Source organism: Pieris napi, chromosome 6 (genome assembly GCF_905475465.1).
Source record: "Pieris napi chromosome 6, ilPieNapi1.2, whole genome shotgun sequence".
Lineage (NCBI taxonomy): Eukaryota > Metazoa > Arthropoda > Insecta > Lepidoptera > Pieridae > Pieris > Pieris napi.
Genome location: NC_062239.1, coordinates 6,076,777 through 6,148,865, shown reverse-complemented (window position 1 = coordinate 6,148,865; position 72,089 = coordinate 6,076,777). Strand labels below are relative to the sequence as shown.

The following is a 72,089-nucleotide window of genomic DNA, read 5'->3' as shown; positions in this document are numbered from 1 at the left end:
TAAGTTACATGTATTGACAACAAAATACATAAATTCATGCAATTTGTGGTGCCTGTACCTAAATGAATTCATGTGTTTACCAATATTTTAAAACTACCACAGTTGTTTTTTATGTATTAAAGTTTACCAAATCATACATAATACTATATCTACGGTATACCTATATATATGTAACAAGCATTTATCTAAAATATTCGTAAACATGAAAGTTACAATCAATAAATTAAATAAAAATAGGTACTAGCAATTTTTTTTTAAACAAAAATTTAAGAATTACCAAGCTTTGTATGTAACGTAGATATACTAAAACAAGAAATCATTATTTAAGAAATCATCTGAAAGATATATGTATAAAAAATAAAAATTATAATTTTCATTCCAATCCAAAATTCTAGTAAAACAATAATTCTACAAAAACCCCATTGATTACATTATTTTTCCTATTTTCCCACATAGTTTTAACTTCCGGAAAACCCCTCATAATTCCCAATTGTAACTCGAAAACTCCAATTAAGCAAACAGGGAAACGTGGAAAAAACATTGGGCCATTAGCGGAAAAGTTGGAAAATCGAATGAACGAAGTTTTCCGAGTGGTACCGGTACGAATCACTAGTGCTTTTCAACCACTCGATAAACTTTTTGATAGAGTGGCTACAGTGGTCCGATTCTAGTGGTTAGGGGCCTCGACAGAGATTTGGTGTATATATTTAAAAACAACTTACAATTCTCTTTTTTTATTTTTTTGAACTAAAAAATGTTTCCTAGAAATAATATAAATGGCAAAACGACACTTGCCGGGTCAGCTAGTACTTTATATTATTAAAGTCTATCATATTTGTCTAACCACCGTTCATACTTTTTATAGAACAGGTGGCAAGGCAGAAGGATCATCTGAACACTCAGTGCCATTCGCAAGTGCGTTGCCGGCCTTATAAAACTAAAATGTGACATAAATTTTCCGCTTTCCCACTCCCTTAAATCTCAAGTACACTAACCCTTAACCTTTCCATATCACTCACATTTGCATTCCATTTCATTTGCTCACCGGTACTTCAGCGGCCTTTATTGTCCCTTTATTTTTATTGTGAGGGTTAACTTTAGGGTTGTTTTTTTGGGTTTATTGGAGTACTTGAGCCAGGGAAATGTTGAGGTTGAATAAACTGAAGTGCTATAGTTGTAGAATGGGCTTTCTTTATGTATTTTACATTAATAAGGTTTATAGGTAGAAGTCCCCTTGATGCTTTATTTATCTTAAGTCTTTGCAAATTAAGTTAGGTATATAAGGCTATTGATTACGTAATTATTTAATATGTTTGAGATTGTGACCAATAGATTATAGAAGCTAGAGGAAAAAATTGGTGGAAGTAGTTAAAATATTTATAACAATTCTTTATTCACAGAGTAGGTACTAGGTATGTATTTATTATTAAACATGACATCACAGATAGGTACAGGATATGTAAAAAATACAGGTTATAATTATAGAAGTGCTCTTAAATTGCTACGATTTTTTTATGAAAGTCAAAAAAAAATTATAGACAATTTAAAGTACAAAAGACAAAACAAAACAATTAGTAAATATAATTTGACAGAGACGAATATGTAGGTACTACGTTAATACAGTGTTAATGTTTATATATTACCGATGTATATTTATTTATTAATATTTTTTGCACACAATTTAATAATAATAAACATTAAACTTAAAAATGATAGTACAATGAGCAAACTTATCGCTATTAAGTGATCTTTTCGATAATTATTTAGACTGAAATTTCCCTTTAAAAAAGTTTCTCAATTTGAACTGTATGTACGCGTATTTGTTATTATTGATTATTTAAGTATACTATGAATTTAGACTTTAATTTTGTAATTATTATTTACCACAAAATTTAAATCAGGTACAACTAGAAACAGAGAATAGTCCAAGTCTCATCAAAATCGGTTCGTTCGTTTTTTATATAAGTATGCATTTCTATGATGTAAGTAATATAATGAATTGTTAAAATTATTATTATTAAACTTGGTTATTTTTTTTTAATGATAAACAAATGTACAAGTACGTGTGAAAAACTAAAATTTTCTTAAGACAAATCGTTCTGGTGTAACTGTAGTCTAGTGCTTGTAAAATTGTATAGACGTCTAGATGTCTGCGAATAAATTGAACTGTCTTGCTAAATTCCAATTTCATTACAGTGACTAACTTTAAAGTTAGGCTAGTAAACATGCGATTTTCAACTTAATTACCCTGCATTTGACTCCTATGCGACCCTTTCGAAAGCGTATCTTAGAACCAAAAATCGACATAGGCACAAATTACTTCATTTCTTATAATCAACAAAACAAATTAAAAATAAAAACTTGTCTGTTAAATATCTTTTAGGTTTACGAGACATTAAATATAATTTCGTAATTTTAAGCTGCATTTAATACGAAACATTGATTTCAATCCATGCGTGCAAATCTTAAGTCACTGGCAGCTACAGAACGCTTCCATAAACAATGCCATTAGCTTAGCGTTACGCGGCAAATTTTAAATTTGGAACGCTCGAACACGACCGCCATTCGTCATGTCGCCGCGACACTCCGCCGCCAAAACTGCTTATACTGCGCCCTTGCGACTTTGCTACTTTATTCAATTCGTTGATTAAGGTTGAGATTTAAAGCAAAATACGTGTAATAACGTTATTTCAACAGGAAACAATGAGAGTGTAACGCACGTTATCGTGATCCTTTCTAGACAACAACGCGCATTCAAACCATTGTGCAACTCAGACGGAGCTGTGCTGCGTAAAATTTGTCTTGAAACGGCAGCTATTTAGTATATACGAAACTAATGTACAAAAAGATATTTATTTAATATTGTTATTTGTTATATTGGAAAAGTGTATTAAAAATATTTTTATTTAAACCTTATAGTATAGTATCAAAATCACACAAGCACGCATTAACACTTGACTAATGACGTCATGTGTCCCGAGCAGAGCGATCGCGAACCACGACAGCAAATGACTCGAATGAATTTAAAATTTGAACTTGGAACACTAACGAGGGAGGTGGCACTGGCAATGAGTTATTATCTGTCAAAGTTGAATATTGCTGACTTATTGACGCGTTCGAAATTCGAAAAGAGAATTAATCATCTATGTTTCTTGTTAGATTTTAAGTAGAAGCGCAGAGCGTCCTATAGGGATTACACTTTGGTGACTGATGAATACCTATTAATATTTTACTTACGTTATAAATGGCTTTAAGAATAACTTAATCGTATATAATTCTAAAAATATATGTTTGTTTACTTATTGACTCTTGGTACATACTTTTAAAGTCGACATCCCTGACTCTATGTACAGTTTATGAACAAACTAACGGACGTGGTCATCGTTGTTAAATATACATACGACGCGGGTGGCCGCTCGCTTGAGATCAATTATTGACGATTAGCACTTACCATACACCATACAGTGAACCATACAGTATAAGAGTTATTTTATAGGCTTTCGTCAAGGTGTTTAGCCGAAGAGCGACGATCGTCAAAAGAGTTAGGAATGTCCATTTTGAGCCATAATTCTGCAAGCTCCAAAGGTTATGGTACGGTATATTTCATTGTTTAAATTAATTATTTGAGTTTTAAAACAGTAGTACTACAGTTGTTAGTCAGGATTATACGCCATTTTAACTACTTGGTCTTGAGGCGGTGCAATGTTTTATTATTTATATAAAGAATGTATGGATTTTTTTTTAATTTAAAAAATGCAAAGTATCATAGATTAATAGTCTACACCACAGAAAATAAAAACCAAAACTAGGTTTAAATTTAGAACACGGCCACGCGCGCAAGATGGCGGCCGTGTTAGCACATCAACACTTTACTAAACTGATTGGCGCGCAATGGCACTCGCCATTAGCGGGAAAACGCCGTATTCGGGCCACAGTGACTCAACGTGACATACCAGCACCAAAATACGAAACCTCCATATTCAAACATTACATAAAACTCTATGGTTCTTTGTATTTTGGATGAATGTTGCCACTCCAATTAAAATTAATTAGCAATGGTATGACGACGTATTGGTTTTGTTTCGATTTGATGACCTTTGGTGGACTGAGGTAATAAGTTGTTTTTTCATTGTTCATTGTTTTGTCTTTGATTTTAACGTTAGCAGTGTCGTAAAGTTAAGTAATAAATGAACGGGAAGATGAAATTCTTTTGAACCAGGTACTACTGAATGATGCATTTTTATTACAGAGCTGTATGAATGCGCAGGAGATGTTAAAATATGTTTCCCCAAATCATGAGGAAGGCCAAAACATTTGAACTGTTTATTTTATCTCACCAACAAATAAATTCTTAAATTACAAGAATGCAATGCATATTTTAAGTTCAATATTCCCAATTAAATATTTTGTATTGTTTTAACAGCAGTGTTGGCCTAGTGGCTTCAGCGTGCGCCATCCCTCAGGTCGTACGTTCGAACCCCTGTGCGACACTGGACTTTGTCTATGTGCGCATTTAACATTCGCTCGAACGGTGAAGGAAAGCATCGTGAGTAAACAGGGTTGCCTTAGACCCAAAAAGTCGACGTCGAACGTCAGGCACAGAAGCCTGATCACCTACTTGCATATTAAGCGGGCCATAGACGGACCGCATGTTGCAGTCGGTCTTGACTGCAACATGCGGTCCGTCTATGGCCGCATATATTAATAAATGATCATGTAACAGATACAGAAATCTGAGGCCTAGACCTAACAAGGTTGTAGCGCCACTGATTTTTTTTATTTTATAATTATGTATTTCTTGCTAAAATATAATGGAACTGTGAAATGAAAGCATTAAATAAAGAGGTAGCTTAATAATTTAACGTTCGATTCTCAGCCCTATAAAGATCGTAAATACTAATCACAACTGTGCAAATAAATTTTCCTATCTGCTTGCAACACTTTCTTACGAAGAAGGGTAACATTGCAAAGAGAACGTCATAGAAGAACGCCTTAGATTCAGACGCAAATGATGACACTTATAAATATTCAAAACATTGACGTAGGTACCTACTGAAGACTTTTTCGTTCTTTATAAAGTAACAGGAGGAAAAAGGGGCAGGAGGCTCACCTGATGTTGAGAACACTCACATTACCAGAAGGCTCGCAAGTACGTTGTCGGCCTTTTAAGAATTGGTACGCACTTTTCTTGAAGGAACCGATCTTATACATTTTATTTGAAAATCATTGAAAAAAAAAGCAGAAATATTGTATTAGCCCAATCAAAGCCATTCAAAAATAGAACGTGTATGTAGCTATTATAGAAATTCGTATGCCCTTGTTCAGACAAAGAGTTGCCTAATACATATTCCCAAGAAGCAAATAGCCAATAATTAAAGCAATTATACAAAACTAAGCGTCGTTTAAGTGCCGGATGCGATGAATAATGATTTTTGTGCGTGACACGATCTATGTACGTATTTAATTTGGATTTAAGGTGTTCAATCATTTATGTACTTTATCAATGATATCTTTGAATTTATTTCGTGAGTGTCTTACACACTGCACTTCAAGGTAGTGTTTCTAAATATATGATACTCGTAATTTATTTAATTTATAAGTAACTAGCAGACCGGTCAAGCGTTGCTGTGGCTAAGGTTTTAGTTATATTACATAGTTAGGTTACTACTTCAAGGGAAACAAGGGGAAATAGGAGAACACCAGTCATGGGGACCACCATACTTTTTTGGTGGCTATGCCATTAAATTGTAGCTTATGTGAAACGTTGGTACTTTCAACACAGCGCCATCTGTTAGAATTGTGACTATCCTATAAACAAATATTTTGCAATAAAATAATATTGCGGGTATAAATTGAGATGTATAGATTTTTTAAGTTAGATCAAACTGCACACGGTGTGCAAATTTGATTGAAATCGGTTCGGTAGTTTAGGTCCATAGCGGACAAACAACGTAACACGTAATTTATATATTTTAAGATAGAGCTCGCTTTACCTACTTATAACTTTATATTCATTTGAAAAATAAAAAATCTAGCTCCATAACTGTCTCTAAGATCAAAGAGAGATCAAAATAACTAGTTGACAAAGGTACATGACTACATTAAAAAAATGCAAACATTTTCTAATCTGTTCTGTGATTTAGTAAAAGCTTCAAACATATACTTTGACAACAAACATACAATTATATGTTGACATAATGATTGATATTCCTCGCGGCTATAGTATTTTTTCTTTGGAATTATCAGAAATGAATGCCGTTGCCATACAATTTAATTATTATTATGAATTAATGTGCCACACGGGTACCTACTATGTTATATTAGGCCGGTATTTTTCTAACGTTAATACATAAAAACCTTTTTTATAAATAGGCTGAAATAAAATATATAAAGACAGAGTCCAGACTTTGCGCTAAGTATTCCAGGTCAAAATGCAATTGAAAGTAACATATGTTCTTAACATAATATATTGTAACAAGTCTTCTCTTCTTAATTCTTAATCGTAAAATGGAGCTTCTGCTTTGCCAACAAAGAAAAGAGGTTTAAATACTAAAACTAATATACACTTTTAACATTATTTAAATAACTAGAATTACTTAATTATTACATACTAAAAGTATAAGTAAAATCAATTCTCTGATAATGTTATAATATATTTAAGAACGTATTTAAAGTATTATCACAAATCTTGAGCCTTAATAAATGATCGTAATAAACATTCTCACAAGCGAGCGACAAGGGACGTCCGCTCCATACAATTGCCGCGGGGCAAGTGACTTATTTTATGTTTTATTTTCGCGGGTAGTGCGAGACTGTGACCGAGTATGCGACATGAACCGCCCGGAGGGTACACTTTACGAAACAAAGCGTGTAAAAAAGGAATGCTTGGTATGTTTGATATTGTATGTAAGTAGTTCTTTTATATGTGAGAAAGAATACCAACATATGCTGCGTATTTCATGGACGGCAAGCCCATAGGACCAATGTCTCAATTCTAAACGAAATGCATGTCGCCAAGAGGCTTATGCATTTGTCTCCAAAAAGTGTATATTTAGGCCACATTGCCCGGTAACCTAATGAGAACCTTGAAAAAATTTTAACTGGGTAAATAGAAGAGAAGAGACCGAGGGAACGCACACCAAATTGTACCGACCAGATATCACAAAATCTGGGTACTACGGTCTCTGACGCTTTTCTGGTAGCTGGAGATTGTCAGAGGTGAAAGCAGCACTGCAGCAATCTGCCACAACGGGGCTCGAACCAATTCGACTTAGGGTCCTTCAAGAAAAGAGCGTACCAATTCTTGAAAGGCCTGCAACGCGCTTGCGAGCCTTCTGGCATTGTGAGTGTTCATGGGCGGCGGTATCAGTTAACATCAGATGAGCCTCCTGCCCGTTTGCCTAATATTACATTTTAAAGAATCACCACGTTCAGCAGTGAGCGGTCGTACGAGGAGGAAGAATACCAACAACTACTTTTTTTAAAAGATTAAGGTCGCAATGGTCTAGGAATTTTATAATTTTTTTTCAGTCACTCTTATAGTTTTTAGATACCTACAATGTACGGCTCGTCATACCCTAAAACCTTAAATATAAGTTATACATCCTTAATATATAACTTCTCGATTTTAGCCACTTCAGGACGGCCCTTGGTTAGACGAGGAGCATCCCGTTAGGTCGGAGGACCTGTTCACCAGTCACTCCACATTTGAAGTCTTTCAGCTTGTTCAGGGTATTAATAATTAATCTACTTTGGACAAATCACCCGTTTCGAACCAGAAAACCTGGGCATGCTGTCGTCAGCAAGGTCGCGGGGCAGACTGCTAACCTTCGGTGTGACCAAGTCACGATTCTCATGGGTTATTTCTCCCTATAACTGCGCTAAGGGAAGATACAGACCGAACAAAGTAGAGAGATATCACAAGCAGGCACCTTACGATCTTCAGCAATGAAGAATACGACTGAAAATATAATATAAAATGCAGTAATAATATTTAAAAGTATTTTTGATTTATTTTAGCAGTAGCCAGTCAACAATGTCAGTCAGGGTCATGAATTTCAAAGCTTACAACTTACAAGAAATATATGAATCATATTTTACTGCGTCAAAGTAGTTTCTGCGTGACTTTAAGAGACAAAAACGTACAAAAGTGCATTGTAATCGCAATACTGTGACATGCGTGTGCACTTAATCTCGGCGGACCGTGGGAACATGAAAGTGGTCATTATCCGAGTACAAGTTTAGTAAACCTCTTTTGTAATTGGCCTCCTTGATAGCAATCTAAATTCGAATTGAAGTATGTCAATTGTCAATTTTTCGGTTTATGATACAGATTCGATTCGTAGGTAGGCCCTAGTGTATAATATGCTATTGATAAAAAAAAAATTATTTTCAATATATTGTACGTGCTTTTCACTACGCTAACTTCTAGTAGTCAACGGTAGAGTCTAAATTATATTAAAAGGAGTGGTCGACATTTTCCTGATGTTCTTCAGTAAATATACATTTAATAATAATAATAGCCTTTTAAATCAGATACTTTTACATTTAAACATGTTTCTATTTCTGTGCTGTGCCACTCTATGCCATGTACCACCTGTTGTTTTTTTAATTTAGTCTATCCATCTTCTAAATTGTCTTCCTCTTTTTCGTTTGCTTTTATGCACCACTTTTCTGATCCTTAAAATGCATGTAGGTACATTTTGTTATTTTATATTGAAAACAACAAAAGTTACCAAGGTAGAATAAATAAAAAAAAATCATATATTGCTACATATAATTTTTATTGTTACATATATAGTTATTGTAAATTTCGAACCGTACAACCCCACCTGTTCCAATTAGGTATCTCCCAGACAAGACAATGCTCACCCGAAATAGCCACCGCTTAACTCTTTACACTAAATTACGGACCGTATTTTATATCTTTATAGCCACTGACTATCGATACACACTGTGTGTAAATTAAGTTGGCGATTGGAACTTAAACATTATGAATTAAGTTCTGTTTTATAGCAGATAATATTAAATGATCAATTTTACTAGACGCTTGGGCCGTGGAGATCTAATTAAAAATTTAAGTTGGCGCCTGGTAGATAGTACTGGTGACCCCACAGCTGGTGCTTTCCTAGCTTAACGAATAAGTATCTCAATACAGCGAGAAAATGCTGCCAAATGTACACCAAGGGACCAAAGTTTTTAAATATGTTTTAATTTTTTATGTAGGGTCAGGTGGGGTAAATGCGAGTACCATTACTAGATTGACACATTCATATGTTATTTTGTGGTCTTTTACAATTTACAAATAATTTTTACTGTGAATATTTTTAGGCTTTTGTTTGATGTAATTACTTATATTTAATTATGGATGATTACAGATTAACTCTCTATTGCATTTTCCCGGTGTAAAGGGGTAAATGTAAAAAATATGTTAAAATTCTAATAGTGTAGATAGTTACTAATCTGGGGTAATGGCAAAAAAGTACGCAAATTGAAATATACTTTGGTTTTTATTGCAACGAGATTGGTGAAAATCTGTCAATCCATCAGATTCAATAACTTGTCAGAGTGTAGTGCAAGAAGTACTTTACGTGTACCTATAAGAGATGCCAGCACTAGTTTATTTTGTGTGTAAACAGTTAAAGTTATGGTATTACATTTGCCCCGTTCATGCATTTACCCCACCTGACTATATTAATAATTATTTATTATTATTATTACTATGTAGGTTAAGAATTATTGTAAATACTGTTTATTTTCTGTTAGAAATGAATGTCATAGTCATGAGTTGGTAAATGTTGGTCTTCTCAAAGTATGTCAAATATTACCTATTAATAATTATTTAGGAGGCTGAATAATGGATGTAAGGAAATTGGTTGCATTTGACTATTATTTTAATATAAACAAATAATTACTACTGTATCATACATCTATATATTATCACATTGCATATCATAAAACGTATTATCTATTTTAATAACCTCTTATACATATACGCTAAATAAACCAGTATTTATTTATTTACATTTCAACATATATATACAAAACATACAAAGTTATCAGGCAACGGGCGGCCTTATCGCTCAAGGGTTTTCTTCCAGTCAACCCTAGTATGGAAAAATAAAAAAGTATATATCATTCTGTATAAGCATTAAGTACATGTAATATGTAATAGGTCCCGACAGTTGCGTGACCTGACGGAGACTGAAAGCGATTACTTTGAAATCACAATCCAGACAGTGTTTCAATAATAAAAGCTCTCAAGGAAAAATCTTTCAAAGACAATGTAACCAACGTATTTTATTACGATGAAATTGTCTTGACTATGGTAACTTTAAGTATATAAGTTGTTTATTAATTGTCCATTTTCATGGTCACTTCCAATCGAAACGATATAATATATACTAATCATGATATTTTACAATAAACACTATGTTTTTTATCAAATAGGAACGGGTTTTCTAGTATAGAAATGATTATTTTGGATTTAATAAACACGACTCTGAAAAACACTACGCCATGACACACAACAATAACAGACAACTTGTCGATAAAACAGAGCAAGTGCCAACTAGCGACCCAGACTTTTTTACCGGCATTTGAACAGATATTCAGGGTGTCGGTTTTTTGTGACGGTGTGCGTGCTCATCGTATCAATTTACTATCATAATTTTGCCAAAAGCAGTAAACTTCAAAAATAATTAACAAAGGAGGGCAACTAGCGGCCTTATTGCTTTCGAGCGACGTCTTCTAGGCAACCAGTGGGAGAAAATAGATAACAAGAGCGCAAGAAGTGAAAAATGCACTAAACATAAAATTACTTGAACGAAGATCAAAACTAATGGAACAAAACAAAGCTAATAAAATGTAATCAGTGAAAGGGACAATCATAAAATACACATGAATCACGATAAGTAACGAAAGTTAGACAGATAATCTTTGTTAAGTAGAGATTTAAAGGAAGATAGAGAAGGAGCTAAGCGGATAGGGTCGGGAAGTGAATTCTATAGCCTCAATGCAGAAACCTTAAAGGATTCGCTCCTGAGTTATGAGATGGGATTTCAAGGATATTCCGAAAAGCATTGACTGATTTGTATTGTAAATCATTTATTGAATTTAAAACTTAATAGTAATTATGTATGCAACGGGGCGTTGGGCAATTTGCAAAAAATACCATTGCTCCAGCTATGGTTTAAACTATAGACAATGTCACTAGAGCCTGGGAAAGTGTACCTATAACTAAGTGTGGGGAGGTTTATGGTAAACAGCCGGTAGGCAATTTGCGTACCTGCATTGCGATGCGATACTTACCATCTAATTGCGTAGAGACAGATTATAACTACACACATTTTTTTTTTATTATTACAACACCTGATGTAAACTGAAACACTACGTTCTGTGATTAACGAAATAAACTCATGTTTAAAAATAAAACTTACCTACTTGAAACTTGCGTAAATCAAAGACACTTTTAATAAAAGTTGGGTTGCTTGTTGTATGATCTATTTTATTGTATTTATAATCAAAATGTTTTTGTTTTTCATATTATCGAGCTAGTCCAAACTTATTTAAAAATATTTAAAAATCTAGTTACGCTATTTATTTATGTCGTAATTCATACTAGCTAGATTTTGTAACATATAAATTTTATATAATAAAATACAATTATACTAAAGATGGAATACATAATATTTACAAAAAGGTTCAAAAATTTACAAAAGGAAAAAACAATAATTTAACTATTACATTTAACTAAGCAATACCTATTTCAGCTGTGTATGATGTTGTAAAAGTGAGGGTGTTTTTATTCTCAATAAAATATTGCATTGCTAACCATACTCATACTAATTAGAGTCAAAATTCGTTCACTCAAACACATTTTCAGTAATGAATGACCGTGGAATGACCTAAATAATACCTTATTAAACTGCCAAAAAGAATGAACTGAAGTCAACAACCTATGTTTTTAAATTGCGCATGATTTGCCACTGCTGATACGTTACAAAGTAGCCCTTATAATATCGTCTTGGACATTTTCATGTTTCGTTTAAAATCCAATTAAATTTTCATATAGAAATTTGATTTGATCTGCTTAAAGAGCTAAGTAATAGTAATTATTCTATGGGCTTATGGTTATTTATTTATACAGACCCATACGACTTCAATACAAAGAATCCCCTCATGGGTGTGCTGCGATATTGCGGGCAACCCGATTGTCATGAAGTTGCATGATTCTGCGCCTTCTTAGGGTCTCATGTTATATTCACTATGTATGTATATCCTTTCTATGACATATATTCATAAGATATATAGTCATAAGATGTCGTCCTTGTAACATTATTTTACGTAAAAAAAAACATGTGTGTGTACCTACTTACTTATGTACACGCATTAGAAGTTATTTGGCCTAACAAGATAAAAATCTTTTTATTTTTCGCCTTATTCTCCGTTTGTAGAAAAAACTACATTAACAATAGAAAAAAGGTATTTAATACTTTGAAAGTTTTATTATAACGCATTATCTAGTTAAATAAAGTTTATTTAAATATTACAAAAAAAATATTTCTACATAATTAAAGAAATTTTAAAATGTTGACTATGCTAACTTCAGGGTGTCGGTTTTATGTGACGGTGTGCGCGCGCATCGTAAAAATTTACTCTCATCATTTTTCCCTAACGCGCCAAAAGAAGTATAACTTCAAAAATATTTCAGAACGCAGGCTCAGTGGATAATTATTGCCGTAAAAATGTGATCAAGACACCAGATCTTCGTATAGGCACTACTCCTAGCTTCCCAAAAAGGTTGAAATGAAAATTGATTTTCTTTTCTGTAATTATTTATATGTTTTGTTCAAAGTACTTTCAGAACATAACGTACGTTAGACTGCACGATAACGTTAAAATTAATTTGGTCGTGTTTATGGTCGTGAGCGATTAAAGATATCAAAAAAAAAACAACATTTGCCAACACGATCTTTACGACGTGCACTTGACTATCTATAAAGTTTAAGTAACTGAGACTTCACGGAACTAACTGATCCGGCAAACGTCGTTTTGCCATGTTTATCATTTATAATAAAAAATAGGGGTTGATCGTAGAGGGGTGAAAATTAGGGATTGTATGTATTTTTTAATGCTGGGGGTAATAGGGGTGGACTACCCTTAACATTTAGGGGGATGAAAAATAGATGTTGTCCGATTCTTAGACATACCCAATATGCACACAAAATTTCATGAGAATCGGTCAAGCCGTTTCGGAGGAGTGTAACCACAAACACCGCGACACCAGAATTTTATATATTAGATTGGGTTTTTTGTGTTGGTTAACTAACTGATAGAATTTGCTTTCGAGTGCGATACAATGATGTTAGCGGTAATACCATTTTTATAGAAGGTCAAAATTCAGGCTTCAGTTTCGGCGTTTTGAGGTCTGAGAGCAGGAAAAAATTGCTGGGACCTAGATGATTCTGTGTAATCTTGTAACAAAAGGAAAGAGTCTATACCAAACCATTTTTTAATGTATTAGGTGGCAAACGGGCAGGAGGCACTAGATGTTAAGTGGGCACTCACATTGCCAGAAGGCTCGCAAGTACGTTGCCTGCCTTTTACGAATTGGTACGCTCTTTTCTTAGGGTCCTAAGTCGAATTACTTCAGTGAGCTCCACATAACGGTGGTCGCGGCAAAATCTGCCTTAAAAAAGCTCAGTTGTGTACAACAGCGTTTTTACTATTTTAAAATTTCTGTATACAATGATTTTTAGGTGATTTAGATTTTTAGAAGGTATCAAAAAGTTTATTTAATTATAAGAGTATTGTAATAATGTGTTGTAATGAATATCTCAATAAAGATTGTCTTACTATTTATAAATAACGATATACGGTCCTCTAAGATGCTAAGGGGCTAAAGCTTTGCGCGAATTCAGACACAAATGTGAAAACCTATAAGGTCTCGACATAGAGTTCCTACTGGTGTAGTCATAAAGGTGAGTGAGAGTCAGAAACGAAACGAAATGAGACTTCCAAATGCCAAATGTAGGTACCCACTAGATTTGTTTCTCAAACTTAGTCTTAATTTTACCTTAAGTGTAAATAATCTGCTTAGCTTGCTGAATTAAAATCATATTAAAGAACGATATTATAAAAGAATTTAGTATGTTGAAACCTATTATTATTATTATTATTACAGCGTTATAAATGAATGCATACAACAATTGGTTAGTTTACATATCTTAATATAAGTTGTGTTTTTCTTTTTTTTTATGGTTCTGGCACGGTTTGTGCATTAGCCAGCGTAAGTAGGTATAAGATTTTTTTTTGTAATAATTCGTGCTTTTTGCCTTAGAAATTCGACCATGTCCTCCATGTACGGTTTAGGCACTCGCCCGGTACCGCACAACCCTCCCAAAGGCCGAGAACAAATTTAAATTAAATTAAAACTTGCCCTCGAACCGGGAATCAAACCCGGTACCCCTCACCTAGCTGATTTCTGTCATTTCACAAATATGTATTCTGTGTTTTAATTTCAAGTCAACGCAACGCACTAAATTAATAGTCTAGCATTGTATAATGAAACGTTTAAACAATTTATTATTTATTTATTTGTTTTTAGATTTTTTATTTTCTATAATATTAGAATGAAATTCAACTAGGCTCAACAGAAGTTCCTTTTTAGACGAAAGCCTCAAACAAACAAGAAATAAAAACTTTTTGTTGTCGTTTGACACCTGTTAAAAGCTACTTTTTCACACTATAATACGGCAAAATCGAGTTGACATGATGTATGCTCTTACACTGTCCCGTTGTAGAACAACATTTATTTGCCGAGTTTTATTTTCGTTCACCATTCTCTTGCTATTCGCGTATTGTTATTCCTAGCACAATTATACTATCGATTACGTGGACAAACGACTATGGATTTACTCGAGATTAAAATCATGGAATAGATTATTCTTGGTATAGTTACTCGTGTATAAATTGAAGTTTGGTCGAATCGACCCTTAGTGACCTAGTTTTTGTATGGCCCCTTTTAGGATAAAAGCCTCCTGTATACCTGAAACCTATTAAAACTGTGAAATAGTTTTCCATATTCATATTGGTTTTCGTTTATTCGTTGACTAAAAATACCGAACAATCACAGTATATCTAGATTACCCAAAAGATAATTGCCAAATGCTCAATTACAATAATGGCCAAACATAATACCGCAAATCGCGATATTTTTTACAAAACACATATAACAATACAAAATGATCATTTCGCATCACTTATCCAATTATTGACAATTGTAATGCAATTATTCTTTTCTATTCAATGAACAATATGGTTATTGTTATTACAATAGAAATATGACAAGTAGTGACGATTGGACCTCCCGGGACCAAAAGGCTGTTAGGCAAAAATGGTCTTTTCATATATGACAGTAGGTCGATATTGGTGTGAGCTAGAAAATCTGGCGCTAAGGTTTTTTAAACAACAATTTTACGCCTCAGTTTATTCACGCTCCTGTAATTTTGTATAGTTAAATGGGCACAGAATTGGTATGGATTGGGAATTATTATTTATACTATAAAGTACCTTCAAATACTAGGTAACGATCTAAATGTATAGTTACATCATTGTTACAGGTACCGTCAAGCTCATTACATATCTGTCAGAGCCACGGCGTTACTGTCAGCTGTCACTGTCATTATGTCACAGAGCTCATATTTTAACATTGTCAAAGTCAAACCTTTGACTTAGTGACATAATGACTGACAGTAACGGCATTGCTCCGACATTTACATTGTTTTTTGATAGGTTTAAATTATTCTGTATCGCGCCTTTCCAAGGTTGCGAATTTTTCGCTACGGATATTGAGATAACCACAACAAAATTGCATATAACAACGTCGGGTTCTTTTTTTTACAGAACAGGGGGCAAACGGGCAAGAGGCTCATCTGATGTTAAGAGATACCGCTGCCCATGGACAATCAATGCCAGAGGGCTCGCGATTGAGTTGCCGGCCTTTAAATTGGTACGCTCCTTTCTTGAAAGACCCTGTCGAAATGGTTCGGAAATACTTCAGTGGGCAGCTGGTTCCACATAGTGGTGGTACGCGGCAAAAACTGTCTTAAAACACTCAGTTGTGGAACGACTGACGTCGAGGTGATATGGGTGGGTTCGATATTTCTGTCGCTATTGGAAGTTGTAAAGTAAAGCCACTGACCCTCATTTCAATTAGGTACCTACCTTATTGACTGTAGTCTATATATAAATATTTTATTAGAGATTTAGAAAGTACTTACAAAACAAATAGCTATTTTGAGTATATAAATAAAAGCTAAATAAAAGCGAGCTAGGGAAAAGTGCAATGGTATCTACCTGCAAGCGGATAACATCGTAGCATCCAGATAACACTGGCAACACTGTTTATAGAACGTTAACACGCAACGCATCTACGTATAGATATATCCACGAAATATATTTACATGAATGCACGCAGTCTACCTTCCTGAATGATATTATATTTTGATTGTGATAAAAATTAATCATAATAAAATAACAACTAATAATAACTAACAAATAAACAAAGTAATAACTAATTCGACTTAGGGTGCTTGCACACCAATAATTAAAAGGCCAGCAACGCAATTGCGAGCCTTTTGGTAGGTTGTGTATCACTTAATATCAGGTGAGTAAAAATGTCGTGTGAAGTGCAATAAATATATGAATTCCTTAATTTTTTCTTTAAAATATTGAAGTTACTAGTTATTTTTTTGTAGTTAGCGCGGTCTTCCAGGCAAACTTCTTATAGTAAGGAAAAATAAATGCTAAAGTGAAAAAGTACATAACTAAATAAAAAATAAAAATAGGTACAGATACTAACGTAGACTACACAATTACAAAACCAAAAACCAAATAATGAAGTACATTGCTAGATTCAAAAATATATCAAAATATAATTTATCTCATTGCGAAATCATTATTTGACAACACACGAAAGAGTGCAATCAGACATCTTCTCTATGTCTTCTCTATGAATAAGTACCTATAGTATTGCGCAAGGGTTACCTGTTTGTAATGGCTTCTAACAGTAAAGAAATGAAAATGTGCCGATAGCATTGCCCGCGTTTGTGATGACAGATGGGTCAAAAAGACTCTTACTTGAAATGGCCCAGTAGGAAGAAGAAAGGAGAGGACGCCCACCAGAAACCTGGGAAGATGGAATAATAGGGGAAGGATTGGATAATGGTAGCGAGGATGAGAGACACATAGAAGAATTTGGAGGAGGCCTTCTCACTGTAGGTGTTTATAGACTAATGTTAAACATAATGACATAGGCTAATGTAATCCTGATTATGAAGTACTCGAAAAAAAGGATATTTTTATGTTTATAACAATAATTTAATGATAAATTTAAACTCTAATTAGATTAAAAATAAGCGTCTTGCAATGTGACCTGTTGATATTAATTATCTGGTTCGGCCAATAGATCGCAACTGCCGTGCGACCTAGCGCGACTCCAATCGAACAAAGAAAGCACTTGAGTCAAACAACTATGATATTTGAAACTAAAGCTGTTCTCTGCGCCCTTTAATCCATGCCAGCCTCCCGATATGATCTGCAACCATTCGAGCTTGAACGAGATCTTAAATACATCAGACAGAAGACACACCTTTGACTGAAAAACCAGGCAAATATTTGACAAACTCAAAATTCTAAATTTATAAGTAGATACAATATATTAAGTGGTTAGATGTGATTACTTGCTGCTTCTGTGTTTATTTTGCTACTAAAGTAATCGATAAAACAGCTCAGTGTTTGGGCTCATATAAATAAACAGTTTAACCATGGAAGAAGTAGCACACTAGAGTTTCACTCCTTCCTTGTTGACATCCTCAGGTGCCGAACTGCACGATTTGGTTCATCGTTTCTTATAAAAACAGCAAAGGTGTGTAATTCCATGCCCCCTTTCATCTTCCCTAGACAGTTTAATATGGGTTCATTTAAGCGGCGGCTAAATAGGCATCTCCTGGACAGGCGTGCCCTCGAGTAGACGACATCTAGTGAGATGTGTACATTTTAAGTGTAAAATGAGGTGGGATTGTGGCCAAACGTTCTGTATAAAAAAAAGTGCGTGCGTACGTAATGTACACATGTCAGAAGTGAGTTCTTTGGCTTTCTCAAACAAATTTTTAACTTTTGTACATATTTATATCTACAAATCTAAAACTTTGGATTTCCAAGACTTAGAGGGAGAAAATTAAGAAGAAAAATTGTCATTAAAATATTAAAAGTATCGAAAATTAATACAAATTACAAATTTAATTTATTTCTTCGATAATAAAAACACGTGGCATTTTAATTTACAATTCGTCATTTAAGATTTTAATAAAATATTTTGCATAAAATATAAAATACTAATAAATTCTCTTCACGAAATTTGCACCATTCTCATTTTCTCTCAAGCGGTCTCAATCGCTCTCTCCCTTTTCTTTGACAAAAACGCTGCACATCTTCGTGACGTTCCTTAAAAAATTTACCCTGATGCGCCTAAAGAAATTTAACTTCAAAAATACCCCAATTGTAACTTTTAAAAACATTCGAAGGGACCTTACACTTTTGGTGCAAGACACGTCAGTTTCTCGTTTAGAAAAACAGTTTAAAGTTATCAAAATCACATCTCCATACCTTTGTTCGAATATCCGAGATCGTCTTTCACAGTAACGCAGTCCGCGCGAACGTAAATTGAAAAACCTCGTGACCGGCCGTGTCGGGATCCAATGCGAGATAATGGACACTGTTTACTAAGAACTTATAGATACAACGATTTATATGCCCGAGACACGTATTTGAACACGATTCTGTTTGTATGCAATAAAAAGTTTTATTCATAAATGTTCAAACGAAAACTGGAGTGGTAACGGAATTAATTATTTTAATGGTTCCATAGTTAGTTTTTATTTAGTTTTAGTGTTCTTACGTTTATTTTTTTCCTTGCTAGTTTTACATAATTATGTTCTAATATTTCTTTCTTTCTATGTGCGGATTTAACATTTGCTCTAACGGTGAAGGAAAACATCGTGAGGAAACCGACATGTCTTAGACCCAAAAAGTCGACGGCGTTTGTCAGGCACTGGAGGCTGATCTCCTACTTGCTTATTACTTATTAGATTTAAATGATCATGAAACAGATTCAGAAATCTGAGGCCAAAACCTAAAGAGGTTGTAGCGCCGCTGATTTATTTATGTTCTAATATTGATGTGTATGTGTGTAAAGTTCGTGAAGTCATATTTTTCTGTATAGGTAATTAACAGAAATTAACATGCTTATAAATAAATAGCAAATCTAATAAATATTTTTGGAGTTATGTAAATTTATAATACATAAAGTAAATACCAACATATCCAACGCCTCTGTGTTGTAGTGATTGAGCAGTGAGGCGTCCTGGGTGCAATTCTTGCTGAATTATTTCGACTTGGTAGACGCAGCACCCAATAACAGAAGTTAAACTAAGTTCATATCTAACTTCTATTAATTGAATAACATCGGTGCGGACTTTTTCTTCCTATCGACGAAGTATGTAGGTCCTAGACTAATAGAGATAGGTATATGGAGATAGATATAATGTTGGATTAGGTTAGGTTAGACTCGATCCCCCCTAGCTTTTACTACAAAAGCGAACGCCCGGTCTGTGAAGGATTCTTGCTGTGTTAAAAATCTTCATTAACTAACAATGAGCGTGGACAGGCGGACGCAACCATCGTATGTCGGGAAGCAGATAGACTCTGCTGTTTCCGCATCGCGCCTAGGGCGATTGTTGGTGGAGCCTTGGGGTTTTAGAGGGCATGCACAACAGCGAGTCTCACATAGCTCTCCCGCACTAAGCAATCGCGCCGCGGCTGGGTATGCGCAATGCATTTGCTGTACTAAAAAGAAAAATAAGTAGTTCATCAACAGAAAATTGTCCTGCCCTATTTTGTCCTGCTCCCTCAAGCTACATCAGTGCCTTACACACTCACTAACTCCGCTGCTGCGAACCGAGAAACTTCCAGCGCTCCCTGTCTGTCATCTCCCACCAACCGATGGCTTTCAGCTCCAGAAGGTCCTCCTCTACACTGTCGATCCAGCGGTATCTAGAACGACCACTATAGTATGTGCGCTTTTATTTGTAGACTAGAACATTCTGGCTGGGTTTAACTTAAGTTACTACAGTTATTAATGATTTAATATATTACGAATGTGGTACAGCTGAAAATATAGTCATCATTTGTAAATCGCGGCAACTTTCAAGAGTGAAACGAAACGTTACTCTCACTGTCACCCGCACCATGCTACGGCGCACATACTAGAGGCCGGCTCAACAAAACTTTCTTCACAATGTAGTGAAGAACAGTCATAGCCTAACATATAGGTTTGGGTATCTTAAAATATTTCAAATATGACCATATATAACGTCGCCTGGACATTGTTTTCTGTAGCTTTGATTCTAACAAATATAAAAGTAAAATATACGTAACACACGTTATTCGCTTTCTCAGTAATAAACGAAATTATCACATTTAAATTACTCGTCAGGCGTTGCTTCCTAGTGATTGCTTGACAGGTGACAGTGCTGAAGTCGTGTTGCGGAAGTCTTTGGAGTTCTTAGTTATAAGGATAGGAAAGAATAGATAGCTTCCAATATATAGCACACTATGAATTAATTTGTAAAGTGCTATTCGTGTTTATGAAATAAAAGCCTCGCTATCGTTCCAATTGTAAAATTCAAAATAATAATTTGGCAATTCAACATTATACTTTTAGCCCTTGAGGCGTATCCGTATAATTGATACTTTTTGTTAATTCTCATACATAATATAGAAATCATTAAAGTTTTTAAGTTTGTGTGATTATTTTCCAAAGATGATTAACCATAGTACAAATTAAAAGTACAAAGAGTTCTATTGAATAACAGATTGTGGCTTTAATTTACATTATCCCTTAACATATGCGTCTTGGCCGGGCTTCCCCTAGGTGATCGCAACTTAAAGTTTATAATTAGTTTAAGTTCATTCTTAACCTAAACTTTAGAATAAATTTTCGTTCGTGGTATGAAGCGCTTGTATCAATAAATTCGATCAAAATTGTCTTAAACAAAAGAAAGTTACCTTAGCAACGTATTATGCTGTGACCTCTACCTCCTACCACTTCCTTCAGCTCCAAGCTTCAAGGAAAAGGCGTGTTCGTAGAACAAATCTCGTTAACGTTAGGACAAAACATGCTTCGCAAGAATAACAGCCAAACTACGTTACTAACATTCAATCAAAAATAATTCCTCTGGGATAAATTTTATGGGAACGCTTAAATAATTATTTAGGAATAATAAAGCTCTTCATTCGATATATAAAACTCGTTTTTCTTATATTAATACGTTTCAGAATAGCTCCGAAACCTGTGGACCAAGTTAGCCAACCAGTAGAAGTAGCTTTCCAATTGGAACAGTTTATTAAACCTATTGGATTTATTTCTCAGCATACCAATTAGGTTATGTTCAGTTAAGTATGCACCAAGCTGATCACCAACGTCTTTCCAACACGCGTTTCCAAGAATTAAGAATCCCTAATAATTACACAACTTCATCCAAGAATGCAAGGTATTTATGGATATTTTGCATAGTAAAGCTGTGATGAGATCAATAGTAAGACTAGTACTCGGTAATGTCAGGCTGAAAGGGGCGTGGTCCGCTCACGAGGACTGCTGGCCGGTGTAAACACACGAGGTCATTCTTTAAATAATTTTTCAAAATTAATGTTATTTTCATAATAAAATGACACTTTAAATACGGTGTTTCTGCTGAAGGCTGTTGACAATTTAAAAATATAACTGTTTTCAGTTTAATAATTTAGTACTATTCTAATGTGTCAAGATACTATATAAATAAAACAAACAATACACTTTCTTTGGCAGAAAAAACATGAATTTAAAATGATGTATAACAGAACAGAACAGAACTAATTATGTGAAAAAATACTCGCCAGTGTGATAGGAATCCTTCGGACGCACTGTGCGTTATTGTGCGAATTAAAAAGGGCATCGCGGTAAGGCATCGGGCACTGCGCAGCGACGGGTCACGACGCGTTCGTTGTGTGCGTGCGAATGTTTATTCGTGTGCGAGTATGATTACGTATGTGTGTTATTAGCGTATGTACGTAATAACAGTATATTATTACCTGGGTTCTAGGACTAAAAAGTCCATCTGTTTATTTAATTGCATTTTTAATTAAAAATTAACTATAATAAACTCGTTTTAAATGTTTCTTTTAGCTTCTTCGCAATTTGGTTTTGCAAGGATCTTCCGTTTAATAAATTTGTTAGATAACTAGCAGTGACTTTAAGTGTACAATTCAAGTGAGTTTAAAATCGAGTCTGTAAATGACCGTTTGTATGTCTATTCGTATGTATTCTAGAACGTCAATCAAACTTAAATCTTATTTCAAGAACTATCAAACCATGTTTTCTATATCAATTTTAACACATTTATCAGCGCTCAAGACGAGATTGTGACTTGAATTACAAATTAGAATATGGACCTATGTCTGAACTCGGAAACTTACCCTAACCTTTTAAACCTATACAAAAGCTATCGTGAGCAAAACTGGCTTGTACTTTGAAATTTAATTTATATTCAATTACATTTAGAATCAATTACTTAAAGATGTCATGTGGAACATGGTGTAATGGTTGCAGCTCCGATGGGCGATTAAAAAGAGTGTCGGAGAGTTTATTGCCAGTTCTTCTCGTTCTACGCCCTTGATTTCAGAACTGGCAGTAAATTTATAATTAGAAGCATTCAATCTGTATTTCTTTATTGACGTTCATAAGTGTACATTGTGTTACCTAAATGAATAAATGATTTTTAATTTAAATTTCAATGTTATTTATAACTATCCAAAAAAATTTTTTGCTGTCAACGAGCTCTATTGCCCTAGTGATTGGCTTCAGTGAATCTTGAGGTCGTAGGTTCAATCCTAGCTGTCCGGCACGCGGAGTATCAGGCTCAGAAGGCTGATCACCTTGGCAATCAGAAAAAATATCACGAAACAGAAATCTGAGGCCTATCGCCACTGTTTTTTTCCCATACCTCTCACTTGGGTTGTAAAAATACCAGTTTTGACGATTAACTGTCAAACAAACGCGATTAAATCCGGTAATACTAATAAAACACAAGACTATTTGCAACTCTTTTTATGTCTCAATATTTCAACGGGTGTCATATACAATATCTCTTTACAATTCTCGCATTTATATTCTCTTCCATTGGGTTTATTTTCCTTTACAATTGGTTTTATCTCTTTCTCTTCTTTCACGGAACATGTGAATTCGGTATGCTGCAGTCGTTCTAAAGGAGACAGACATACAGTTATGCCGCAATTCGGACAATTCCACGGTATTGAATATGTTTCTTGGTAAGAGTTGTAGCTCCAGTCTGAATCTACGATACTGAAAAAAACATTCATTTAATTATTATTTTTAATATCTTGGTCTCTCATTAATAGCATTTTAATAGTGAAATTTGTTTATATTGGTCGAGTAGTTTTGAATTTATCCGATACATACATAAAAAATAAGTATAAAAACGCGATTTGTCATAATTTATTTCTTAAAATTAAATAATAGGTTCGTATGGTCATGGGTTAAATAAGTAACGCATGACTATGCTTACTGTTGACGCATGACCATGCTTACTGTACACGCATGACCATGCTTACTATAAACAACGAACAATAACAATAAAATAAAGTAAATAATTGCGTTAATAAATTGTTTTTACCTTTTATCAAATAAATAAATAAAAACGAATACTCTTAGTAACTTACCAATTAAAAACTACATTATCCGTGATATAAACTCCACCCTTTTTGTCATGAGGTCGACATTTGAACTCTAAATCAAACGGATTAGGGTCCACATTCGGTTGTTCCTCACAATTGTATAGAGCCTTCAGATCCGCCGGCAAAAGCCTTTTTATCGTATAACAAACATCGCTATTGAGATATGAACTAAAGTCTTTAGATAATTCGTACTGAATTTCGTCATACGAGAGCTTAGGTTTATTTTTTTCTAATTCACTCTCCACTGATTTATTTGGATTTGCATCTGAAATTAGATTATTAGGTTACCGAGGTTTCGGGTTCAAACTTCGGCCATTAAAAATATTATTGCATTCGAAGATTCACATAATTTTAAGCCACCCATGAACTCAATTGCAGAGGGCTCGCAAGTACGTTGCGGGCCTTTTAAGAATTGTACAGGCTTTTCTAGAAAAACCTTCAGTCGAATTGGTTCGGAAATACTTCAGCGAAAATTATAGTATATTTTGATATTAAGCCACTGAATTGAGTTTAAAAAAGTCAACGGCACTACAACTTTTTTCAGATTTATGTATGTGATTCATTATCATTTGTCAATACAATAGGCAAGTAGGTGATTAGCCTCTTGTGCCTGACACACGCCGTCGACTTTTAAAACAAGTCGGTTTCCTCACGATGTTATTCCTTCACCGATCGAGATGTTAAATGCGCATAAAGAAAGAAAGTCCCTTTGTGCACAGCCGGGAAGCGAACCTACGACCTCAGGGATGAGAGTCTGAGTTGGGTTTAACGGTGAATATTTAAATACTTTTTAAACACGGATTAGCAATATGAATGTTAATAGTACGTTAGTGTATAAGTTATTTTACCCTCTCACCTAATAACCGTCTATTTATTAATGCATCCCATCTTTGTCTCAATTTTGTTGCTTTGTATAATAATTTCAATCCAGTCTCAGGGTACGGAAACTCCAATAACAGCCACGAATCGCATATTATTCTGAAAATGCAATTAATTCATTAATTCTTACGAGACATTTTATTACGAGAAAAATACTTTGGAAAAAATACTTTGAGAAAAATACTTTTGAGAAAAATACTTTGAGAAAAAATACTTTGTAAAAAATACTTTGAGAAAAATTCTTTCAGAAAAAATACTTTGACAAAAATACTTTGAGAAAAATACTTTGGAAAAAATACTTTCAGAAAAAATAATTTCGGAAAAAAATACAGGAGATAAATCTCGTAACTCATTTTGCTTAACTTTGATGACGATTTTATTTCAAGTTCAGTTTCTTCTACTTAATATTTTATATGTAAGTTCATATAAAATATTAAGAAAGTAGTATACCTAGCGCCACCTAGTGTTTAAGTATGTAAGTCATGTAGTAGTTAATGTCTTTCAATAAATCAGTTCGTTCGAAGTCAAATAAGAACGCACATTGTTTCAGTCAACTTTGTATTCAATAGCGGCCATTTTAGTATTATATTGCAAACTTCACATTTACTATAATAACTATATTTATAAAATTCACTCTATCTTTCATTAAATGTCTATTGTATTTATTTTTAATATTTCTTTTATAAGTAAGTCTGATTATACTTATAAAAGAAATATAATATATCTTATGGGAACATACTACAACTTAATATATAATGCTATATTTTTATACGACAATTTAACAATCATACCTTGAAAATCCAAAATTAGTGTCAATAGTATGGGCGAGTAATAAAAGCGTCTGCGCAGCCGGCATACGCATTGAATTCACTATATATGGCTTAGTCGTTTCTAGTAAAGATCTGAAAAACAATAATATTGATTACCATAGCTTTTTTATTATCAATATATTATTTGATAGTATCAAACTACTTTCAATAGATGGCGTTGATTATTTTACATACTTATGAATATAGATGAAGTAACTCGTTAAAAACAATTTATATCTAATATATAAAATTCTTATGTCGCGGTGTTTGTAATTAAACTCCTCCGAAACCGCTTGACCGATTCTCATGAAATTTTGTGTGCATATTGCGTATGTCTGAGAATCGGACAACATCTATTTTTCATCCCCCTAAATGTTAAGGGTAGTCCACCCCTAAATTATTTTTTTAATTTTTAGATTACTTTTTATTTTTTTATGATACAGCATTAAAAAATACATACAACCCCTAATTTTCACCCCTCTACGATCAACCCCTATTTTTTTATTATAATTGATATACATGGCAAAACGACGTTTGCCGGATTAGCTAGTATAATATAAAAATCTCTTATATACATTTCGTTATAAAACACTGAAAATAATCATAGTATTCATAATCTATCGCTAGATGGCGCTGTATTAAAGTAAAGTAACAAACACGGTATTACATTGAATTTTCTATAAATAAAGTACAATAGCGTGTCTTGTCCTGTGCCAGATTGAGCAACTCTTGCAATGCCCGTCTATTCCCCAACGTTACGAAGCCATGCTTTTTTCCTCCTTCTAACACGCCGTTTACCCTGGTCTTTACCCATTATCATTATTTGAAGGAGGTGATAGCGGTAGACATTTCACAACGGCTTAGGTACGGAACTTTACGTTGTTTAATATTTTGCATAAGTTACTGGAGGTTCCTACTCGATTAAGAACATGCGACGATAACATATATATCCTTAACGACCGGAATATCTACGATAGCGCTTTTTGAGGGTATGACGTCATCGAAGTGGTAAGCATCTGTGCTTACAGGTGCTTGTAGGTGTCGCAACAAGTCTTTCGTAAAATCTATCTAGAGGCCGGTGATAATAAGACTTTTTCGAATAGTGATAGTGATCCTGGCTATGTGTATTCAGTTATAACCCATCATGGAATCAGGATTTTTATTAAAGAACACTGTAACAAAATTGCACACAATACAATTTGTATTAAAAAATATATACTCACAAATAGCATAATATCTGATGTCTAGATGAAACGGGGAGCTTGCTTTTAAACCCAAGTATATCTGTTTGTATGTCGTCCTCGACTAGTTGAAGCACTCGGCCTTGCTTGCCAAAGAATGACGTCGGGTGAAGAAATACGAACGGTTTGCTCCAAGTATGGTATAGTTGTTCGGAAACTGACTGAAAAATATATATAAATGAGAATTCTCAACGGAGGTCGTGCGTTCGAATTCCAGCTAAACATTTATTGATTTTTGTTGCTCCATTTGAGCACTGTCAAGTATGTCAAATTCAAAGAAAAAAAATTCTTTGAATAAAACATCAATTATGATTTATAAAAGGTGTCAAAATCAGCTCAGTAGTTTCTTAGAGAGCGTCAATAAAATCTACATATAATATATATGTATCATATATTATTTTCAATCGGTCAATGCTGGGGAAAAGTTAATTATTAATACCTTGCAATGATTGAACTCATCGGCGACGGCTATTTGTGGGTACAGAGCACGACATAGCACAATCTGAAAAATATATGTTTATTGTCTTTTATTGACATAAATTTCACACATTTGATAATAAATAAATTTTTTAAACGGATTGAAGTTATGTAATTACAACGTTTCGCGTGCACAGCGTGCGAGGTCACGGTGACTGAAGACAAAAGGTGTTGAATGTCAAAAAGTGACAAAGGGAACTGATACAGATAATACAACTTTTTCTACAGCTGTGATACTTTTTTATCACGCTCTTAATGAGGTTTATGGTTCTATTTAGTTATTTTTTTGTGTTTGCTTGTTTAATTTTTTTCCTTGTTATTTTTTTATGTTTTAAAATACTTGATGTGTATGTGTGTAAAATTTGTGATGTCATATTTTCTTGTATATTTTAAGGACTTACAAATAAATAATTGAATATAAAAATGAGCCATATATATTTACCTTCAACATAGCCAGGTCCCTCCCACTGGACGTACTTGAACCGTTAATCAAAGATTGTATTCTATTTGCATCATTACTTAATCGAAACTCAATATCCCTTATATCCATACTGTTGTCATCTTTATCGTCAACTATTTCCCAAGAGTCAACTTTCAAGCGCTTTCGTTTCTTTGAGTCTTCAGCCGCTTTTTGCTTGTACTGTCTGGAAATAAAAGTAAAAAAATATTGTTTCATAAAAAAAACAATCGTTCTGTGTGATTGTACTTAAAATTGCCTTTGGTTAAATTACTACACATCAAAATACTTCATCAATATTTCCTAAATTAATGTGTCAAATCTCGTTTCGTTCTTTTACAATTAGATATTAGAAATAGCAAAACCAGACTGAAAACAGTCATCTTTTGGCGAGTATTTGCATTATTCCGTTATATGTTTACAATTTTTATGAATCTCTAATAATATCAAATAGTTATCTGTCAACTAAATGTAGCTATCAATACATTCACTGTGATGTACAATTGTAATAAATCACGTTTTTATCCGTTTAATAACTTTTACAAAAATGTCTAAATCTATTGTCACGTATAAAAAGCGGCAAACGCGCAACGCGGACGGGGCCACAGATCAGTATAATTGATAGACTATAGAAATTGTAGAAGAAAATAATAATGGAAACTCCTTGGCATAGTTTTGTTCCTAATTCAAATATTAGAAATAATTCCAGTTTTTTTATTGAAATCGAAGTTATTTAAAAGCAAACATCAAATTTTGCTCTCGTCAAAAGTCATTTATTCATTTAGGTAACACAATGTACACTTATGAACGTCAAAAAAAGAAATGTATATGAATTGCTTCTAACTTTACATTTAGTCCCAGATCTCAAATCAAGGGCGTAGAACGGAAGAGAAGAACTGGCAATAAACTCTCCGCCACTCTTTTTAATCGCCATGTTTTTTTTACACAACGTTTGTAAGGAGCTGCAACCATTACACCATGTTCCACATGACATCTAAGTAATAAATTATAATAAAATAAATTAAAAACAAAGATTTGTCCTCTATCAGCAGGAGGCATGATGAAATAGGAGCACGCACTTACATTCTTGTGGGAACAACACGCAAACACATAGTCAAAATAACCAACACATGGAATACACGAATTCAAGTACGACCAGTCACCACAAGCAGCACCCGTTCACGAGTATGACGCATGGTCAGCCATCGTTTTTAGTCATACATTACTGTTAAGTTAACGGTTTCGAATGTGACTAAAAATTTACCTGCTTTTTCAAAGACTAAATATCTGATCGTCTTTTCATCCTAAGAGAACATAATTTAATAAAACTAATTATTACTTTATACATCATTTTAGAGTTTTCATTAATAAGAGAATTATGTACTCGCGTTTACCAGGTGACAGTTATTTTATGTAAATATTGGTAAAATTTACCTCCTCATATCTTTTAATTGTTTCATCTGTCCGTGTCGCATCGCTCTTTGAGTAGATGTCATTGATTCTGTTTCGGGGGCCTCCATTAGGTTATTATCCTGAAAATTAAATTGTTATAAATATTACTGGATATGTATACATAATTAATATTACTATTAGTTGGAACATTGGATCGCAATGTTCATCGGAAATAATACATTTTATACATTTCGTAACTAGAAATCCTATGTGTAAAAATAAACTATCCAAATATCGCCCCTTTTCGGCATAATTTTCGTCAGTGTTCTAACAACACTACAGTTATAGGAAGGTGTATGGATCCCATATTGGATTCGCCATTACTTGATTGGACTCCAACTGTGAACACCTATTTTTTTTCTACTGCAGTATTGAAATTAAATTACATGTAGCCAGTTAATACCTATGGTCCTTTTAGTTCCCTTCTATCTATATTTAAAAATAGTAGTATTTAATTATATTATATTTAATTTATATTATATTTAATTTTTCGTAGCTACCGTAATGAGTAAACTATGTACATATTTATATATATTACTTCAAATTACATTAATAAAACAAGTTATTAGCCTTTCTAAATTCTTATTTACGAATTAAAACAAGCGAATTCACAGATTTGAACAAAGTAATTAGTTCGTCATCACGATTTAATGCAGCGCCATCTAGCTATTAGAGTGGAAATTACAAAACTAAGCTAATTTATGATACATTTCTTAACAATCGGAATAGTATATTTGTCTGAAATGGAACTTAAAAAGAATCTAAACGCGTCACGTGTTTATACAAACTTTATAGTCTATGGACAATTAGTGTGAAATTTCGACCAAAGATGGCACCACACGCTTTTTTCCCCTTATTTATGTGAATTCGTTTTGAGGAAGTTTAAACCCTTGCTTAGAGGTGCCCCAAATACTCCCGATATCACCATAATTGCTTATCCAATAAATGTTTCAAATTAAACCAATATTTCCACAGAGCAAACACACACCTGCAACAACGCCTTAAGCTGAGCAGCTAGTTTAGTCAGCTCATACAATCTTTGCTCCTCTATGCCCCGACGTCTGCACCAGGCTCTCCCTCCACCCTTACATTTCTCCTTCAACCACGCACAGTATAACGATACTAGAGTTATTGGATCACCGTGATCTGATTCGTCAGGTTTTCTGGAATTCTGAAATTTTAAAGAAATAGTTTTGATAGTAGGGTGAGATTTCGAAAGTTTGTTTACTATCAAATCCATCGTAGCATTTCGACTAGGTCCTTAATAGGCCGGCAACGTACTTGCGAGCCGTCTGGTAATGTAAATGTCTACGGGCGCCGGTATCACTTAAGATCACGTGAGGCTCCTGCCCGTTTACGCCCAGTTATATATTTTTTATATTTCTATATGATGTTTTTTATGAATAATTAATAATAAAGAAAAATAACACAGATTCTACTTTTGGACGTAATGGCCAATTGGACTATATTATAAATAATATCAAGTATATATTTTTATTTTCGAAGATGTGATTTATAACATTTATCAAATAATTTATACTCCTTACTATTCTCTACTATAATACTACCTTCAATCAACTCTAGATTGTGTTCGGGGAAATAAAAATATTTTTGCTAAAAAAATATTTTTTTAATTGGGTTTGTTGATAGACTATATCAATCTAATTTCTATAGTAATTTGAAATAATTAAATCCTTCATACACTCATACATACGGACCACTAACCTCACACTCAAAGTCACGATGCGCACGCGTCGTAAAAATGGATCGTATTCCCAAAGCCGCAGTCAACGCAAGCGCCGAGTCCAACTTATTGGGTGGTAAGGTGGCACTTCCAATCACTAAAGCTTTAGCCAAAGACACCTCCACTGGTAAGTTCGCTAAAGCTTTGCCTAGTGGTGTTAGTTTTTCATTTGACGTTAGGGCCCCCTAAAAAAAAATTAGCCAATAGATTAAGCCAAGGGTTTGGTAAGCGCATAGGAATTTAATTCTGTCTTTGGTTTGATTTTCAGCAAAGAAATTTTTCGGGAGGTTGGCACAGAATGTCGGAGTAAATAGGAGAACATATGCACATCTTCTACTGCCTATGTAGTGCCTACTGCAGCTGAGGTTTTGAGTGTAACAAGTATGGCGATGAGACCCCGGTAGAATGCGAGAGTGACCCCGGAATCTTTCCAACGCGGCCTTGTAGGAACTACCCGAGGTGGTTTTAGTGGGTATACTGATTCTGGTAATTCTGGTATGGGTCAAGTCCCATATACCTACGGAGCCAGGAGATGCGTAATAGATTTCCAACTTGGATATAAACAAATAGGCTCCAAAGGATTACTTACGAGCCTTTCGCTCATTATTTCAGGTTTTAAGAAACTAATCTATTGAAAATTCCAAGAAAAACATTTATGAAATTTATTTATTTTTAGCCAAACAAATTAAAATGGCTTAGTTATTAGTTAAGTTAAAAATAATGAAAAATTTCAGCGAACATGGACAGCGACAGCTTTTTCGTTAAATTTCATTAAATTCCTTTCAGAATAAAATTACCTGTTTCTAGATCTAAGTAAAATTTGCACGTTTAACTTAAATCTCACTTACATGCTGCTTCAACTCCAATAAAGCATTTTCGATTGCGTCTTCTGGAGGTGCGTCTATAAATGGAAACCGCCTAACATCGTTCACCCCCAAGGAGCTCATGAGAAGCAGTAAAGACGCCAGAGGAACCCGGGACACTTCAGGAGTACTGAAGGCATCCATATCGTTGTACTGCTGCTCGGCGTATATACGGTAGCAGACACCGGGACCTAAATTTTCACACGATATTTGAAAGTAGGTACTAAGGGGCTGTCCATTAATCACGTGATGTTTTTTTTTAAATTTAACCCCTGCCTCCCCCATGGTGATACGTGGTGAGATTTGAGACTACCCCGGTATAAAGTATAATCTAATCCTATTCTAGAAAATTAAGGACCATGATAAAAATGTCTAGACAGAAAGATTGCAGGTTGTTTTTGACTGGCATAAAAATAATATTATAGGAATGGTGTAATAATGCGAAAAACATATATTGTATTAGTACATGAACATATTTAATGTACATTGCCACAGATTAGCAAGACTACTCAATACTAACAACTAGATAAGCATCTTGCAAATAAGTTGTTGGCACTGTAGAGAATCGATCTACTGATCGTTTTTCTAAGCCGCTTTTCGATTTAGAAATCACGCGTTTGACGAAAAAATAAGTACACGTGATATCTTACTATACCCCCCTCCACCTTGTGATATTTCGTGATTAATGGACAGCCCCTAAAACGATTGACGCAAACCAAAACGAACGTAGACAATCATTGAACGCCAAAAAAGTTTTGTCCTATCTTCTACGCAAAAGAATTCCAAATTTCTGTGACTATATCAGACGCTCCCAGAATAGATTTGTAGGATATTTATAAATTACATTCTAAATTTTTATTTGTAATTGATATTGGTACTAAAGTTAGTCTTTAAGTTGTACTTACTAACTAAAATGGATCTGTGTTATCAAAATAGAATAAATTATTATAATTATGTTTGTACAGTAATATAATTCAAAATTAATTTTTATAATGTTTTAATCGAATTTGTATGTCTGTCATATTAAGTTCTTTTATAGTACGCAACAAAAAAATTGTACAATTCAATTCTTTATCAAGGGGTCTCCCTAGGTTGACAAAGCGAAATATTAATTTAATTACGAATATTTTTGTTTACCATTCGGCAATTGAGTATAAAAAAATAGTTAATATTAAAAGAAATCTTTGCAATTTGCAGATAATATTTTATAGTTCAGGATATAAAAAAATCATCCAATATATCTCACCTGTTCTTCCAGCCCTTCCTTTTCTCTGATCAGCACTTGCTTGCGAAATCCAAAACTCTTTTAATCTCTGCATTTTAGTTGACGAATCATAACTCATTTCTTTTACCTGAAAAATGTTACAGATAAATGCAAAAGCACGACTTGAGATTGAGTGTCTATGGCCGGTAACATTCGGCCCCCCTGTGTTATTTACGGATTTCATTAATCAAGATTAATAACGTACTATAAACCTTAAATAGCTATTGAATGTTTTGTCTCTATCACTCTCGTGCTGAATAATCGTATACCTAAATTGCATAATAAGAAACACGAACTAATATTATTTTGTTTATTTTTTTATAGAACGGGGGGCAAACGGACAGAAGGCACTGATGTAAAGTGATACCGCCGCCCATGGACACTCTCAATGCCAGAGGGCTCGCGAGTGCGTTGCCGGTCTTTTAAGAATTGGTACGCTCTTTTCTTGAAGGACCCTAAGTCGAATTGGTTCCTAAATTCCTCAGTGGGCAGCACTTTTTTAGGTTAAGTAGAATATTATGATCAACATGAAAATTATAAGATCGCTTTTAGAACAAAAAAACATCAAAAAGTTTTTACTTACCTTTCCAGAATCAACAACAAATCGTATACCATCTATGGTGACTGATGTTTCAGCTATGTTCGTAGAAATTATGCACTTCCTCACTCCTTCCGGAGGGTAGTCAAATACCTTCAAAGACATACAAAGCTTAAGCTAAACCTTTATTGATTACCACTTGATAAACGAAAACTATAACCTCCTTAAAAGATCAATCAGTATAAAATATTCATAGCATTTTATTTATTATCTATATTCAAGATTGATTAATTTAAGTTAATATAATTTGCCAGAAAAACTATATAGAAACCTAACGTAACAATCCAATAGCTTGATATTAAATGTACAGATATGAAAATTATAGCATTGAACGTGGGCTAATTATTTTACGCAGTAAAAAAAATTTAATAGATGTTTTTTTGGAATCGAATCTCGACTTGACAGTTATGCTCGGGCTACTATGGCGAGCACAGTCGGTACTCGATATGGGCGTCTCCCACTAGACTAAGTGTACGTCCACACTGCGAGTCTAGCGCGGTCGCGACGACGGGCGCGAAGTATCAAACATATGAAACGCGCCTTTACGTCCACATTGTAGTGACTGAGGCGGAGGCCTAGCGCGGCGGGACCGAGCGAGACAGCGGGCGTAGTTTTCAATTGCTCCTATCCGCGCGTTCTGGCCACACTACGGGCCTAATCTGCGAGCGACCCAAGGCGCGGGTGCGGGGGTAACAAACTAGTTCGGTCTTGTCGCTCGAAAATAAAAAATACTGAAATGTTTATAAGTGCCATTCAATCTAAACCACTTATATGACAGAGCTAACATCCACACCACATTAATTGTACAATAATAAAAAACGTATGGAGTGAAATAAAAGAACAATTTCCTGGAAGCAAAGGTAAGTTTAATATAATACATATATTATATTAAATTCACCAGATATTCCTCTGTTTTTATTTATTTCGTGCACACCATCTCTAGTGTTCAACACCTCCCATCCCAGTATCGAATTGTCTAGTAAAAATAGCAAATCCTCGTCCATAGTTTGCAACACCTGAAATACGTTGAAGCGCTTCAAGAACTCGTGCATCACTGTGGCCATCGCACGCGGCACGACCCGCTCGCCGCGCCCGCCTTAGGCCTAAGTCACCGCGCATTCAGTATGGACGCACTGTTAGGCTATGTTCACATGTAACGCGCGTTAACGCGCGTCAACGCGCGATCAAATTTGAAGAGCGTTCAGATGATGAGCCCTAACGCGCGTTGCGAGAGTACTCGTCAGTCTAGTTCGGTAGAACGTAGAAAATGGACGTGGAAGAGGCTATTATTTTGTGGTTATATTATAAAGAAAAATATAGAAAAAGAAAACGTACACATTGGGTTCATCCAATTTTGAAAAAAAAATACAAATTATATTATATTTTTTATACAAATTTGCTATATTCCAACTTGCTGACCTTTTTTCTACTTCATCGATTAGTAAGTCGATGTCAATATCTTCAATTTCACTCATTTTAAATGCGAGAACAAAATATAATTACGAAAATTAACAAAATTACATGCGATCGCGATGAAAGCGCGCGCTCATGTGAACAGCAAACGGACATTACATTAATATCAAAGCGCGCGTCAACGCGCGATCACCTGCGTCTAGAGACTTTTTCTCTGAGCGCCGCGTTGACGCGCGTTAACGCGCGTTAACGCGCGTACATGTGAACAGTTGTATGAAAATACTATAATCTCTAGTCGCGCGATTTGAAAACGCGCGTCAAGTTTTTGCCATCTGAACATAGCCTTAGACATCGGCTTATGGTCTAAGATCCCGATATACAACGACCATCACCGAGATGCTTATTTAATGAAACGTATTTTATATTTAATTTAATATGTCAATAAATATAATCCATATGGGTTGCCTAGCAAATTTCAGTCCAGAGTATGTTTAATTAATATTTAAAAAAAACATTTTTTTTATAATTTGCATGTAGTAAATTTTTTTAATCAATATTTTTTTGACATATTAAATCTATATATATATAAAAGAAAGTCGTGTTTGTTACAACACTTATAACTCGAGAACGGCTGGACCGATTGCCATGGCTTTTGATTTGTTGGATTTGTTTCCGTCCCGAATAGCAGAATAAGCAATAAAATATCGGATAATTAATTTTAAATTAATTTTACGAATGCAAAAACCATATGGTGCCATCTGTTGACAAAATTACGCATCATTTTACGTCGAATTCGTGTCAGTTCAAGAAATTCCGATCTTGAGGTGAATGAGGAGATGCATAACCATGCTTTGATCCTGATCAAAAGATGTTGGATATCAGAAAGTGCTTAACATGCAGTATCGCCATATTGACGCTAGAGAGAAGATGCCTAATGTGTAAAATTGCCATTCTTCTTTCGCAATGGCAAGCAATAAAACATTTCTGTATTTGCAAAAAAGATGTATTAATGTAATACTTAACATTAATGAAATCCTAAAATAAGTTAAATTAAAGTAACAACGATATTATAAGTTTGTAGGGCGGAACGAAGTTAGCCAGGTCAGCTAGTTAAATATAAAATACGTTTCATTAAATAAGCATCTCGGTGAAGGTCGTTGTATATCGGGATCTTATACTATTAGGCCGTCACGGGGTGGAGTACCGCCTAGAGAATTAGAGATGTTAGTATGTATTTGTCAAAATTGCTTTCTAAATTTTCGTTCTAACGACATCGCGTTTTATAAGATATGAAGCGCCATCTAGTTTGTATAATCTTAAATACATTTGATGTTGGTATTAGATACTATGGTTAGTATTTACACCATTAAGGAAGTACCTCAACAAAATGATAAAAAATAACTGATTAGAGCGCAATCAATATTTTTATCTTGCCCGTATATTAATAATTTCTTTCGCCACGCTTTCTTATTTAGTATAGTAACACTGTATTGTCTAATGAGTGGCCAATGGGCTTGTATCCATGTCATATTAAGACATTAAAAATAATCCTTATTACCTTATCTTGTTCAATCAACGACAGTCCACTATGTAAAGGCAGAACTATCCAGTTTTTATTCTTTTCCGCATACTGTTGTGCCGCGTCACAAATAGATGTAATTTCTTGCACTCCGGACATAAATATTAAAAGGTCGCCTCTTTCATTACCTAGGAAATGAAGAAAATATCGCGATGACAAAAATATTAGTATTATGGCAATACTTAATCAGTAATTAATCATCTTCGTCAAATATAAATTTGTGAATATTATTATTACATAGAAAATGTATAAGGGAATTTGAGAAAAATATCAGTATAGTAAGTATATAGTATATGGTATAGTCATAGATCCTCCTGTGCCTGACACACACCGTCGACTTTTTCGGTGTAAGGCAAGCCGGTTTTCCCACTATATTTTATTCCATTGCGCACAGCCGGGGATCGAACCTACGACCTCAATGATGAAGCAGCTGAATGCCACTAGGCCAACACTAGATAAGTTTAACGCGACCAATAACATTCCTTTAACATCACGCCTAGATTATTTGTCAACAGTATACGTTCACAAGATATTAAAAAAATAACGTACTTGGAAATTTGTTGTCTATCATATGCATAATCTGGACATACGGCTGTGGATCCAGACGGTCATCTCTTGTGGGTTTATCATCGATTAATATCGGCTTATAGTGCAGTTCAATCGGGAATAATCTGCCTGGCACCTATAATAGACAATACATATTAATTTGTATAACACGACTTATTTGCAACTACATTAATATGTACGTTATTTTTGTTGGGATGCCATAAAAAAAATCAGAAGACATCGTAGTCTGTGGCTAGGTTTACTCAAATTGCCAGAGAGCGGCTTTTTAAGAATTGGTAAGCACTTTTTTGAAGAAAGGAATAAGTCATCGGAAATACTACAGGGCACTGGGCAGCTGCTCTAAAAAACTGCTCAGCCTTGCGATTCTGTAACTCACTTTTCGAACTCACACAGCGGCCGCGCTCAAATCAGTCCTAAAGCTTTTTTGCTAGTTTTTTTGATTTGGCATTCTGATAAACAATAAACTACAAACTCCCTCCTTATCGAAAAGTGAGTTACAGAATCGCAAGGCTGTTGTGGAACGACGGACATCGAGGTGATACGGGTGGAATTTCGTATTTTGCCTCGACGTCCAATGATGAAACTCAGCTGCAGGTATTGATCTGAACAACTCCTCTGAACACTCTCCATGGTACGGCGGTAGCAGATGCAGAGACCTCACAACTCTACGCAACGCCAAGGGATCAAGCCGCTTGGAAAGAGACTGGTCTTCGACGAATGTATTTCGTATTTGACTTAAGCGTGAAGCAAAATTTAATAACGTCGATACACTATTGTAGTAGATTAAAAGTGTGTATGTGTGAGTGAGAGACAATAGACAAAAGTCTATAGTATTCATTTATTTATACTTTATTACCTCATTCAAAAACATACACATAACAAAAATAAAAAAGCAGGTTACAAAAGTTATAAGGCAACGGGCGGCCTTGTCGCTAACAAGCGATTTCTTCCAGGCAACCCTAATGTGGAACAATAAAAAAGAAACACCTACAGAGGGTAGAGTACAAGAAATGCAAAAATTATTAACAAAAAAAACTCAAAATAACACGTTACTGTAACTAAAATAAAATAAAGTAAAATCTAAAAAAAAAATTAAATTTAAATTTAAAAGCCAATCAAAAGGTTAACAAAATCACGATAATTAATATAAAATGATCAAAAAGAAGCTTTTATTTAAGCTATAGTATTTATTTATCCGGAGAACACACCCAGATCTAATTAAGGAGCTTTTCACTATAACATAGCATATATTTTAAAATATTACTTACTTGAATAACAACAGCAGATTCAGCACTGAAATAGTCTTCAAATAGTTTTATATTGATGGTAGCTGACATAAGAACAAGTTTAATATCAGTCCGAGTGTGAATAAGGCATTTGAGCACGCCCAATAGAAAGTCGCCCATTAAGTGTCGTTCGTGTATTTCATCTAGGATTATGACATCATAGTTCGGCAAGTTCTCCGACGACATCTGTAATCAATTATAAATAAATAAATAAATCAGTGGCGGTATCTTGTGCCTGACACACGCCGTCAGGCAAAAGTGAGAAATAAAAATTACTGTTCGTATCTTTTTTAATTGAAAAATATTAATACAAATTGAGTTTCTACATACACTACTGTTAAGGCATCTTTGAGTAAGCCCCTTGTACCTACAAGTAATACTCAAGAATAAAGATTCTATAAATAGTAGGGTGACACAAAAAAAAAAAGCGATTTTAAAACAAATGGTGACTTTCACCAGTATAATACTCGAAAGAGAACTAATCTAAGCGTACGACCAACCAGACTCAAGAAGAGAAACCACTTTTTATATGGAATTATCACAGAAAAATTCAAAACTCTCGTGAAATAACTTCAAGCATAGTACGTAATTTTAAAATAACATTTATCTAATGTGATGTCTAGATTCCAATACCCAAAAAATCCGCATATACTTGAATTTAAGTTGTTGGGAGTTTTTTTTAAATGAATATTCCTATTCAAATTTTTTAACACATGCATAGAAAGAATTTTTAATAAACAAAATTAATAGCAAGCAATAACCGAAAAAGACTAAATACTGACATCATTTTTGCTTTGATGGCTGTTAAAGCAAATATAAAAGACGCCGAAAATTTAGAGACATGTCTTCAATGACATGGCTTTTTAACTTCAAGATCACAATTGGTACATTACTTACACATTACTATATTTACCAATTACCTATCATTTTCATTTTATAGGAGTCAAAATTCAAATGCACCATTTAATCTTTCAAATAATTTGATTATTGAACATTATTAAGAACTATCAACTAAGAAGTGATATTATTTAGAAAAATTTTCTTGTTTATAAATTAAAATTAAAGTCTAAAATGTGCCATGTATTGATGAAATGACTAATCATTCAATATAATTTAATGGGGGGACGGCGCGTACGCAGTCCCCACTACCAAAAATTACGCGTCCGAGTTATCCACATTAGGGATAATCGCAGAGGTCAACCCATCCGCAGTGCAATGGATGAGTCTCGCTCTGGGGGAACCGCCTTATTGATCACGGTGTCCCCTACGCCAGGTAAGTATGATTTCGTTACGTTTCCTAGAGGTTATATACGAACACAGAAACACAACGATAGCGCGTTTTAGAATTAGAGAAACTTAACAAATTCCACCTATTGAGGAAAATGTGAAAGTTAACATTGAAAACAACGCCATCTATTAGAAAATTCAAGAACTTCATCAGCTTATCAGTCTTTATCTTAATCTAATTTGGTTACATTGACATCTATTGGATTATCGTAATACTATAATAATTGAGCTGGTAAGTTTAACATACATATGTATAAAGTTTTTAAATTTTCTAATAAAATTAGGTAGTATTTCTCATAATAATTGTTTCCTATAAACGCTGTTTTTAAATATACCTGTCGCAATAAAAGTCCCTCTGTTATAAAACAAATGCTTGTATCAGCAGTCCTGCTCTTTTCAAATCTAATTTGATATCCAACTTTTGTTTCATATTGAGCAAGCATTTCAAAGGCCACCCTCTTTGATAAGGAGATACATGCAATTCTTCTGGGTTGTGTGCATGCTGAAATAAGAAGGCATTTTATGAATTAAAAAAAATATTTTTATTATGGAACATAAGATACATGTATCACTTATTCCACGTCATTAAATTTGAATTTGTAGACATCCCTACTCATCGGCAAAGAAGACAGGGTGTAGGGCGTGAGAAAAAGCCGGCGTAAAAAACTTTCAGTACTCTTTTATATTTTTAATATTGTCAATTTTATCATGTTTTACTCATTTATATTTATACATGTATTCAGTGAAACTCCCAGTTTGAATGTTCATAAATGTATGCTTACTAAATTTATATAAAATTTAATATGTAAATTGTAACGAATTAATAAAATTTTACATACCAATATTTTGAAAACCAGCTTCATGTAAATATTGTGGTACTTGGGTTGATTTACCACAACCAGTGTCACCAGCAACAACAACAACTTTTTCATTCTGCACCGCTTTTACTATATCACTTCTGTAATAACACTACTTGTTCTTAAAGCATGTGTTGTGTAATGTAATGAAATCTGCAGGTGCAGGTGTAATGAAAGGCAAAACTTCATACACAAAATAAAATTAGCTTTAATTCTTTAGCTTTATTACAGATTTTATTTTATTAAAAAATAATAAAATTTTAAGGCAAGGAAGAGTCTTATATATCCATATATAAGACTATACATGTTGTATATTTAAAATAATATTTAGCCATTATATCATACCTAAACTTAGCAACTGGTAAGTCCCTCTGAGCTTTCCTCAGCTTTTTTAGCTTTTCAAACTTCTCCTTATTTTTAAAATCAATGTAAATTGAAATTATGTTGAGAAAAACTTTAAACATTTTCTCATTAAGTCTGTTCTTACTTCCTTCATCATAAACAGAATCAATAAATTTTATTTTTGATGTAAAGTTAATACAATCCCCTTTTGAAAAAGTTTCTGAAATTCCCAAATTATTTACTCTTTTTTCTTCAGATTCATAAGATAGAATTGGTTTGTGACCTTTTCTTAGAGTGGCTTCATATTTTTTGACAAACACCCAAAAATCATCAATACTATTTGCAACTGTGTTTGTATCATTATTGTATAGAATTATTTTATTCAAGTTTCGCTTATAGTTTAAAAAGCTAAAATATTCTGGGTCACTTAGAGAAACTCTTGTTGGACTATTTCGAGGCGACCTTCTTCTTTTACTATATTCAAGGCCTTTTCTTTCACACGATTCTGATCTTCTACGTTTAGATCTTGAGTCACCCAATTTGCAGTTCATCGTCTGTTGTTTACATAGATTTAGTGAATATTTCAAAATACTATTAATATAGTATAAAAATATAGTTAGATAAAAAAACTTATAACATAATCAAACAAATTTATATTTAAGTCAACAACAATCTTAAAATAAATATGCATTTAATTATCTAAATATCAAGTATTTGTCGTAATTTCTTAAATAATTTATATTTACATATTGTAAATTTCATATGTTAAACATAACACAGATCACCGCATAGTGCATAGTTTTTTTTTTTTTTGGAGTTTATGGCCTGGTATCTAGACCTTTAGGCCAAAATAGTAGTATAATAGTAGGCCATAGTGCATAGTGCATACTATAAATCACAGATATTTAATATACTAGTATACACTATACTAATGCATTATGCATTACGCATAGGTCATAGTTTTCCTAATCTGTAATCACAGAATACAGATAAATAAAAACTACTACTCTATTTTTATTATTAATGTTTTCCTTAGTTGAGATAATTTGGCAAAAAGATTACTAATATTTTTTCTTAATAATTAATCTTTATTTTAATTATTAATAACATCAACAATTGTTGCTAATAAGTCACAATGGTAAAAAACATATTTTTTTAATGTTTCAATTTTGAACTGGATTGGATTTCTATTATTCAATAGACGATATCAATTTACACAAAAGTATACCAAACAATAATTTAATTAACGTGCAAAGGTTTAAGCAACATTTTCTTGAGTGTTAGTCTTTTATGCAAACCATAACAAAGTACATATCATGAATCATTACAGTTACTCTTTATAAATCACTTGTCCGTAGTATTTTAGAGTATGCTACTGTAATCTGGTCACAAAATTACCAAATGCACATAAATACTATTGAAATATGTAGTTCAAAAACGTTTCCTTTTTAATTATTATTTTATTTTGTGGTTGTTACCGAATGCCCTGAACTAAAAAACGATTTTACTTTTAGGAAATCGTTAATTGCGGTTTGTTTATATTTTTTTCATTACATGGATTTACATTTACCCTATAAATGCAAACTTAGAAATCGATCCTTTAGACCACGATTATTTATAAATAGATTCATCAGCTTACAATTCGATATTTTTCAATAATATTAGCATATCTACCGAATAATAACACGTTAAATTGTAAGCAGTACGTTGAGGTTCACAATCTTTCGACAGTTTACAATCTCGCGAGATAGATTACAATCTAACAGTGTTTACAATTTTACGGTGATATATCCATAGTAATGAATAAATTAATAAAAAAATATAATCAACACAGATAATACAGTGCTTGGTTACCTGCAACTCCCTGCTGACACCGACGAAATTAGCATGCGCCAAAAAAAAACAACTCCACAGAGTTTAGGTTGAAAAATAGCTATAACACAGAATAAGTTTGTTCTTTGAACAGATCATAGCATTACTGCCCTCTAACGTCGATATTTTGATTTTGAGTTTTACTCCGACATTGCAGCCGCCATTTTGCTCGATGGAGTGAACGTAAAACAGCTCCCATGTATTCAAAAGTGGTGACTAGTTATTTATATTAAAAACTTAGTGTTTCTATACACTAATGGCTTGCTTAAATACACTTAAGTTAGAAATTAAAACGTTAGAGCAAGTGTTTCCCAAAAATCATGAGCGATTTCAGATAATGTCAGCTAGTGTCGACGAACTGACCTGCAGATTCGTTGGCAAAAATGGAAAAAAATATGAAATACATGCAAATATCACAGTGAGTATACAATACATATACATTTGAAATTAACTTAGATACACGGCAGTAATATTTTGTTATTAATGAATGCGTTTATTGATTATCTTTATGACAAAGGGTCGTTGTTTATGAGGGCAGGGCTGTCAACAAAAGATTTACGGAAGTGATTAAATTTCTAGACATAGGCACCATTCCATCTGTTCATATGGTGGTATTTAATTAAATCTTGTGGGTTTTATGTGTACTGTAGACTTGTGATGCAAAACTGGTGCAATGCGCGCAAGTTTCGATCGCCACACTTATACTTAACCCAATACTGTGTCTCGGGTCCATGACGAATCATTGTATTGATCACTTAAATTTCAGTGCGCATTTCATAGTGTTTTTAACTAGTTACGGCTACGTTTATAGAGGAAGTACTGTTTTGTTTGAGTAACGGTAAAAATGCGAATTTTAGGACAAAGCCTCTTAGTCATGTTTTCTACCTGTTTTTTTATGTAAGTTTATGATAAGCCTATTGAATCTTGGTTGGTTATATGCTTTATTGTTAGATTTAAACTATTTGTCTGTTGTATTACACAAATATTGCTACAACTATCAATGTTTAAAATAAAATGATTATCATGAAAATAAGATGAAATATCTGATAATGTCTTCATTCATCTTATTTTCATGTAAACATATAATTTATTTTATTTATAAAAAATATTTTATTAGTCTTCTAATAACTTATGATTTTTTAAACACAAAAAGAAAAAAAAAACCAAAAAAGAAGTATTCAATGCAATGTTAATACAGTTAAAAGTGATACTGTAAGTTTGAAATCCTTTTCATTTATCGAATTAATCATTAATACAATGAAAAGTAAAGTAATGCTACCAGTATTATTTACTATGGAAATTAAATCTTTACCTTAACCTGCTATATTTAACTTATATTACTTTGGTATTTTAAAGGAAACATACCCCACCACACCACCAGTTTGGTTTGCAGAAAGTGAGGATCCCATAGTGACCAATGCGGTTCAAATTTTAACGAACACACAGGGAAGAGACAATCATGTTATAAATCAGGTACTATCAAATATCATATTTAGTTTAATTTCTCACAAAACAAAAACCAATGTTCCACGATTTAAGTAATTGTGACTTTTCAATATAATGTTATTTTTGTACTAACATTTTTAACTAGTACAAGATTTCTTGTTGGTTGTACATGGTCAGTAAAGGCTTTGGCAGTATTAAGTTGGTCAATTGATAATATTAGCCATAAAATTGTTATCATATCATATAATTCAAATAAAACTCCATTGTATATAGAAATAAACAAACAAACTGTGATTAATTATTTTATATATATTTGATATAAAAATCTAAAAATATTTTGCCATTTCTTCTATTATTTTTCAGTTTAAAATATTTAAATGAATACATAACTCTGTATCCATGGCTGTTTGTATAAAATACATAATATGTTTCTAGGTTGGTATATTGTTGAGAGAACTTTGCAAGTTACATGGTATCCCTGAGCCTCCAGACTTGGATTCACTCTCGCTGCCCATCTATCCCGCACCACAACATAGGTTTGATATTAATTTATTACCTTTTTGAGTTAATGAATATTTCCAAACAAATATTAATAGAATTATGATTTTTCTATTAAGTGTAACATATTTTTTTGTTTGGTAAAAATGAAAGCTAGGGCAACAGAAAATGTTAGATTTAATTAGTTCTTCATACTTGATTGTATGTTTTGAATGACGCTAAACTACAGCCATTTTGTAAATAAAGATTACGTTTCGTCAACATTTGATAACACTAGATGGTTCTTAATTGTTTTCATATGACGTAGTTTGTATACATTAAGAGTTAAACATAAGTAATTATATCAGATTTTTCTGTATCTAATCATTTTAATGTGGTTAGTACATCGAGGATAATTTTATGATTTGTCTAATTCCTTATTTTGTCAGAACAAAATTGTTCGGCTTATAATTATAATTTACTCATATTGGTAACATAAGGTACATTTTAAACTGCTTACATTCTTAAATGAAAGACATACTTGAGAAATAACGTTTAGGGAGAACAAGTTTTAGGGCTTATTAAATGTTTGTTAGGAGGTGCAAATGTTAGACTATGCTCTTCATCGCTCCAAGCTATTCAATATAATAATAATAAAAATAGTAAAGAAATGTTACGATTACAAAAAAAACTAAAGTTTTTTGTTCTAAATGGTTATTTAAAAAATTTCAGAGTACCAAGTGTAACGTCCAACGGCGCTGAATCCGGAACAGAGGAAGATGAAGATATGGCTGCTGAAGAAGATGATTCAGAAGGAGAGGATGACTTGCCACTAGAGATGGTTGAGGATGCTGCTAGAAGCAACAAGGTAAATTTATACTTAACACAAACCAAACCTGGCAATTAATTATATTGAAATAATTCACATATTAAAATATATTTGCCAGTAAAATCATATTGAATAGTAATTAAAAAAATCACTTGCTTGAGTTATATGTCCATGAAAAGTATGAAATTACCCACAACACAGATATCTTGTGTGATGAGTAGTGTCTGTACAAATAACAATTTTTTTTATATAATTAAATTTTTTATTTCTAATATTGTTTTAGGTCAAAGTTTTACTTGATAAATCTAACCATAAAAGGCTTAATTGGAAGAAAAATATTGTTTGTTCATTAATACATAAACTTTTTAGGATGATATGGAAACAGAACACCTAGCAACACTAGAACGGCTGAGACAAAATCAACGACAAGATTACCTGTCAGGCAGTGTATCAGGCAGCCTGCAGGCCACAGATAGACTTATGAAGGAGCTACGAGATATATACCGCTCACACTCATTCAAGAGCAATATGTATTCTATAGGTGTGTTAGACTAACAGTACAGATTAGCTAATACCAAAGATAATTAAAGTAATAGACCAATCTTAATATATATAAATTACGTGTCACGTTGTTTGTCCGCTATGGACTCCTAAACCTTAACCGATTTCAGTCAAATTTGCACCAGCTTACACCCGCAATATTATTTTATTGCAAATTTGACAGTTACAATTATTTATATATACATATATATAATTCTACTGAATGTGTGTATTTCACTGAACTCCTCTTAAACAGCTGGACCAATTTTAATGAATTTTTTGTATGCGTTTGGGTGGCGACGTAGATGGTTTAGATTCACAAATCAGCCCAGCAGATGGCGCTGCAGTCGGTACTATCATACTTTGTTTAATATCCTAATCGCTTGAAATATCACCGTAGAAAAATATATTGCGATAGCGCCACTGATAAGAATTTCTTGTTTTTTTTTTTTTAAAGACAATTCACACCAATTGACCGAGTCCCATGCTAAGCTGGTGAAGCTTGTGTTATGGGTACTAGGCAACGGATATACATACATATAGATAGATAGACATATAAATACATATTTAAACACCCAAGACCTAAGCACAACACCAAATGCTCATCACATTGATGTTCTTCTCAGCCGGGGATCGAACCCGGGACCCATGGATTCGCAGTAAGGGGTACTAACCACTAGACCAATGAGTCGTTGATTAATTAATATGATTTTATTTATGGACAAGTTCAATATTCAATCATTGTGGAGTTTAGCTAAAACTCATTTTACATCTTAATAACATGAACAATTGAGTGTTTATAAGAATTTGTATATATCACATTTCGGATACAAATCATGAAATCTTTAATACATATCGCTTGATAGCATTAAAACAAATCAGAGTTAGTCGTGTTTAGTCATAAGCAATATCTCATGCTACTTATTACTATATGGTGCTGTTTATGAATTTATATACAATTGTTTTTGATCAGAGGAAAGCCGGGTGTAACCATATTCGGGGCTTGCTTACAGTGATTTGTTTAAAATATTATTTTGTACAAACAATATTTATTTATTTTAAGTAAATGTAATTTTTATAAACTACAAAATACAAGTATTTATTGTTAATTAATCTAATGTAGCAAACCAATCAAATTATCGTTTAAACATATAAAACCATTTAATAATGTTAATTGAAAATGTATCTTAATGCGATCTAGTGCTGTTTCTTATAATAGAACTTCTTTACTTCCAGAACTGATAAATGATTCCCTATATGAATGGAATATCAGACTGCGGTCAGTTGATCCTGACAGTCCGCTACACAATGATCTGCTAGTATTAAAAGAAAAAGAGGGCAAGGACTCCATACTCCTCAATATCATGTTTAAGGAAACATATCCATTTGAGCCGCCATTTGTTAGGGTGGTTTACCCTATAATTTCTGGTAAGTTTTTAAATTAAACTCATTCAGTATTAGAACGCGATTTTATTAATTACTTACTTAACTCGACTATACGAATAGGATCTCCAAAAGGACAGGTATAAGTGGAGAAGTTTTCGGTAGAAAATTTTTATTTAATTTAAAATCACATTTACCAGGACAACCCAACAGACTAAGTTTTAATAAGAATAGGCAGGCTGCGCTGGGAGTAGCGCCTAACACGTCAAGAAGCACTCAACGTATCTACGTATAGTCGCAAAGACTGATTGTACGATTAATATTTAAAAAAAAAAATTAAAATCACAAATCCTAAACTTTTTAACTTTAATGAGCTTTTAATTTTTTCAAGGTATATCTTATATTTATAAAAGTGGCCAAACTCTCATTATTATGATTCCTGCCTCTTAGCATATAATATTATATTACGATAGCATATATTGGAATTTAGTTATGGAAAATAAGATTTATTTACCCCTTAAAATAATTTTCTACTTCCAGGAGGCTACGTTCTAGTGGGTGGTGCAATATGTATGGAACTACTCACGAAACAAGGCTGGTCATCCGCTTACACGGTAGAAGCGGTCATAATGCAAATCGCGGCAACCCTAGTAAAGGGTAAAGCGCGGATACAATTTGGCGCGACAAAAGTCGTGTCGCAGTCGCAATATAGCCTTGCGCGTGCGCAACAGAGCTTCAAGTGCCTCGTGCAGATACATGAGAAGAATGGTTTGTAATTTTATGAAGTTTTCATGGCTCATATGAATATATTAATTAAAGTGTTAAATGGAAACTGAACCCAGGATCATTTAGGGGAAGTAATTGCTAACTTGGATATTATTTGTTTATATTTTATGTGTCCAAAAGTGTCCTATACTTACTTATTTTTACCGTTTCTGATTATAATCTTGATAATAATCAAAATACAAAGTTTTTACTACTGGTTTCTTAATAACATACCAGCGAATTACTTTAATAATAGTTTGTCTTGCTTCTTTATTGCAAAATTACATATAAGTGATATGGACCAAACATTTAATATGTTATTTATAAAATTGGGACTTTAAGGACCGCATTTACAAGAATCACACTCAATTCTAGTCTAAAAGCATTTGCACATACTAATTGTATGTTCTCTACTAATGGCATAATTCTGTATTATGAAGAAAAATTCGACAATATTAGGGCTCATTTATTTATGTACACTGTTTATTACTGTCTGCATGGAAGAGTAAGCATATACCAAGCGTTTTGGCACATATACCATTTAGATAATTTAGATATTTATTCTATCTACATATGCAATATGTTTATTAGTTGAATTAACTATAAGACTTACTGTAGATCTTGCATTAATTTACCCCAATTAGTTAATTAAATTGTGTATCGATTTGATGCCAAGTTTCGAAATATAATGCTTAGAGTTTAGGGCAGTCTAAGAACTATATGTTCGGATGCTATCTATAGTGAATTTTTAATCTTAATAATATCAATTTATTTAGCAGTTCCTCTTTAAAACTCGAGTTGTGTGGGAATCCTATCAAATGATAATTGCATGTTGATATTTGAGATCATACTTGTCTCCATAGATATCATATTCTTTGGTATTAAAAAGCTTTATTTGCAGGATGGTTCACACCGCCCAAGGAGGACGGCTAATCGTGTCGGGTTAAACTAAGACTAATGTGTAAACTAGCACTGAATGAGAGAAGTGAAATAATCGATTCCATTACGTTTTGAGCGCAGTTTGTATTGTGTTGTGCATGACTGACTGAATGAAACCCGTATCTATGTGTAAGTGCTATCGAGTGCAAAAGACTTATAAGACTTATAGAAAATGTAATGTGTAACGTTTTTTGTAATCATTAATTTTCTCTCGTAAAGTTATCCATACGTGTAGATTCTAGATGTTAATGGAGTGTAAAGTTGAAAAGTTCTTTGCATTTCTTTTTAGTTATGGAATAAAAAAACTGTGATTCGTACTTTTGTTTTATTTTAATTAATCTGCCTCGAGATTAATTATTATTGACTTTGCACTAGTACACAGTAAGGAGCATTTATTTGCCTTTTATACCTTTTGAAGAAAAAAGCTATTTATATGGTTTCTTTATTTTTATCGACGAGACCGATCAGAAAAAGATGTTTCTTAAATTATTGATTTGGATAAAACTTCAAAGGGCAAATTAAACGAAACAAACACGAAACGCAACACAAGTTAGTTAAATTAATGTATTATAATGTTATATAGTAACTGAGTCTCCAACATAGTGTTACGGAGCATTGTTATCAATTTGTACTAGTAAGCAATGGACTTATAAAATATACTATACTAATAAAATTTGTGGTAACATAGATTTGAGCGCTAGCAAAGTGAAGTACTAGTTTTGGAGCCTTTTATGAAATTGGTAGTAAATTTCTTTTGAAGTGCACAGGTAAAAAAAATATTTACTAATTTATAAACCTTGAGTTTATTATAGTTTAGTTCATGCATTTTACTGACTGCCATAGGAAATCATTCATAAATAAATAATCAGTTAAATTATCCCGTATTAACTAAAGTACCCATCTCTCTTTTTATCTACAAACAATTTGACAGAGATGAAAGAGAACTTTAGTCAAAAGAGTGCATAAAGATTGCATTCTTTTGACTATAGCTGTTAAATTACATTTTGGGTTGTTCCCAAAAATAAAACTTCAGTATATTTCTGTATCTATATATATTTCACCAAATTATTAAGCACCATTCACATATACATGTTAAATAACCACAATATGTGGGTAACACAGTAATTCTTAGCTAAAACTTACCAATACTAAAGTTTTGATTTATTCAAATTGTTTTTCATAAAAGCTAAAAGTCCCTCCACATGTTCTTTGGCACCTGGCTCATTAATTTCTTGACTAAATTTTTCAGCACACATGACATTAAACCACCTTTTTAGTTTTGGATATCTGAAATGATTTATCATTGTTGCAGTTTTTTAACTAACTCAAAAAGTGTGGTTTAGCAGAAATATAATACTAATTCTCATTTCTGGTTGTATTTTAAATTTATATTACATGTGAAGTTGTAAGCTTGTGACTGTCATAATTTCCATATAATGTTTTTAGTTTAATTTATTGTATGTGTTTATTTTTAATTATAAGGATGGTTATATTTTTAATTATTGATGGGATTAGAAGTAACGGGTTATACCTACTTTGGGGTTGTTTATACAAACATTAAAAATACCCACCTATTACTGTCGATAGGATGTAAACCATTAAGAGTAGACATAGTTGTAAATATGCTTATGTCAGCCAGTGTCATAAGATTGTCAGCTAAGTATATGGTGTTTTCAAGGTACTTCTCTAGAATTTCATAGGCACTTTCCAAATTCCTTATCATTGATTTTGATAACTTTGTCAATTTTCCAGTATATGTTGGCCCCTTTAATAATATTGTCAAACCATTAAAATACATTTATTTAAATAGCAATCTATAAAATATTCAAACATGTATTTTTAATCGCACCAATGCTACATACAAGCTGAAAGCTCTATTAACATTTATTTTTCTTCAAAGGTCAGTCTCACAATAACATACAGTTAATGAATCGTTGACAGCTATATAATCCTTCAGATCCGAGGATGATAAACCAATAAAATCCACTCTTACCCTGATAGCCTTCATGAAAACAATAATTTGTATTCTTACAGAAGATCTTTTTTTCTGATATATTGTAGGTCTTTTAACTTGCTGTATAAGAAAATGTGTACATACCATTATAGATCTTAATCTTGGAAATAAAATGCCACAATCAAAGAATAATCTATGATTAATAGTAGCTCTTATTCTTTTGTCTCTAGGATATAAATGTTCATGCTCAGGCTTAGCATATTTATCAAACAGGTAGAGAATTATAGCATGGCTGGAAATATAAAAGATTCATATAATATAAGTTCCTATTACACAACAATGATGTACTACCATATTTTTGCCGATAACATTATCAGATACATTCCAAGATTCTAAAGGAATCTGTTATTTTAATAATAATAAAATTCACCTATCAGCTAAGCAGAAATTATCTTCTTCCCATAAAGGTATAGTCTTCATAGGGTTTTTCTGAAAAGCATTATTATAAAATATTATGATTAGCTAAAGATACTAAGGACTTGCTTGATTTATTTGATGTGTTGTGATTCTAGGGGATATCAGAATAAAAAAGAGGAAAACCAGTCAACACTGTTTTATTACTATTATAATTGAGTATTAATTAGTGGGTAGAGTATTCAATAAAAACAGAATACAGTACCTTAAACATTTCCGGAGTGTCTTGTTGCCGTAATAATGGATTTAATTCTTGAGGTTCGTAAGGAACTCCTAATATATAGGAAGCAATCATAACCGTTCTAGCTGGTGGGCTTGCATCTTTCTTGTACAGTTTTGCCATATTATGAGATATAAACTCAGTATTAAATTGTATAAAATTTTGTTTTTTTATATTAATTACGACTTTATCAATTTCCAAAGTAACGATAATTTATTATCAGATAGCACAATACAATATGCATCAAATTTCAAAATAATAAATATGCATTATTCGAACACGAATTGTAAACAAATCACTAATCAGTGTAACCAACTCTAAATAAATATTTACCCGACCTATAGCCTCAAAATTCAAGACAATTGTACCCTTTGCAAAAAAAAATGTATTATTATTATATTGTACATTAGTTGATGTTAAGTAGCATTACTGCACAGAATTTACACAGAAATTGTGAGCAGATTACGATTATGAAAACATTTTGTACACAGAACGAACGTTTTTCGATTCTAGTAACAAGTGTACAAAAAGATTTGTTCTAGAGGTGAGATAGTGTTGGTAGAGGTGAGGCGTATATCAAATCACAGGTTTTATTACTAGGTTTCGCTCGAGACTTGTAAATACTAAGTCCCACATTTGAGCACTAAGGCGTTTCACGAAAACCCTTGCAAGCGCTAAATAAATTTCTACCTTATGTCATACTAATTACGGCAGCTATTTCAATCCACTGGAATGGAAACTAGAGGTGAGGCGTATATCAAATCACAGGTTTTATTACTAGGTTTCGCTCGGGACTTGTAAATACTAAGTCCCACATTTGAGCACTAAGGCGTTTCACGAAAACCCTTGCAAGCGCTAAATAAATTATACCTTATGCGACACTACTCACGGCAGCTATTTCAATCAACAACACGAAATACTCTGAAGCTCGAGACGCATTCTTTTACTAATGTGTGAGTGAAACCCTTGCAAGCGCCAAATAAATTTCTACCTTATGCCATACTAATTACGGCAGCTATTTCAATCCACAACACGAAATACTCTGAAGCGCGAGACGCGATCTTTTACTAATGTGTGAGTGAAACCCTTGCAAGCGCCAAATAAATTTCTACCTTATGCCATACTAATTACGGCAGCTATTTCAATCCACAATATGAAATACTCTGAAGCGCGAGACGCATTCTTTTACTAATGTGTGAGTGAAACCCTTGCAAGCGTCAAATAAATATCTACCTTATGCCTTACAAATTACGGCAGCTATTTCAATCCACATCACGAAATACTCTGAAGCGCGCGACGCGTTCTTTTACTAATGTTAAATAATTCTTTTTCTCAGTTTCACACTGAAGAATGTTTAATCTATTAGGTGTTAATTGATATGTAATAATCTCGGCGCGCATTGTTTTATATTAATTGGTAAATTAGAGTAAGCTCCTAGCTCTAGGATAATTATAATTAATTAATAAAAACTTTGTCCTAATATTGATAGTGAATAAAAAAATTGAACAATAGTAAATAAATTTAGTGTAAAAAGTTATTATAAAGTTTAAGTGTGTACTGTATAAAAAATACCCATATTGTATTTTTTTATCTATGCATTGCTTTAAAAAAGGTCTTTATTTATATTAGTTTCAACATTAAATGCTCAGTGAATGTTCTGTGCTCTGTGGACCAATAGCATATTCAAAGAGTACTTAACTAATTCCTATAATGTCACCTAACACAGTCGCATATTACTAAATACTCGTGGAACTAGTATTTGTAACTAGTTTTTTTAAGTACTTGAACTCCTAAGACTAGGGCTGGCTTTTACCGAGTACGACTCACCTCTAATGGAAACACACAATGGAAAGGAAAATCAGTTGAAAAGTCTGGTTTTTTAAGTTTTAGGTGGGGTGTGTTCGACCAACTTTTGACAAAGACCCTGGACAATTGAGAGCTAGCATGAGAAAATAAAATTAAAATGGCCGAACAAATAATTGCCTCCATACAAAACCAAAATGGCCGTTTATCGATGGCTTGAGCTCTAAATGTGCACAGCCACATTATTTTGAATAGTTACAAAATATTCACTCGAGGAGTCATCACGCGAGCTGCAAAGCACACCTATAACCTTTACAGTCTACATAATACAATTTTATCGATTTTGAAAATACATGCTTTGTGATTTGGCGCGCGTTCCAAAGTGGTATACATTTCGCGCGCCAATGTTCAACCTCTTGGAGCGCGAAATCGATGTGATTGATTTTCTGTAAAAGAAAATAAACACTCAATAATAACATACTAATAACCTAAGTTTGGCAAAGGTGTTTAGATTAATGCCCGGTTCATATTATTCCAGTAGCATTCCAGTCTAGCGCTGGAATGCTACTGGAATAATGTGAACCTACACTGAAATGTACCATTCCAGTGATCAATCCAGTCCAGTTGACTGGAATGACGGTCTATTTTTCATTCCAGCTAACCCAATCCAGCGCCACTGGAATAGTGTGAATGGCCAATCCAGTGCTTGAATACACGTTTAACAGTGAACACACATTGTTGTTATTTTATGGAATTTTATAGGTAATTCCGAACAATGAAGTTAACTGAAAACCAAACTCTTCAATTTGTTTCTTTGTACAGAGAACATCTGTGTTTGTGGGATATCACTTCGGAATTTTATAAACACAAAGGCATGCACCAATCCGCCCTGCACAAAATTTGTGATGGTATGCAAATAGAAGGTTTTACAGTAGAGGATGTAAAAAATAAAATAAAAAGTATGCGATCTACCACCAAAGAAGAAGTCTAGATTAACAGAGTTATCTTCAATTGTCAAAAACATGAAGGAGATAAAAAATTACTTCTCTAAATCAGAAAGAGAAGAAGATGAATTTGATGCCATTTCATCAACTACTTCTTCTAACAGTAAACATTGAACAGTTTTAAAACAATGTCTAAACTTCTTTCTTGAAAGCATTGTCACTGTAGTGTTACCGATCTAACAGCTTTTGAATGACTGGAATAATGTGGACGTTTCATTCCAGTCCAGCACTGGACTGGAATGACTCACTGGGTTACTGGACTGGAATAACGTGAACCGAGCATAAAGGCCGATTTACATTATCTTAGTGGTTAGGAGAGTGCTTTAGGATAGTACTTTAGTTGAAACATGTAAACGCTACTTGCTTTAGTAAACGCTACGCTAAAGAACTTGCCTTTCAAGTTGTACTAAAGCACTCTCCTAAACACTAAGATAATGTAAATCGGCCTTAAGGCGGTATGGGAGTGTACTGTCCAGTGTCCACAATACTTAAGACTGGCTGCAAGGAAAGAAACAATGAATTTGAATATTGACAGTTCGATATATAAAAATATATCGAGTCCCTTGTTTTAGAAAATCCATTTCAATTTTCATGTCTTGTAGTTGACCGTGTTTAAACCTTAGAATAATTTAGTATATTTAAAGCATTTTCGCAAACAGTAAGACGAAGCAAGGTATCCATCCTGCTATATACCAAGCAGAATATATGAAAGAAGAGCAAGAACATGGGCGCTCAGGTAATTTTATATAAATATTTCTTTTGAGATAAATGACACGAATACGTGACCTCATATTTTAGTCGGGCTTCGAGGACCCTAATGTAGTTTCTTATATGTCTGTTTAATGAGGATTTAAAAATGTTTCAGATAACATTTAAAAAAAAACTCTTCGCACGCCTTGGTCCCGCGTTTCTCAATCCGGCATATACGCGCTTAAATAAATCCATTTCGGACACGGTTAGCTACTGCGCTTAACTCCTGTGGGCTAGGGATCTATGGATTACCCACTATGGATCCTGTGTGTCGGAGAGGCTCATACAGACTGGGTAACTGAATTTTTATTTATTTTTATCCTTGTAAGTAACTAGAACCGTCTTTACAAAGCCTATGTAGAGGTACAAAGCAAGCAGTTATCTAATATAAAAATTATTCCTATAGATTAAACAAATTGTGTCTTTAAGTTTATATTTTACAAAAATTATTCTCTGGTTTCAGCACTTAGTATCCTGTAAGTTAATACGACTAATATCCACTAATTGAGCTTCAAAATTTTTACAGATCTTTGACATGTGTTGGCTAGATGATGAATTCTTAGTAACGGGGTCTCTGGATTCCAAACTTGCATTGTGGCGGGCACCTGATTCACCAATAACTCTAACTACCCCTCACAATTATATAGCACCACTTGCTACTAGAGAATGTAAGGCTGGTAAGTATTGGCTAATTTATTAAACACATGTAGTCTTGTTACTTTATTTCTCAAAGAATTACATTCACTAAGCGAGAAAATTTAGAGTAAGTTAGTTATGTACATCATGTTATGAAATTATTTGAAAATAAAAATATTAGTTTCTAACAATATGTACCATATTTGTTCAAAAGTGCAGGTAAGTCGCATCGATGTTACAACAGGCATTATGTGACAATGAATAAATAAAATAAAATAAAATAAGCCTTTTATTTCCAGTATTATATAAGTTTACACTTCTTACAATTTATTTTTAGTGTTAGTTCATGTTATTAATCTATATTAGTTAAAAAATATATACATATATATACATATATATTCCTTTTAAATATTTAATCTACTGGAACCCCAAGTTGGGTGTAGGCCTCCTCCAGTGACGCCCATTTATCTCTGTCCTCGGCCACTTCACTCCAATTTCGACCAGCTATCGCTTTAATGTCGTCTTCCCATCGCGTAATAGGTCTACCTTTTAGGTGACAATGAATACAAAATAATAATAGAATGAATTTTTGTAATTTTATTACAACTTGAACAGCGCTCCGTGGCCGTATTTCGAACTAAACGGACGCTTGAACATCGAATAGTATTCATGTGTTCACTGCACAAATTATATGGATAATCTATGCATTCTAGCTATAGGGGATAAGGAAACCGACATTAACCTGATAGCATATAGATACCTACACATTCAAGATTTTTTAGACTACAATACGCAAAACTACTTGACGCCATAAAATAAGATTACTTCCTGTTTAGATTTATGTGATTGGTCGAAATCTGTATTTCAATATGGCAAAATCTCTTTAAAAGATTATCTCTCTTAAATCTCTTAACAATCCTATTAAATCCACAGCAAAGATTGTTAAACAATTAGTTTAAATATTATAACGGATTGATATATCAGTTGAAAAATGCTGTTCTTCCAAAGATCGTTTACAAAACAGATTAGCTAAACATGGATAGAAATATATCGTTGCAAAATTAAAATTGAGTAGAAAAAGTGACTCACTGGTAAAATCTCCTCAGGTCAGAAGGTCCGGGCGGTGTACTTCAACCCTTGTTGGCGCGAAATCGCCGCGCTGAGCCTCACTCATCCATGTGTTCGATGCTTCCACCTTCCGACAAACCCTTTCACAAAAGTTACCTTCTCGTCAGGACCTCTTTTGCCTCGCTACACAAGTAAGAGATATATAACAACTTATCTTGCAGAGCATCGTAGTTTCAATAATCTAAACTAGTATTTTCATAAAAAAGATAATTTTTTTTCATATTTACTATGACCGTACAGCGTTTTTATGCATTTGCCAAATTTATGCGCATACTAGTACGCGGGCACCATTAGTATGCTTTCTATAAAGCGCATATAAATCAAAGCAGTCTTATTATTTTACATTTTAAGTAAAAAAATTACGATACTACTATCGATTTAATGAAAATTTTAAAAAGTTCTCTATCAATTGAAAATAAAAAAATATCGGTATAATTAATAATTATTTGCCTAGACCCATATTATGCATTACAGACATTTGTAGATAGATGTAGAAGTTCAGACCGTTCCCGAAGTATAAATATACCTGATTTAAAAACATCAGAATTGAGAATACTAGTTTCGATTGTGTCAATAACGACGCCCCTTTGTTTGGTCTTCTTTTCTTTTTTAAATCCCACTTTAAATAAAAGTATTTTAAAATTTTAGGAAAGCGGTTCATTATACGCGATCGGTTGTAAGTCGTACACGTTACTTCTGGATTCTCGGACGCTAAAGTCTCTTAAGAAGATAACGTCTCGTAACGTTTGTGGGATACGATCAGCGACGTTCCGTGGAGACCTACTCACTATTAGTACTGAAGTCGGTGAGTAAGCCACGCTTTATTTAATCTAGTTTTAACACAGACATCATAAAAAATAGAACTTAAAAAAAAAAATATTTGTTATTATAAAAGTTGGATTAAATATACGTGTTACCATGGCAATAACGTTTGCATGCAAAGTTAATAGCAATTATGGTAGCTATCTCTGCGCGTTTTTTACGGCCGTTCGTATTTGTAGTCTACATATATTAACATATTTTCAGGTCTTATGTTCTACGACGTAAGAGCCGGCAAATACCTCACATCCAACAAAAACTGTAGCACTAAGGGCTTCCAGAGGGTATGTGCTCCCGGTCGAAGGAGTGGACGGAAACCAACAAGTGAATATACACATTGCTATGACGATAGTGGTACGAGAATATTCACAGCCGGTGGGCCTTCTCCTGCCGCTCTTATTGGGAACTACGCTGGCATATGGCAATAACATTATAGCATAAACAAATATTGTTGAATGGGACTGATAATCTGACTAATAAATACTAGGCCAAAATACAGTGCCAGACGTTACTATAAAAATATATGAACGCTTGGTTCACGGGAAGCAATATATTTTTGGTGATGACGCCAATTTGTGTGTACCTTTTATAAAATTGCATACTCAGTTGGGACAGCAATGCAAAGTTGCAACGAATCGACACAAATTTAATATGAAATCTTCAAAACTTTCTCTCATAATGTTGTTTTTCATAACCAGTTTAGACCACATCATAATATCTAAATAGGAAGTAATCTTATTTTATGGCGTCGAGTAGTTTTGCGTATTGTACTCAAAAAAAATCTTGAATGTGTATCTATACGCTTTGAGGTTAATGTCGGTTTCCTTAACCCTTTTTTTTTTAATTTTTTTTAATTTTATGACCTGGTAACAAAGACCTTTAAGTCATGTTCCTTATCCCCTATAGCTAGAATGCGTAGATTATCCATATAATTTGTGCAGTGAACACATGAATACTATTCGATGTTCATGCGTCCCTTTAGTTCGAAATACGGCCACGGAGCGCTGTTCAAGTTTTTCATTACAAAAATTCATTCTATTATTTTGTATTTATACAAATTAGTTTACTTTTTCTTTAGAGTTAAAGGCTTTAGATTTTTTGCATTTAATTAATTGACGTAAATGGAATTTAGACAACCAATGCAGAGAACAAATCACTAACAGTTACATGGAATACATTTCACAATTTATTTGTACTGGACGTTGGCCGTCAATATCTTGAAGCGTGTCTTGTCCTGTGCCAGATGCAGCAACTCTTCCGCAGTTGCAATACCTGTCCATTCTCTAACGTTGCGAAGCCATGATTTCTTCCTTCTACCAATACGCCTGTATTTTACCCATTATAATTAATTGAAGGAGGTGGTAGCGGTCATGGCGCAACACGTGGCGGCAGGTACGCAACATTCCATTGTTTAATGTTCTGCAAAAGTTTTTTCGACATCCCAACTCGTTTCAGAACCTTCTCGTTAGAGACCTTCTGGATCCAGCTTATTCGAAGCATGCGACGATAGCACCACATCTCAAATGCTTCTAAGCGCCGGTGGGTATCTTCTTTAATTGTCCAAGCTTCACAGCCGTACAGAACAATTGGCCGTATGTAACAAAGGAGAAGTCGGACTCGGAGTTTAATGGTCATTTTACGGCAGCACAAACCTTTCTTCATTTTTTTGAAAGATCCTCGGGCGATTTCGAGACCTAATTTCCTGATCAGGATCATCACCTTCGTCTTTACTGCATTAATAGTCAGACCGTCTCTTTCGCTAGTTTCATGAACTTTATTAACAAGCATTTGTAAATCATCCATTGACGAGGCTCTTAAAACAGTGTCGTCTGCAAAGCGAATGTTGTTGATGATCTTTCCGTTAACTTTCACACCACCCCTCAATGGCCTCTGATATAGTTGCTTCGGAATATACATTGAATAGCAACGGAGATAATATACAACCTTGACGAATACCACGGTAAATAGTAATCTCCTCCGTTTCCTCGTGATGCACTTTCACGGTTGCTTTTTGGTCTTTGTACAGGTTTCTGATTACTCTTAGATCCTTTTCATCGAGACCGGTGTCAATTAAACGATTTATGAGAACGTCATGCTTTACCTTGTCAAAAGCTTTCTCTTAGTCTATAAAGCATAGGAGGACGTCATTCTGCATATCTTGACACTTCTGTACAAGGACATTCAGAGCAAAAAGCCTCACGTGTACCTACACCAGAGCGAAAGCCAAACTGGTTATCTCCTAAATGTTCGTCACACTTACTTCTTATCCTGTTATGTATGATGGTCAAAAATAACTTTAGCACGTGGCTCATAAGACTAGTTGTACGATATTCCTCGCATTTTCTAGCGTTTTTCTTTTTCGGGAGGGTAATAAACGTAGATCTTAGGCACTTCGTTGGGAGGTCACCTGTGTCATAAATGTGATTGAATAATCGTCTGAGCAAGTTTATGTTCTCCCCTTCCAAGAGTTTAACGACCTCTACTGGGATGCCATCACGACCTGGGGTTCTGCCCAATTTAGCCAATTTTAACGCATATAAAATTTCTGCTTTTATTATGGGTGGGCCAGTATCATTATCAGTTAAGGACATTGCGAGGTGTCTTGTTGGGTCTTCAAACATTTTTGATATGTATTCCAACCTTCTATCCTTCTTGGCCTCAATACTTAAAAGTAGCTGCCCGTTTGTATCGGCTAAGCTAGTTAAATTGCTAAGTCCCAAGATATCTTTAATATTTTTGTGCACATTGAAGCTATCGTGTTTGTTGTGCAGTTCTTCCATGATTTCACATTTATTTTTGAAATGCGTCTCACGAGCCTTCTTAATCTCTTTTCGGCTAATATTATCGAGCTCCTTATAGCGCAGAGGATCATCAATATTCTTGCACAATCTCCGATCTTCCATTACCTGTATAATGAAATCACTCATCCATTCCTGCTTCTTTGTTGTTGTCGATGGTCGAAGGAACTTAGTACAGGTATTATGTTTGAGGCAGGTCCATATTTCAGGACTTGTGATTGAAGTAGATAATTTACTCAATTGATCATTCATATCGTTCGAGACCTCAAGTTTGGTGTTCGGATTCGTAAGCTTTCTTAGATTGAATTTCAATTGGTGACTCTTTGCTTAAACTTTTTTGGGTTTACAATGAATGTGAATAACCACTGGATTGTGGTCAGACCCAATATCTGCCCCCGGATAGGTTTTCGCGCTCTTGATACAATTTCTAAATCTTTTGTTTACCATTACATAATCAATTTTATTTCGCACATTATGTTGAGATGTGTGCATTGGAGAACTGAAAAAATGTATTGGCAATTATCATGTCTTTTTCTTGACAGAATTGTATCAAGGTGTCCCCCCTGCCATTTCGGTTCCCTAAGCCATAGGCACCAGTTACCTTAGGAACTAACTTTGAGCCAACTTTGGCATTCATATCTCCCATAACGATGTTTATATCATGTTTATTTGTGTGGTTAATAAGCGTTTCTATGTCTGTATATAGATCTTCTATCTCGCTCTCTGGTTTTTGCTCGGTTGGTGCATAAATTTGAATTACATTAATGTTGAAAGGCCAGGCGTTCATCTTTATCATCATAGCTCGATTAGATAATGGTATAAAATCTGTCACCGTCCTCGAAACTTCCTTTGTTACAAGAATTCCAACGCCATATGGTTCCGTAAGCTCTTCGTTTCCCGAAATATAGAGAACCATGTCGTCAGAACATAATTGGTGAATCAGGTGCCCGCCACAATGCTAGTTTGAATCCCGAGACCCCGTTACTAAGAATTCATCATCTCTGACCGTGTCCGAGATGGATTTATTTGAAGCGCGTATATGCCGGATTGAGAAACGCGGGAACAAGGCGTGCGAAGAGGGAGCGTCGGAATGGCGTCAAGGGAACGAGTCTGTACATTATATGTAAGCAATTTATTGCACACTGTCTATGGGATAGCCACTCGGAGCAGAACACTTTGTTCACCGTGCCAAGGTCGACTGGCCTCACACGCAAGATTTCGTGCGTGGCCATATAGCGTATAGCATAAGACGATTCCACCGTTCGAGGCTGTTGATATAAAGATCTATTGATAATATATTATATTATAGCCTTTTTTCCGACATGACAGTATTTTTTCTTTACTTTTCGTAGATTGTTCTTTTGTTCCGGTTTTGCGTGTCCGTTTGCCAGGTGGCAAAGGCCTCCTCCAATCTTCTCCACTCTGGCCTTTCTATGGCCACTCTACCCCATGTTGTTCCCGCGACTTGTATAATGTCGTCGTCCCATCTTTTTTGTGGTCTACCTCTTTTTCTCTTTCTATCTCTTGGGTACCATTGTGTGATTATTTTACTCCATTTGTCCTTTTCCCTGATCATGTGGCTGGCCCATTTCCACTTTGCCTCGCTTAACCTAAAGTAATTTGTATTGTATAATACATTCACGCTTCGTCACGTGACCATTTTCATACAATCCTTTTTAAAACTAAAACGAAGCTTGCAGTTATGTAAAACTTTTCCATACTAAGTCAAACATAGGTGTACGTTAAATCTTCTTATTTTCAAAGTTATGTCCTGTACCTTAGTCTTTCTTCTGATATTGCTACTCCTTACTTTGTCTTTTCTTTTGATCCCAGTCATGCTCCTTTCCATGGCATGTTGACATACGGAGAGTTTATTTGTTACGTTTTTTGTTAAAGCCCATGTTTCGCTCCCGTAAGCCAACACTGGCAGGATGCATGTGTTATAATTTGCTTTTCGTTGAATTGTGTAGGGTCTTGTCTTTCATTACTTCTTTTAGGCTCCAATATTTTTTGTTTCCGTTGTCGTCTGGAGACATCAGTTGACCGAGGTATATATATTCTTCAACGTAGGAGATTTGGTTATGTTCCACTATTACAGGGTCTTTGTTGCCATGATTTTTCATGATTTTTGTTTTTTCCGGGTTTAGCTTCAATCCGGCCTTTGCACTTTCCGATGCTAGATCATTTATCATCTTGCTTAGATCAGCTGGTGTTTTTGCAAATAATAGGATATCAGCGAATCGTAGGTGCGTTAGCGTGCAGCCATTAATAGTTATGCCCATTCCAGATTCCTGAAGATCATTTCTACATACGGCCAGAAAGAGTGTTTGTGAAAGGGGGTCACCGTCTCACGCCTTTTTGTATTTGAAATTTATTTCCTTCATTTTCTAGGCGGATACAAGCCGAACTGTGTTTATAAATATTTTTTATAATTCTTATATATTTGTGCTCTATACCCAGCTTCTTTAAGGCTTCCCAGATTTTTGAGTGTATCTAAGAATCGAAAGCCTTACTGTAAACAATAAAAGCTATGTAGTATACAAGCTGGTACTCATTGTATTTTTCTATAATTTGTCTTAGTGTGGATGTGGCCTAGTACCGAGAAACCTTTACGGAATCCTGCCTGGTCAATGGGTTGTTGCTCATCTAATTTCCTTCCTATTCTTTCCAAAATAATTGCAAAAATCTTATAAATGTTAGACATTAGACTGATGGGTCTATAGTTTCCAATATCGCAGTGATTCCCTTTCTTGTATATAAGGATTATGATGGATTCAGTCCACTGTTTTGGGGTGATTTCTGTGTTGATCACGTAGTTGAAAATTTCTGTAAGTATCGGTGCCACTGCTACTTTCGTTTGCTTTAGTATTTCATTGCTTATGCCGTCTGGCCCTTACGCCCTATTCTCACGACTTATTTTTGGTCTGGGGTTCTTGGGTTGGGATGAGTTTAATTCAGCTCTGACCATGCGGTGGTTGGTGTTAAAAGTTAGGTTATTGATGACATTTATGCTTGGAAAGAATTTATGGTTGTTGGTCAGTAAAAAGTCAATTTGGTTTTTTGATTTTCCATCGGGTGACAACCAGGTCCACATTCTGTTTTTTCTTTTTCTTGAAGACGGTGTTTAATATGGGCAAGTTATTTTCCATTACAAAGTCCATGAGCTGAGATTTTCCATTCCTGCTTCAAGGTTTTGAGCTGTATGTATAGGGCCCTATAATTGCATCCTCGTCCCGTTGGCGTTCACCAATTTGACCATTGAAGTCACCCATCACGATGATATTTTTGTGGGCATATGTCTGCAAAGTTTTATTCAAATCTTGGTAAAACTGGCCAATTGTTTCCATATCTGCTTGTTCTGTAGGTGAATAGATCTGGATAATGGTCCATGGGTCCTTGTAATCTGGTAGTTTTAAGTTCAATAATGCTATGCGCTCTGATACACCATGAAATCGATCTATGTGCTTTGCTAGGTATTTTTTAACTAAAAATCCCACACCATGTTTTCCTGGGGTTTCCCCTATATGTTATAGAATAAAGTCTGGGTGTGCGACAATGTTTTCTCCCATTCTTCTCACTTCACTCATGCCGAGAATATCCCAGTTAGTGTTTTGTAATGCTATTGACAATTCCGATAAGCTTTCATCTGATCTTTGTGTTAATAGTTTAGAGTAGCAATGTATATTCTTGTGTCTGGATGTTGGGATCTCCGTGTTGACGTTTTGCTTGGGTAGAGTTTGTTTAACGTTTTCATTATGTTGTTGTTGGTTTAATATTGGAGGGTTTCGGTCTAATTCCCCACGGGGACCAGCCGGGTTGGGGAATGTGTTTTTGTTTTGCTGTTGTTGTTGTTTTTTTTCTGTGTGATATTCCGGTTAGTAGTTGAGGTAGGTATTTCTTTCAGACATGGAGTAGGCTCGCTCACGCATGAGTTGAAAAGCGTCTGTTCGTTGGATTTTCTTGTTAGTGCCGTTGGTTGTTTCCTTCGGACTTGGTGTCTCCGGGGTTCTTTTTCTTTCTTCATTTTCACGAAAATTACTTGCTCTCCTTGCATTGCGTTTCTCCATGGTTTCCTTAGAACAGTCATTAGTTATATACGTATATTCTTTCATTTTCTTCTTATTTCTAAGGATTTGGATTTTTTTTCTGCAAAGTTTTTAATGTAAGCAGAATAGGTCTTATTTTTCCATTTTCCTCTTTTTTATCAAGACGTTGCACTTTATTTATTTCGCTATTTTCGAGTGACAATTCCAAATCCGTGATTGTTTTTATTAGCAAAGCGTTTAGTTCCTCGTACCTTTCGGTGCTAAGTGCTACGATTCCATGTAGAATATTGTTTTTCCTAGCGTTTATGTCTAAGGTCTTAGCTAAGCTTCACGTTCAGTGTTTCGACTTCACGTGATAGTCTTTCGTTTTCCGCTATTATTGGCTGTATCTTCTCGTCCACCGCCTTTAGTACTGTTTTTGTAACATTTTCTGTTATTTGTACTGTTTGTTTATTTAGTTCTTCTTTCATCATATCTAGGAGCAATAGCATTTCACCTGACAGTTGAGTACTCATGATGACAAATTGGCAACCACAGATCAGGTGGATGTGAACGAACGAATGTATTTATACGCATACACTTGAAATGGAACGGAACGTGCCGACACGCAGTGTACTGCGAAATCTGGCGAGCAATGTACGCCGGATCGTCAATATTTCACTGTTGGTACCCTTGACTAGTCTATTCTTTGATAGCGCACGCCATGTACCGCGAACATCTAACGAGCAATGTACTTCGAAACGTAAATATGTCACTGTTGCTGTATTTGGCGTATTACTGATGTTTAAAACGATCACTGCACCAGGGCACTTGTTATTTGTAAATTTGAATATTCCTTTAACACAGCAACTTGGAAAAGTCACACACTGCACTTATTTGCCTTGCTTAATTCACTTAAAACAACATTCTTGCAATATTAGGAGAATTTATATTTTTAATTGTATTTTTACACGGGAGCCGATGTGTACGGTACCCACCTCGCGTGACTACTCCTATATTAAAAAAAATAATAAAAAATAAAAATCACTTTATTTGACGAAAAAACAATTAAATGTTGTACTTACATTCTAAAGGTTATATAAACATACAATATGCATCGAATCGTGTTTTCACTATTAATTTTGGTTAACCTCGTACATAAAATAATTCTATGTGCACTTGCGTTTAAACTAGGCCAAGCCTGTATTTTAAACGCTAGTTCCTTCCAGTGTTTTTAACAAATTGGTTAAGTTGTTTGTCATTAGATGTTTATTCGGGTTATATTTTTATTGTTTATAAAACTAAATGAGGGTAGAATCTAAAAAAAGTTGTTGCAATTGGTTAGACCGTAGTAAATGTGAACTTCGACAAAGATTTTTAAATCTTGTGGATGAGAAACTTGAATTTGTGATTAGAATTTATTGTCGGTATAATTTATATAATTACGGAAAGTAATATTTAGTATTAAGATTTTATATTTAAATTACATTTCTGAACACTCTTAGGACTTAAGTTAGATATTTTAAATAGGAAAATTTTATTCTTTTACATTAGCAAACAAGTTTTCTATTTCATTATATTTCTGAGTTTTTAGCCATTCAACCAGTTTTATTATACATTCAGCTATTAAGGGGATAAATATTCAGAATTTTATTCAGTCTTTTGTACAACATGGGGCCTGTATAACATTGAAATTTTTGTAAATAACTTGTTTTAGCTTGAATGGTGGGACATACTCTATGTGTTCGTCTATTTGCGATGGCATCATTATAAATCAATTTTTGATGTTGATAGATACTTATATTTTTTATGTATAGTTGTCTGACTGTTAAGATGTCGCATTCTGAATAAAGATCGACTGTAGGGTACCTGTATGGTTTAAATTTAATAACTTTAAGTAAGGTACGTTGTGCCCTTTCTACTTTTATAAGATGGGTCTTTCGGGCACCACCCCAAGAAGAGATACAATAAGTCATGATAGACTCTGCTAGTGCAGTACTATATTGATAATATGTAAGACTAAAATGAATTTTTATTTTGTTAAAAGTATCTATGGCATTGTTTTATAATTAAAAGTAGACTTAATGTTTTGAAGGTATAATTTTAGTTCTTGTATGTATTTTTTATAAAAAATCAAATATAATATAAACTTTGATTAATTATTTTGATAAATTATGTAAAACTTATCATATTTTATCAATTATAGCTGGTATCAAATGTCAATAAAGGAAAGTCATCCTGGGAGTGGTCATTTAGAATTGAAAATAATTGATAAATTATATTTACAAAGTCAAAATGGTTAAAAGGATAAGGCAATTTCAATTAAGATAAACATAAACATCAATGCATTTAATTATTATAAGCTGTATAAAGTCACCGGTATAAAATGATATAAGAAATGTTTTGTAAGTGAAAAAGCGATGTTGGTTTTTGTATGAAAATTGACTTTTTTTACTAATTCTTATTAAAATTCGAAAAAATCTACATCCCTGTATCTTTTTCATAATATCCACTAGATTGGTACTGATGAGTTCTTGACATACTATTTATAGTTGTTTATTGAGTGTATTGAAGATAATATCAAGTTATACGATAACATTTTTTCAAATCATAAATTTTTGTTTATTTCGGACCCCACTGCGAAAAAAAATTACTCTACCGAAAAGTGACCCTGTATTGCAAAACTTGTAATACAGGGTCACTTCTGCAGGGGTTGACCTTAGAGACCTCCCGTAGAACAATTTTTTGCCGCTGATGACCTCATCTATCCCCTATTTGCGTTTGATCCACGACTTTTTGGCCACCCTGTATAGGGTCGTAGAATATTTCTAAAAAGTTGCTATAACAAATGCAATAAACAAAATCAATGAATAACCGTTCATGTTTCAGTTTTACTCAACTATAATACTTGATAATAATAATAATACATACGGATAGTTAACCTCAATTGTATTGAAGCACTTAGGAAGGTTGATGAGCACAGTTGTTTCACAAATATTTTCTAATATTAATTAGTATTGGTTTAAATATTTAATTTAAATCACTTCCAATTATAATTCAGACGCACATATAAAATTCGCACTTGTATAATGAAAATAACTAGGTAATGTTAATAACCATTTAACTTGAAAAAATAATTAAAACTTCTTTATTTGTTTAAAAGGTAAATGCCATTATGGTCATTCAAAATTCTTGGCATAGCTGCTAACTTCACGCATATTCTATTTCTTTTTACTTGTAGATTGTCTTATTCCCATCTCGCTCGCGCCGGCTATAATCACACTGACAATGTTATGTCTCAGGTACGCGCGCATCGTAAAATTTCAATCTCTTCAATTTTTCATAACGCGCCTAAAGTAGTATAACTTCAAAAATTATGTTATATTTGTTGTACCCGTAATGTAATATCAAATCTAATTTTAAAGATAGTACTCACTAAAAGAAAGCGTTTTGCAACGTTTTAAGTTGCGGAAACTTACGGTTCATCAGATACATTTATTTTTACTTTCCATAAAAATACACATCGGCTAATAACACGCCATAACATGATAAATTTGACAATTAATTGATGTTAAACGTCAACGTCCGTGTTTTATATATACTAGCAGACCGGCCAAGCGTTGCTGTGGCTAAGGTTTTAGTTATATTACATAGTAGTAACCTATTCAAGGAAAACGGTAGGAGAACACCAGTCATGGGGACCAACATGCTTTTTTGGTGGTAATGCCATTAAATTGTAGCTTATTTGAAATGTTGTTACTTTCAACACAGCGCCATCTGTGAGAATCTTGACTATCAAATAATAAACAAATATTTTGCAATAAAATAATATTGCGGGTATAAATTGAGATGTAAGCTATCCTATCTTTTAAGCTAGATCAAACTGCACACGGCGAGCAAATTTGATTGAAATCGGTTCGGTAGTTTAGGAGTCCATAGCGGACAAACAATGTGACACGTAATTTATATATATTAAGATACTAGCTGACCTGGCTAACTTCGTTCCACCCTACAACCTTATAATATCGTTGTTACTTTAATTTGACTTATTTTAGGATTTCATTAATGTTAAGTATTACATTAATACAACTTTTTTGCAAATACAGAAATGTTTTATTGCTTGCCATTGCGAAAGAAGAATGGCAGTTTTACACATTAGGCAACTTCTCTCTAGCGTCAATATGGCGATACTGCATGTTAAGCATTTTCTGATATCCAACATCTTTTGATCAGGATCAAAGCATGGTTATGCATCTCCTCATTCACCTCAAGATCGGAATTTCTTGAACTGACACGAATTCGACGTAAAATGATGCGTAGTTTTGTCAACAGATGGCACCATATGGCTTTTGCATTCGTAAAATTAATTAATTTATTTATTGTTATTCGATAACTTATCCGATATTTTATTGCTTATTCTGCTATTCGGAAACAAATCCAACAAATCAAAAACCATGGCAATCGGTCCAGCCGTTCTCGAGTTATAAGTGTTGTAACAAACACGACTTTCTTTTATATATATAGATATAAGAGAATACAAGATATACAAGTTTGAATACATACTACCTAAGTGGTAATTTTCCTGTAGTGCCGTAAATTATCTCATCACTATGTGAAAAGTTCCTGAATTAGTTAAGTATACAATTAATTTAGAAAAATATTAAAGAAGATATTATAATAAAACACTTAAAAATACTAATACTAGTGTCAAATCATCACGCTTGTCTTTCACGTTACTACAAAATCCAAGAGATCAAGTCACTTAAGGGATAAATCTATGTATGTATAATATGGTGTTGGTCTTGTGATTATTTTGTGTCATTTTCTGAGTTAGAGTGTAATATAATCAATATTATGTCATTTAATGGTCTGCAAAGTCATTGTCTTTCTTAGAATAGTTTCTTTTAAGGCGGGAAAATTCTATGAAATAATACAGAGTGATAGTGGCTTAGAAACCGAGTAATTAAGTAAGTGAGCTCTTATTCCTCCGTCCACTTAACTGCTTTTGAATAGGTTTTTAACATTTATTAAGATGCATTTATAACAGCTAAATATACAATATCAAATTCATAATTAAATATCAAATGTTTGAGTAGTATGTTTTAAATAATTTCGATCCTAGCTTACAGAACGCCGGGAAAGTTATTTGTATATATTTTATTCTAATCTCACCACTGGCACTAATGTATTCTAGACGGTATATCTTTTAAAATGGCAGATACGTATACTACTTTTACTTGCATCTGCAATTTCAATACATGATCCCACCTAATTTTAATAAACGTCAACCTTTATCTTTATTTTTTGTTTATGGCCTGGTATCTAGGGCAAACAATCTTTATCTTACTTCAGATAATGTTGCCAACATTCATCAGCAATTATCATTATGTCATTTGTTAAACGAACATCAATTAATTTCTTATGGCAATTACCTAATACGACCCGCGACGACGTCAAGACACAATTTGTAGGCCCTAGCGAAAGGTTAGGTAATAGTTTCGAATTTCGTCGCACGAATTTGATGATACTGATTATACAGGAGTCTCGGGGGAGCTTCATTGGAACACCTCCAAGTGATTTTTGCTGATTACTTCTATTCTTTATAAAAATAAAAAATAAATGTGTGCGTGTACTAGGTGTACACACGTAAGAAGTGAAACTTCTTTATGACCTTATTTTTCGAAAAATGATCTACTATATGCAACTTTACAGAAATTGGTTAAATAAAGTTAAATTAGATAAAGTTTAACAAAAGGCTTTTATTATCATAGACATGAATACAAATACAATTATTTCATTTTAACTTATTACTGTACTACTATGTAGTACTAAGATTATTACAGAATTTCATTAATTGTAATAGAATAATTAGTATTACTATCATTGTTATCGTTATTATATATTTTTGTTACTAATGGCTTCGAATCTCTTCGGATCAACCGTGGTAGGGACAAGAAAAAGATGGCACGTAACCGAAAAATGTGACAAATGTGTGTAAATTTTTTTCCAACGCCGATAAAGAAGTTTGACTTCAAAAAGCAACATGGCGCGTAACCTGCTACAAAATTTCTCCCATACGTCGATAAAGAAGTTTCACTTCAAAAGATACGCGCGCGATAGGCGCGATAGGCGCGTAACGGAAAAATGTGACGCGTAACGAAAAAATGTTACACTAAATTTTTTTCCAACCTTTCACTTCAAAAATTGTTTATTTCGGAAAACATGGTTTCATAACTATGTTAGTAAATTCTGTTATAGGTAACAAACGTGTCACTTAGTTTTAAGAACCCATAAACAAGTTAAGTTACAGTTTTTTGTTATTCCAGCGCCTCACTATACCTAGTTTTATGTTATAAGCCCTTGTTTTAAACGATTAAAGACAATTGACACTTAGCTTCAAACAAAGAGTTTCAAATATTTTCCTCCAACAACCGCCACCGAACTTAACTCGCTTAAAAATTAAAAACAAAAGCAGGCATGAGACCATTATTATGTGATCGGTACTATAATTACACTGAAATATTCACACTTTCTGTAAAAGACGTTTTCACAGAGAGGCATAGCAAACAAAGCTTTAAATGGGATCTTAATTAAGAGCCGCTGAAGTGTTTTGATGGCGGCACATTAATTTCATCTTGTTTTTCTGCTTTCAGGAGCAGTTATCTTAGAATAAGGACGTTTTAATCATTTTAATATAATATCAAAGAATGCTCTAAGTATACTTGCTCATGTCCAAAAAGCAATATAAGATGCCACAATGGGGAGTCATAATTGGTGTGGTATATTTTTATTATTCGAATGCAATTTATACAGCGGAACTGAGTCGACAATATTTTGAATTGTGCATTGGTGTATTAGAGATTCATTGTACAAATTGTGTTGTTTTTTTTTTGAAGTATTTATTCAACAGTAAGCTATTGAAAACATAGCAGAGCCTTAAATGCACGTACCTACGAGTCGTCTGTTGGTCTCATACTGTGCAGGTTCTGCTGTCTTTGAAATTTACGAGTTCTATGCAATTTCGGTATTTTTTTGGTGAATAGTTGAAGGTGCTTTTTAGAACAGATAACAAGCAGTAAGTAAAAGTCAAAGTTTCAAGTGAATCGCTGAGTTGAAGTAATTTGATTTTCTGGAGTGCACGTAAGTTCTGCAATCAGGTGAAACTTCTTTTTGAGATTTTGTTTTAATTCGATATAATTCAACTTTTTGCAAAATAGTTCGTTTGTTTAAAAAGTATTATATAACCGAAATAAAATAAC

The 72,089-nt window shown here is 33.7% G+C and overlaps 3 protein-coding genes, 1 long non-coding RNA gene and 1 other non-coding gene across 5 annotated transcripts; 2 read left to right on the top strand and 3 right to left on the bottom strand.

Annotated features, from left to right (window-relative positions):
* Nucleotides 1-23,175: 23,175 nt before the first annotated feature.
* Nucleotides 23,176-41,568, bottom strand: LOC125050419 (probable ATP-dependent RNA helicase DHX34). Its single transcript, XM_047650266.1, has 19 exons — nt 40,972-41,568; nt 40,609-40,727; nt 40,105-40,271; nt 38,465-38,668; nt 37,179-37,311; nt 36,609-36,757; nt 33,623-33,730; nt 33,022-33,127; nt 31,761-31,966; nt 30,894-31,097; nt 30,157-30,339; nt 29,151-29,248; nt 27,702-27,903; nt 27,222-27,284; nt 26,765-26,943; nt 25,524-25,634; nt 24,710-24,831; nt 23,839-24,118; nt 23,176-23,461 (listed from the first exon to the last, which is right to left on the bottom strand). Exons 1-19 carry the CDS (start codon nt 41,517-41,519, stop codon nt 23,191-23,193), a joined length of 3,453 nt encoding a protein of 1,150 aa, XP_047506222.1. The 5' UTR covers nt 41,520-41,568; the 3' UTR covers nt 23,176-23,190.
* LOC125050724 lies at nt 39,602-39,763 on the bottom strand. The gene has a single exon (XR_007117178.1). It is a non-coding gene; the product is annotated as a U1 spliceosomal RNA (small nuclear RNA).
* Nucleotides 41,569-42,984: 1,416 nt separating the features above from the next.
* On the top strand, nt 42,985-49,536 carry LOC125050162 (ubiquitin-conjugating enzyme E2 Q2). Its single transcript, XM_047649792.1, has 8 exons — nt 42,985-43,258; nt 44,197-44,313; nt 44,722-44,822; nt 45,496-45,631; nt 45,962-46,133; nt 47,369-47,560; nt 48,056-48,283; nt 49,182-49,536. Exons 1-8 carry the CDS (start codon nt 43,097-43,099, stop codon nt 49,211-49,213), a joined length of 1,140 nt encoding a protein of 379 aa, XP_047505748.1. The 5' UTR covers nt 42,985-43,096; the 3' UTR covers nt 49,214-49,536.
* A 718-nt stretch (nt 49,537-50,254) lies between these two features.
* On the bottom strand, nt 50,255-52,175 carry LOC125050163 (glutathione S-transferase 1-like). The gene is made up of 5 exons (XM_047649794.1): nt 51,853-52,175; nt 51,604-51,662; nt 51,318-51,465; nt 50,791-50,984; nt 50,255-50,506 (listed from the first exon to the last, which is right to left on the bottom strand). Exons 1-5 carry the CDS (start codon nt 51,988-51,990, stop codon nt 50,368-50,370), a joined length of 678 nt encoding a protein of 225 aa, XP_047505750.1. The 5' UTR covers nt 51,991-52,175; the 3' UTR covers nt 50,255-50,367.
* A 3,005-nt stretch (nt 52,176-55,180) lies between these two features.
* LOC125050164 lies at nt 55,181-56,287 on the top strand. The gene is made up of 3 exons (XR_007117103.1): nt 55,181-55,410; nt 55,540-55,718; nt 55,951-56,287. It is a non-coding gene; the product is annotated as an uncharacterized LOC125050164 (long non-coding RNA).
* Nucleotides 56,288-72,089: the final 15,802 nt, after the last annotated feature.

Excerpts from the sequence above, each read along its gene's own strand:
- LOC125050419 (XM_047650266.1), bottom strand. The coding sequence starts at position 41,519 with ATGAACTGCAAATTGGGTGACTCAAGATCTAAACGTAGAAGATCAGAA. Across the intron at positions 40,728-40,971 it reads TTACCAGTTGCTAAGTTTAG|AAGTGATATAGTAAAAGCGG; the intron begins GTATGATATAAT and ends GTGTTATTACAG. Across the intron at positions 27,904-29,150 it reads CAATTAAAAGATATGAGGAG|ACAGTACAAGCAAAAAGCGG; the intron begins GTAAATTTTACC and ends TTTTATTTCCAG.
- LOC125050162 (XM_047649792.1), top strand. The coding sequence starts at position 43,097 with ATGGCTTGCTTAAATACACTTAAGTTAGAAATTAAAACGTTAGAGCAA. Across the intron at positions 43,259-44,196 it reads AAATACATGCAAATATCACA|GAAACATACCCCACCACACC; the intron begins GTGAGTATACAA and ends GGTATTTTAAAG. Across the intron at positions 48,284-49,181 it reads GCAGATACATGAGAAGAATG|GATGGTTCACACCGCCCAAG; the intron begins GTTTGTAATTTT and ends CTTTATTTGCAG.
- LOC125050163 (XM_047649794.1), bottom strand. The coding sequence starts at position 51,990 with ATGGCAAAACTGTACAAGAAAGATGCAAGCCCACCAGCTAGAACGGTT. Across the intron at positions 51,663-51,852 it reads ACACTCCGGAAATGTTTAAG|AAAAACCCTATGAAGACTAT; the intron begins GTACTGTATTCT and ends AATGCTTTTCAG. Across the intron at positions 50,507-50,790 it reads CATCCTATCGACAGTAATAG|ATATCCAAAACTAAAAAGGT; the intron begins GTGGGTATTTTT and ends AAATCATTTCAG.